Below are 72,089 nucleotides of genomic sequence, written 5' to 3'. Positions count from 1 at the left end.
TTGAGATCTCTGAGACATTCCCTGATGAGCATCTATTTGCCATTCAGGAAGCACCATGGTTTGCCGATATTGCAAACTATAAAGCTGCAAGGTTCATACCCAAGGAGTACAATAGAATACAAAAAAAGAAACTAATTACTGATGCAAAGTACTACTTGTGGGATGAGCCTTATCTCTTTAAGAGATGTGCAGACGGAATTATCCGTAGGTGTGTCCCCAGAGAGGAAGCACAGAGAATCTTATGGCATTGCCATGGATCTCAATATGGAGGCCATTTCGGAGGTGAGCGAATAGCCACCAAGGTCCTCCAATGTGGCTTCTATTGGCCCACACTCTATAAAGATTCCCGAGAGTTTGTACGTAATTGTGACAGTTGCCAAAGAGCTGGTAATCTGCCTCATGGTTACGCCATGCCTCAACAAGGAATCTTGGAAATAGAGTTGTTTGATGTATGGGGAATTGACTTCATGGGACCTTTCCCACCATCATACTCAAACACTTATATTCTGGTGGCAGTTGACTATGTATCAAAATGGGTTGAGGCTATTGCCACACCCACCAATGATACTAAAACAGTGCTGAAGTTCCTCCAGAAACATATCTTTAGCAGGTTTGGTGTCCCTAGAGTGTTAATCAGTGATGGGGGCACTCACTTCTGCAATAAACAGCTTTACTCTGCCATGGTTCGGTATGGAATTCGCCACAAGGTGGCCACTCCATATCATCCACAAACCAATGGGCAGGCTGAAGTCTCTAACAGAGAATTAAAGAGAATCCTGGAACGGACAGTAAATACCCGTAGAAAGGATTGGGCAAGGAGCTTGGATGATGCTCTTTGGGCTTACAGAACAGCATTCAAGACCCCTATAGGGACCTCTCCATACCAACTCGTATATGGTAAGGCATGCCACTTGCCCATGGAACTGGAACATAAGGCCTACTGGGCAACCAGATTCCTAAACTTAGATGCCAAATTAGCAGGAGAAAAATGATTGCTCCAGCTAAATGAGCTAGAGGAATTCAGATTCACAGCTTTCGAAAATGCCAAGCTTTATAAATAAAAATCAAAAAAATGGCATGACAGAAAGCTGTCATCTAGAATCTTTGAACCAGGACAGAAGGTCCTGTTGTTTAACTCTAGACTCAGGCTATTCCCCGGGAAACTGAAATCCCGGTGGAGGGGACCATACGTGATTACAAGTGTGTCACCATATGGTTATGTGGAGCTTCAAGATATTGATTCTGATAAGAAGTTCATTGTCAATGGACAGAGAATCAAGCATTATCTTGAAGGCAACACTGAGCAAGAATGCTCAAGGCTGAAGCTAGATTGAAAGCTCAGCAAAGTCCAGCTAAAGACAATAAAGAAGCGCTTGCTGGGAGGCAACCCAGCCATGGGGCAACAATCCTCTAAGCATTTTGCCCTATTTTTATTTTTATTTGTTCACTGACGCTAAGGTAAAGAATCATTTGCATAAGTTTACAGGGTTACAGAAGGAATCTACACACAAAACAGAGATAGGGAGCTTACTGGCAAGAAAATGCCAGTGAAGGCCATTTTGGGCGTTCAGCGCCCAAAATGGGCATCCAGTGGGCGCTGAACGCCAGTAAGGATAGCTATCTGGCGTTCAACACCAGAAAAGGGCAACAACTGGGCGTTGAACGCCCAGGATAGCAGCATTTGGGCATTGAACGCCCAAAACAGGCAGTGTTTGGGCGTTCAAACGCCAGGATGGTGGGGAGGAGCTCTCCTTCTACCCATCTCCTTCTTTTTCTTTTGCTTGAGGACAAGCAAAGCTCTAAGTTTGGTGTGCTTATCCGTGATCACTAAGATCATGGCCCTTAAAGGAAAACAACCCACTCCAAGAGGAGCAAGGGCGTGATTTAAAGGAACTGAAGCGCCAGAAATTCTCTCTTGAAGGACCAAGCACCTCACAGACTAGAGGAACATCCACTTCCCAAACCTCAAGGTTGTTGAGTTCTAATCTTAGCCTTAACTCTGTGATAACTGTTCTTATTTTAATTTTACCTTAGGAGTCATATAGTAGTAATTAGTCTATTTTGATTTTATCTCCAATTAAGCTATAGTTTATTTTTCTCATCATCAGCAAACATGAATAAAATAGTAGATCTTTTAAATAAGAAGCAATAAAATTTCGAGTTTTAATAAGAGAAATTCTAATTAGTTAAATATGGTGGCAATGCTTTCTGTCTTCTGAATGAATGCTTGAACAGTGCATATATCTTTTGAATTTGTTGTTTAAGACTGTTAAATATGTTGGCTCTTGAAAGAATGATGAACATGAGACATGTTATTGAGAATCTGAAAAATCATAAAAATGATTCTTGAAGCAAGAAAAAGCAGCAAAGAACAAAGCTTGCAAAAAAAAAAAAAAGAGAGAGAAAGAAAAAAGAGAAAGCAAGCAGAAAAAGCCAAAGCCCTTAAAACCAAAAGGCAAGGGTAATAAAAAGGATCCCAAGGCTTTGAGCATCAGTGGATAGGAGGGCCAAAAAGGAATAAAATCCTGGCCTAAGCGGCTAAATCAAGCTGTCCCTAACCATGTGCTTGTGGCGTGAAGGTGTCAAGTGAAAACTTGAGATTGAGCGGTTAAAGTCAAGGTCCAAAGCAAAAAGAAGAGTGTGCTTAAGAACTCTGGACACCTCTAATTGGGGACTTTAGCAAAGCTGAGTCACAATCTGAAAAGGTTCACCCAGTTATGTGTCTGTGGCATTTATGTATCCGGTAGTAATACTGGAAAACAAAGTGCTTAGGGCCACGGCCAAGACTCATAAAGAAGCTGTGTTCAAGAATCATCACACTGAACTAAGAGAATCAATAACACTATCTGAATTCTGAGTTCCTATAGATGCCAATCACTCTGAGCTTCAATGGATAAAATGAGATGCCAAAACTGTTCAGAAGCAAAAAGCTACTAGTCCCGCTCATCTAATTAGGATCTGAGCTTCAATCAAAAACTCTGAGATATTATTGCTTCTCAACCTATTAGTCTTCTATTTTATTTGTCTAGTTGCTTGAGGACAAGCAACAGTTTAAGTTTGGTGTTGTGATGAGCGGATATTTTATACGCTTTTTGGGGATAATTTCATATAGTTTTGAGTATGTTTTAGTTAGTATTTAGTTTATTTCAAGTAGTTTTTAGGAAAAATTCATGTTTCTGGACTTTACTATGAGTTGTGTGTTTTTCTGTAATTTCAGGTATTTTTCTGGCTGAAATTGAAGGAGCTGAGCAAAAATCTGATTCAGGCTGAAAAAGGACTGCTGATGCTGTTGGATTCTGACCTCCCTGCACTCAAAATGGATTTTTCTGGAGCTACAGAACTCGAAATGGCGTGCTTCCAATTGCGTTGGAAAGTAGACATCCAGGGCTTTCCAGCAATATATAATAGTCCATACTTTGCACAAGAATTGACGACGTAAACTGGCGTTCAACGCCAGCCTTCTGCCCAAATCTGGCGTCCAGCGCCAGAAAAGGATCAAAAACTGGAGTTGAACGCCCAAACTGGCACAAAAACTGGCATTCAACTCCACAAATGGCCTCTGCACGTGAATTGCTTAAAGTCTCAGCCCCAGCACACACCAAGTGGGCCCCAGCACACCAAGTGGGCCCCAGAAGTGGATCTCTGCATCATCCATCATAGTCCACTCATATTTTGTAACCCTAGGCTACTGGTTTAGTATTTAAACAACTTTTAGAGACTTATTTTTTATCTCATGACATTTCAGATCTAAACTTTGTATTCTCTGACGGCATGAGTCTCTAAACCCCATTGTTGGGGGTGAGGAGCTCTGCTGTGTCTCAATGAATTAATGCAAGTATTCCTGTTTTCCATTCAAACACGCTTGTTCTTATCTAAGATGTTCATTCGCGCTTAACTGTGATGAAGGTGATGATCCGTGACATTCATCACCTTCCTCAAACCATGAACGTGTGCCTGACAACCACCTCCGTTCTATATCCGATTGAATGAGTATCTCTTAGATTCTTTAATCAGAATCTCCGTGGTATAAGCTAGAACTGATGGCGGCATTCATGAGAATCCGGAAAGTCTAAGCCTTGTCTGTGGCATTCCGAGTAGGATTCAAGGATTGAATGACTGTGACGAGCTTCAAACTCCTGAAGGCTGGGCGTTAGTGACAGACGCAAAAGGATAGTAAATCCTATTCCAACCGGATCGAGAACCAACCGGTGATTAGCCGTGCTGTGACAGAGCGCGTGAGCGTAGTTTTCACCGGAAGGATGGAAGGTAGCCATTGACAACGGTGATCCACCAACACACAGCTTGCCATAGGAGGACGTGCGTGCGTGAATCAGAAGACAGAGGAAAGCAGAGATTCAGAGGACAAAGCATCTCCAAAACTCCAACATATTCTCCATTACTGCACAACAAGTAACTTTTAATTTATGCTCTACTGGTTATTCACAATTCAATTGATAAACATAATTGACTTCCTGACTAAGATTTACAAGATAACCATAGCTTGCTTCAAACCAACAATCTCTGTGGGATTCGACCCTTACTCACGTAAGGTATTACTTGGACGACCCAGTGCACTTGCTGGTTAGTGGTACGCGTTGTGAAAAGTGTGATTCACAATTCGTGCTACCAGTTCACCACTCTCGTTTTTTATTGTTGTCACTCCGGACTTCTTTGGCACTACTTGGACCGGGCTTACCCATTCCCTATTCGAGATAGGATAGATGATGTCCGCTTCAAGTAGCTTAGTGACTTCTTTCTTCACCACCTCAAGAATGGTTGGGTTAAGTCTCCTTTGAGGTTGTCGGACCGGTCTTGCTCCTTCTTCAAGAAAGATGCGGTGCTCGCATACTTGGGGGCTTATTCCCACTAGATCCGCCAAACTCCACCCAATTGCCCTTTTGTTTTTCCTCAATACATTCAGCAATTTTTCTTCTTGTTGAGGAGTTAACTCTTGTGCAATTATCACGGGTAGCTTTTGGGCTTCATCAAGGTATGAATACCTTAAGTGAGGTGGTAGTGGCTTCAATTCCATCTTCTTGTCATTCCTTGAAGTTTGAGTTTCCGGATGGTTTGTATGGTGTGTGGTAGTTAGTTCGCTCGACTCTTCATTTGCTTCTTTGACCATGCACTCCTCATCTAATCTTGCAAGATGCACTTCGGCTACTATGTTATCGATTGGGTCACACCGAAATAGAGAGTGGTTCTCCGGTGGATGCTTCATTGCTTCCTCTAGGCTAAAGCTTACAATTCTTCCATCTATTTCAAATGAGTAGTTCCCCGAGTAAGCGTCAAGCTTAAATCTAGAAGTTCTCAAGAAGGGCCTTCCAAGTAGGATAGAGGATGCTCTCTCGGTTTCGCTTGATGGCATTTCAAGGACATAGAAGTCAATCGGAAACACCAACCCTTTTATATTCACCAATACATCTTCCGCAACACCCGCTACGGTTATTATGCTTTTATCCGCTAGGACAAATCTCGCCGTCGACCTTTTTAGTGGGGGCAAGTTCAATACCCGATAAACGGAGAGCGGCATGATGCTAACACATGCTCCGAGGTCACACATACAATCTCTAAATTGAACTCCATTGACGGTGCAAGTGACCATACAAGGGCCCGGGTCATCACACTTCTCCGGTAATGTCCCCATCAAAGCGGAAATAGAACTCCCCAATGGGATGGTTTCCAATTCAAGAATTCTATCCTTGTTTATGCATAAATCCTTGAGGAATTTGGCATATCTAGGAACTTGATGGATGGCGTCAAAGAGGGGGATGGTTACCTCAACTTTCTTGAACATTTCTACCATTTTGGGGTCGAGTTCCATGCGCTTTTTAGCTTTCTTTGCAAGTGTTGGAAAGGGAAGTGGTTGAGCAATTTCTTCTTCCAAGGTTCTTTTGGCCTTGGTTGTCTCCCTTGTTGGTTGGGCTTCATCCTCAACTATGGCTTGTGGTGTCTCCTCTTCCACTACCTCTTCTATCTCTATTCTCTCTTCCTCTTGGGCGGTTGTGATAGGACATGGGTCCTTTGCTCCCTTTTCTTTTAGTTGTGTACCGGATCTAAGGGTGATGGCATTGATGCCCCCTTTTGGATTTGGTTGAGGTTGAGAGGAAATGACACTTTGGATTGGGGGTTGAGGAGTGGGGGTCGATGGTGTGTCCATACATGCAAGAAGAGCTTGTAATGTAGAGGTGAGGCCGGTGAGGCCGGAAGCAAGTGTGTTTTGTAATTCCTTTTGGCCTTGGATAATGGTCCGGAGTGTTTCGTCTTGGTTGGAGGGGGTGGTTGCATATGTGAGTTGAGGAGTTTGTGATTGGTTGGGTGGTGGTCTTTGATGTGGTGGTTGATATGTTTGGTAGTTTCTTTGTGGGTTTTGTTGATTGTATGGTTGATTTTGTGAGTTGTATGGTCGGTTTTGTGAGAAATTTTGCGAGTTGTTATTCCATCTTTGACCTCCTCCATTGTTGTTGTTATCCCTATTCCCTTGTTGGTGATTGTCTTTCCAATTTTGATTATTGTGTCCACTTCCTTGGTTGTAGCCTCCTCCTTGATAAGGGTGTCCTTGGTTAGGATTACCTCCTTGGTAGTACCCTTGATTAGGGCGGTCATAGAAATTATGGGTGGCCGCCAAAGTGTTGTCTTCTTGGAGGTTTGGGCACTCATCCGTGTAGTGAGAGTAGCAAGAGCAAATGCCACATACTCTTTGAGGGACCAATTGTTGGTTGTGTTGTTGAGGTGGTGGAGGGTGTTGTTGATATGATTGAGGTTGTTGTGGTTGTTGTTGCTTCAATTGGAGTTGCCTCAAGACGGATGTCATCTCATTCAAGGATTGAGTTAGAGCGGTGGCTTCACTACTAGTTGATACCTCGTTCACGGTCCTTGGACGGTTGACTCTTCGCCTCATATGTTGATTGGATTCGGCTAAGTCAATAATAAGTTGTCATGCCTCCTCCGCGGTTTTATATTTGGACAAAGAACCATTGCTAGAAGTGTCCAAGAGGGTTCTATCTTGCTCTCGCATCCCTTGACATATATATCCAAGCAATACTTGAGTGTCGAGCATGTGATTAAGGCATGCATCTAGTAGTTTGCGAAACCGTTCCCAATACTCATAGAGTGGTTCCGTCTCACCTTGCACAATACAAGACATTTCCTTCCTTAGCCTATCCATCTTTTCCGGGGGTAAGAATTTATCCAAGAACCCCCTTCTAAGTAGGTCCCAATCGGAGGTAACTTCACTAGAGAGAGTGTAGAACCATTCTTTGGCCTTGTCCTCAAGAGAGAAAGGGAAAGCAAACAACCATATAGCAACTTCATCGGACCCTTCCCGTCTAGTAGTCGAGCATATGCGATGGAAGTCCTTGAGATGTCGAATAGGGTCTTGTGCGGGAAGTCCGTGAAACTTGGGTAGGAGGTTGATCAAAGCGGTCTTCAATTCAAAGTTCGCATTCAAATTAGGGTGAGTTACATGAAGGGGTTGAAGGACATAATCCGGTGCACCCGCTTCCTTGATGGTAACTCTCCTTGGAGCGTCCATGGTATTAGTACCTAAAACAAAAGAAGAATTGTTAGTGAGTTTGGTAGGAGTATGATTAATGCCTCCTTTGAGTGACGGTTCAATGTTCACTTGTAGTAAGGTGGTTGAGGTGGTGAAAACCTCTTCACCTTTTCCAAATCTTAGCCGCCTCCGAGCTTGTCTAATATGAAACAAGGTTCGTTCTATTTCCGGATCAAAAGGGGCTAAGCTCGGATTCGGTTGTGAACGCGTCATGCAATGAAGGAGAAATGGAATTCATTGTAACGATGAGGAGTTAGTCAATTGAGCAATTTACAATGAAGTGCAACTATGTACATATATACATGCTTAATCCAAAACAATAACATGGCACACTAAGCAACTTCCCCGGCAACGGCGCCATTTTGACAAATGATTTTTTTGCCGGTATAGAAATTATCAAATGATCAATCGTAGTATAGTCTAAACCGACGCAAAATCCTTTATCAAACAAATCTACAATCTATATCCGAGAGTACTAGTCTCCCGAGTCGTTCTCCCTTGGAATTGCCAAAGTGTACATCTTATTGATTTAGTAAGCGTTGTTGGAATTCTTTGAAGGTTTTAGCAAGGTAATGAGAAACGAACAATCAATTATCAAAAGACTTGGCTTAGGGTTGGCATTGGAAATTCTATCCTTATAGTCCATTCAATGTTGATAACAATTAGGCCTTGCTTCATTTAGTTATCCCCTAGGTATAGAGGGAGGTCAAATGAAAGTAATCAACTTGAGTCACAAGTCCTAGCTTCACCTTATGGGAATCTAGCTTTAGTGCACTCCAAGCCAACTAGCAATCCCTAATTCCAAATCAACTATTGATACAACTATTCAATTTCTTCCCAAGACCAAACCCTATGCCAAGTGTGAGAATTCTACTCCATAGCTAGTGTTGTCATTTTATCAAACATGTGATGAGCAAGAAGGAAAGTCATAGTGAAATGAGAAGAAAAGTCAAATTGAAAGTATTGCAACACAAAGATCTAACAACAAGTCTCAAAAAGTAGCAATGAAAATCCAAAATAGAGATGAAATCCAAAATTACAAAGTTGAATTCTAGATCTATGAGAATTGATCAATTGTATCTACTACTTGAAATTGGAGAAGAAAATCTATGACATGAACAAAGTGAAGTGAGAATTGTAATGGATCTCACCAAAAAGTCATTGAAAATTCAGAAATTTGATGAGGATGAACCCTAGTGAAGCTTGGAATCTCCCTCTTTTTCTCCCAAAAAGTGTAACTAACTCTCTCTTCTCCCAAAAAAAAGGAAAAATATCTAGATCTAGAAGAAATGAACTAAAAGTGTCCCTAACCCTTGTTCCTTTGGTCTTCTTAAGCTTTTCCCGCCAAGGTGTTTCTCCAAGAGTGGGATCCTTAACTGCCTCCACGCCTAAGTCACGTGACTTCTAAAAAAATCATATTCGCAAATCGGCGCGCACGCGCACGCGCCGTTGAGACGTCTTGTAATGTGCGCGGAGGCATGATGTACGCGTGCGCGCCCATGAAGCTCCTGGCTTAGCCACTTCTCAAGCCGGCTCTTGGCTTTGGCTCCACGTTGCCCTATCCGCGCGGGCGCGCAAGGTGCGCGCACGCGCCTATGTGAAAATCTCCAAAGTATAATCCTCATGCTTCCTTCCTTTGTACCCGTCTTCCTTCTTCTTTTTCGGTCCATTCCTACTCTATATCCTGAAACCACTTAACACACAAGTCACGGCATCGAATGGCATCAAGAGAAGATTAGAAATGTATCTATTTTAGTGCGAAATAAGCATGTTTTCATTCATGAGGCGCAACTAGGAAAGGAATGCAAAATCTTGTATTTCCCTATAGAAAGTGTGTGGAATCATTGATAAAACCCCTGAAATCAGCACAAGATAAATCCTCAAATTGGGGTTTGTCAATATGCCAAAATATCTTGTCTTTTTCTTCCCCAAATCCTATTTTCTCTTTTCCCTCCTTATTTCTTACTTACTTCTCCTCTCTTTCTTTCCCTTCTCATTCTTCTTATTTTTTTTTATTTTATTTTAATTTATTTGCATACTTTCATTCATTGCATTATTTTCATTGGTGTTAGAAATTTATTTGAGTCATTATTTTTATATATTTTTGGATTATTAAAATGGTTTGACAATTATATATTACCTTTTAAAGGGTTGTTTGCATGTTCAATTTAATACTTTTAAATAGCTTATTTACCATGCACGCTATGTGTTTGTGAAAACGCCCGTATGGCATTGTGCACTATTTTTAAGATTTCTTTTAATCTACTATTATAAATGCTTGTTTTTCACAAAACCCCTTTCATGTTTTATTGATTAAATATAATTGTTCTTACAAACATGTTGATAGTTTGAAAGACTTGGTAATCTAATTTGGACATTGAATGCTTGATCTATGCTACTCATGCCTTTGCCAGCATGCCAATAAACACCTTGCATTCACTTGTCATCATATGCACTAGCTACTTTCCATTGATGACTTTTCACATGTACTCGCGAGCATGTGATAATGTCAGTATATCTTAATGTGCATTAATTACCACCTTTCCCGCTCTCTTCCTTGCTCTAACCCTTAACTTTAAAAAGTCACTTTCTTTTTTCCTTTTCAGGATGGCCACCAAGAAGGGTAAAGAGAAAGCTACTCCCAAACTACCGGCAAGGAAAGGAACAAAAAGAGCCCCAGCTGAGGAACCACAACCCCCGTCCACTTGCAAATCTCAGCATGCACCGAGGACAGTGCAATCTTTAAGTGTGGGAAGGTCGATACCGATCTCCATGGGTTAGTTACTCCTCTATCTCAACACCAATGATTTATTTTCCTTATTCATTGTTGCATTTGCAGGTTTGATTGCATATTTGTTTAATTTTTTTTTTTTTGCATATTTTACCACTTAGTTGAAGTAATATTTTCTTTTTCAAAGAAAATTTTTAGAGAATTTCACTAATTTGAATAAAATTTAATGTTACACTTGTTTGAAGAGATATTATACTGGAACATGGTTTAGAGCTTGAACACACAAAACCTGTGAGATTTTTGAGCCTATTTGAATTGGTTGCATTTTATCAACCAAAAATTTTGTTTTAGTGTGTATTTTTCTCTCTAAAATTGTGATCTTTGTCTTGCTTAATTCTATATTTCCATAATTTGATGTATGCATACACTTACATGATTGAGGCCTTTGTTTCACTGAGCTTACATACCCATATGGCCTTACCCTTTCATTATCTTTTGCAAACCAATTTGAGCTTATTTTACCCCTTTTATTCTTTATTTTAGCTCATCACTAACTCTAAGCGGAAAACAATAATGTCCTTAATTTGAATCCTTGGTTAGCTTAGACTAGTGAGAGTGCTTATGATTTAAGTGTGGGAAAAGTGAGTTTGAAAATATTTGGTTTATGAATTGGGTATTATATATCTTTATGTGAAAGAAATGTTTAGAACATGATTCATGCATTCAATATCTTAATCATATGCATTGAGAAAAATAAATATATATATATATATATATATATATATATAAGAGAGAAAAGAAAAGAAAGAAGAGCAATTAAGCAAAAAGGGGACAAAATGCCTCAAAGTAAGTGAGGAAAGCAATGCATATGTACTGTACTTGAAATTAGAATGCATGAATATGTGGAAAACATGGTTGATGGACAGTTAGATTTTGTACTGTGATTACATGGATTGTTTAAGTTAGGTGGAAAGTTTAAGTTAATTAAGGATTCAGATTTTAGTCTACTTGGCCAAATACAATCCTACCTTGACCCTAACCCCATTACAACCCTTAAAAGACCTCTTGATATGTGTATCTGTGCATTAAATTTGTGTTGATTGTTAGATGAAGAGCAAGCCTTAGAAAGCAAGGTTAGTAGAGAATTGAGAGATCGAACCTTAAACACCTGAGTGATTAGAATGTATACACTACCAGTGAGGGTTCGATGCTCAATTCCTTGTTCCCGGCTTTCATGAGCTATTTTCTTCTACAAGTCTATTTGTACTTCATTTTTATGATTTGAATTAGTGAAATCCAGTTCATATTTGTTCTTGAAAGATTTGTTTATTTTTAACCAAGTAGGTAGAAACATCTTAGCATGTAGTTACATTCATAGGTTGCATTTCATACATTCTACCATTCCTCTTCATTTCTTTATAACTTCTCTTGAGCTTAGCATGAGGACATGCTATTGTTTAAGTGTGGGGAGGTTGATAAACCACTATTTTATGGTTTATCTTGTGCTCAAATGAGTGGTTTCTATCTACTCTTTACCCACTTATTCATACTATTTGCATGGTTTTACATTTACCTTCCTAATTATGTGCTTTGATTGAAAACATGCTTCTTTGGACTTATAATTGCTAATATTAATCCTCTCTTATTACCATAAGATGCCTTGATATGTGTGTTAAGTGATTTCAGAGATTACAGGGCAGGAATGGCTCAGAGGATGAAAAGGAAGCATGCAAAAGTGGAAGGAATACAAGAAGTTGGAGAAATTGCTAAGCTGTCCAGCCTGACCTCTTCACACTCAAATGGCTATAACTTTAGCTACAGAGGTCCAAATGACGCGGTTCAAGTTGCGTTGAAAAGCTAACGTCCGGGACTTTGATTTGATATATAATATGTTATAGTTTCCTTGACGCTAGGCGATGCGACCGCGTGATCCATGCGGCCGCGTCGCAGTGACAAAAATCCAGCGTGGCAAAATTCGAAACCAGCGAATTCTGGAATGTTTCTGACCCAGTTTGCGGCCCAGAAAACACAAATTAGAGGCTATAAAGTGGGGGACTACATCCATTCATGGGGAGGCTTTTTATATTCACAATTTTAGGAGTAGATGTAGTTTTTAGAGAGAGATGTTCTCTCCTCTCTCTTAAGATTAGGATTTAGGATTTCTCTTAGTTTTAGAGTGACTCTCAATCCCAGGTTCAATGTTCTTTTATTTCTTTTCTCAATTTTGTTTATGACTCTCTATGTTTAGATTGATTTTCTATTTAATATATTTTTTGAGGTATTTCAGACTTATGATTGCTCCTTTTTATTATATAAATAATTTGGATTTTTCTCTTTTGGCTTTGGTTGAGACATTGGTAACTCTTGAGTTATCAAACTCATTGTTGATTGAAAATTAGAATTAATTTGTCCACTTAACTTACTTTCATAGTTAGAGGTTAATAAGGTGGGGGAAGAATCCAATTCTCATCACAATTGATAAGGATAACTAGGATAGGACCTCCAGTTCTCCATACCTTGCCAAGAGATTTTATTATTGTTAATTTATTTTACTTGTCATTTAAATATACCTGTGCCCATTGCCCAAACTCAACATTCCCCAAAAACACACTTTTTCATAATCAATAATAAGAACATACTTCCCTGCAATTCCTTGAGAAGACGACCCGAGGTTTGAATACTTGGTTAACAATTTCTAAAGGGGTTTGTTACTTGTGACAACCAAAACGTTTGTACGAAGGGATTTCTGTCGGTTTAGAGACTATATCTACAATGCGACTGTTTTTATGACATTCTTTACTGGCAAAAATCATAACGTCAGTCTCATTGGTTCATATTCCAAAGGTTCGGAATGAAATTACTAATGAGTTAGCCTAAATTGCGTCAAGATACAAAGTACTTCCTAAAACGCTAGAAAAACTGGCAAGAGTATGTCAGATTTTAGTGCCCATTGATGAAAGAAAGGCGTTAGCTCTAGATGAATGGGATGATGACGATTGGAGAAAACCAATTTCTGAATACTTGAAAGATCCTAGTATTCGAGTTGATAGGAAAGTAAAGTTGAAGGCAATGAATTTTGTGTTGATGGCTTATGAATTGTATAGGAAAGGCATCGATGGAAGTCTTTCTAGATGTTTGAGTCAATCAGATAAAGATATTGCTTTAGGAGAAGTTCATAGGGGCATATGTGGTGTCCATCAGGCTGGAATGAAGATGAAGTGGTTACTTTGATGAAATCGTATTTATTGGCCTTCTAAGATTAAAGATTGCATCGATTATGCAAGAGCATGTCAAGAATATCAACCATGTAAAGTGATACAACAAATCCCATCTTTCGAATTACATTCGATTATTAAGCCACGGCCTTTTCGGGGTTGGACTTTGGATCTGATTAAGGTAATACACCCCCCTTTGTCGAAAAATCATATGTTTATTTTGGTGGCAATTGATTATTTCACGAAGTGGGTAGAAGCTGTTCCTTTAATAGAGGCTGGGCAAAATGAAGTTATTGACTTCATCGAGGAATATATAATTCATCGATTTGGGATTCCCAAAACTTTAAGCACCGATTAGGGAAATATGTTTACTTGTCAATGTATTAAGAATTTTGCAGTTTCGAGAATCATTAATATGGTTACTTGTTGAGCGGATATTTTATATGCTTTTTGGCATGACTTTCATATAGTTTTTAGTGTGTTTTATTTAGTTTTTATTGAGTTTTTATAGGTTTCAGTATTAAATTCACATTTTTGGATTCTACTATGAGTTTTTTTATTTTTGGATAATTTCAAATATTTTCTGACTGAAATTGAGGAGCTGGAGCAGAAGTCTGATTCAGAGACAGAGAAAGCACTACAGATGCTGTCCAAATCTGACCTGCCTACATTCGGAAGAGCTTTTCTGGAGCTACAGAAGTCCAAATGGAGCGCTCTCAATGGCTACGGAAAGCTGACTTTCAGAGCTTTCTAGTAGTATATAATAGTTTATACTTTGCTTTGTACTAGAAGGCCCAAAACTGGCATCCAACGCCAGCTGCCTACCCCCTTTCAGGTGTCCAGCGCCCAAAGAGCAGAGACCGATGTACAAACGCCCAAAGAGAACCCCCTAGGTGGTGTTCCATACCTCAGAGACCTCATAGCACGTGAATCTCATCAAAGCTCAGCCCAAACACTCACATAGTGGGCCCCAGAAGTGGATTCAAGCACTAAATAGACTGTTTTACCCTTACTAGTCAATTGTTTAGTATTTAAGGGATTTTATTTATGTAATTCAGAAAATATTTGATTCAGGAGAGCATTATACAAGTTTACTTTGTGTTTTATCTTCAGTATGAGTTTCTAAACCTCCTAGGTTGAGGGGAGGAGCCCTGCTGAATCCTATGAATTAATAAAAGTATTACTGTTTCTTCTTCGATACGTGTTTGATCTATCTCTAAGATGTATAATCGGATCTTCATCGTGGTGAATAGGATGATCTAACCAATTAGCTTTGTTCATCACATTAAGATGAACGTGCTGACAAACACCTGCGTCTACTTGGGTTCCGGTGTATACTTGGCAGGAAAGCACAAGCCAACAGCTATGTTTTTACATCTCTCAGACGGCTAATCCACGACTTCGTTGGGGAGTTCTCGAGACACCAGTTCAGCCAATTTCTAGGAAGATTAGGGTTTCCATGGTATAGGCTAGAATTCTAAGAAGCAGCATTCTCTGATCCGAAAGATTCGACCTTGTCTGTGGCGTTTTGAGTAGGATCGCCAAGAGAATAGACTGCTAGAGCTTCACCCTTCGTCAGATTGAATGATCACGGGCAATGGCGTTTGATCTGTAGTAGAGGAGATCAATGACCATGGGCAATAGCTTTGATCACATACAGCTTGTCATAGAAGAAGATCATTCACAAGTAGAGAAGACAGTAATACCAGAGTTAATTCAAAAAGACAAAGCAACTCCAATCCTTAACTCTATTCCTCTTACTGATTTAATCCAATTAGTTATCCCTTTCTACCTCTTTTTCTTTATTCAGAATTAAATAGTTTCTCTTTATAAATGAAAACCAACAACCTTCTGAATCTGCCTGACTAAGACCTACAAGATAATCATAGTTTGCTTCAAACCACAATCCTCATGGGATCGATCTTAACTCGCTCAGGTATTACTTGTACGACCCAGTGCACTTGCTGGTACTACTGTACGAGAGTGTGGGGTTTGTACGAATATGGTTTGTTAGAAGGATAACATTTCTCGAAATTATAATCATCCCATAATTGGGAAGGACCTTTTTAAGTGATGACTTGTATTCTAGGAATGCATATCGAATTAAGGATATCGATTCAGGAAACGTGATTATGTCAATAAATGAAAAACACTTGGAATATTATCGATGCATGGAAGATCAAGATTAGATATATAAAAGAGGAAATTACAAATATTAAGATTTCTAAATTGATGGAAGGAAAGGTGCTAGAAGTTCCTAAAACTCATAATAGAGTTGCACCCTTTCACTATCCAGGGCAGAGTATGTTTCAACTTGTTCATGTTCTTCGTTCTGTGCCTTGTCGAATTTTTTGTTGATCTCCTCTTGTTTGGTTTTTGCTATGCAAAGCTCTTTGAAGATTTCTTGTTTCTTATGCCAATTCAACTTTTCTTTCTCGAATTCTAGCCAACTCTTTTTCAATTCGGGCTAGTTCTGTTTCAAGTTCCTCTTCTCGTTTGTCAAAATAAACTCGAGTGTTGATGGTTTGAGGAATTCTCAAATCATACTCTTTGCATGATTGCTTCATTGACTGAAGAGTAGTGTCAAGTTCTTCTTATTCGATTCTGATTTTGGATACTTTCTCTTTGGTCTCTTCATGATGGTGGTTAATTGTTGAAGAGTGTGTTGGTTAAGTTCTGTAGGAAGAATCAATGTGGATTAGTCTTCAGTTGCTGGATTCGAGATGGGAACCTCATCCTCTTGAGCAATCTTTGTCAAGACAGCCACTAGTTTAGCCAATTCAGCATCAGGGAGTGTAGAAGTGACTTTTGAAATTTGTACTGATGGTTTAGGATCATGTGAAGAAGAAAGTTCAATGGTTTTTGTTGGGCTTGGTATTTTTTATGGAGATTTGATTTCCTCGATTACTCGAATGGGTGAACCAAGGTTTTGTGCAATGGGGGATCTGAGAAGTGTATTGGTGTTGACTGGTGAAGGAGGATTCGAAATGGTTATTCCCTGGGGTAATGGAAGTGGTTATTGAGTCAAATCGACTAAAAATGGTGTTTCAGCAGTTGATGGGAGGATGATTTGAATATGTTGTGCTGAAATCACAGTCTGAGCAGAGGAATGGGACTATTGTGGCTCTGATCTAGGCTGGTCCTCTTTATTCTTTTATTCGGGGATGAATGAGGAGGAGGAAACAGATTGAGTAACCTGCTTAGCCTGTAATATAAAAAAAATTAGACTAAGTATTTCAGGTTTACTTGAGGAATTTGAAACCAATAAAAGTATACATGAATGGATTTCCTTTGAATGAGATGGGGAAATGAAGCAGCCTCTGATGAATCCTCCGAATCTGACTCATTAGAGGAAGCAAAGATGTTTGTTTGGGTTGGTTGTTCACTATCATTAGAGAAATTCTCACTTGATGATTGAATCTGACAAAGATTGAAAGGTTAAGAACAAGGTATGCTTGAATAAACATGGCAAAAAGAAATTCAGAAAAGATTAGATTGAAGGTTTACCTTTTTAAAGGCTTTTGTGAAAACCTTTTGAATTTTCTTTTTTGGTTGCCTTAGCTGTGCTGCGGCTTCAATTTTCTTTTTCGAGGTCCTATTTGGTGAGCCTTCAGCAACAGGGATAACTTTTATTGATGATTTTTTTGATCTGGTCGAAGGTGTGACTGTATTGGGAGTAGTACTTGGTCTACCATTCGACAAAGAATTTAGTAATGAATGAACTACACTCATAAAGAAGATGAGTATAGTTATCGCTGTGTTACTGATTGATTGTAAGGCAATGGTCAATGTTTCTCTTTGAGGTAAATTCGATATGACAGAGAGCATTGTCATTTCGAGGAATGGGTACATGAATGGCTTAAGAAAAGCCCATTTGCCTAGCAACATAATGAGGGTCATAAAGAGTTGCCTTGAATTTTTCTTTCTTATATTGAGGTAACCCGATTGGAATTACCTAAATAGTAAGGAGATTTGCCCAGGTTTTTTTGGCTATCTCATTCTCTTCGTCGTCAAAAGGGAAGAGAAGGCTTTCGAGCCATGCAGGGCGACAGTTTCGACGCAAGAAAGGAGTAAAATTCAAATATTTGTTGTTGAAGTTTTTGCAGGAATGAAAAAGGGAGAAGACAGTCCAGAACAAGTCTTCAGTCGATTTGGCATTTTCGAAGTAGGGTTGAAAGGGGCCAATCGACATCCCTCAATATATTATTTTTCTGGAGCGCTACCTCCATCCTGCTACATGTACTTTTCGAACACAGCGTTTAACCAAAGTTGGAGGAGCCAAAGGGGGTCTCCCACATTGATCGACGAGTTGGCCCGATGACAATCAACTAGATGTCCAAGTTCATCAAATAAATACCCTAAAATCAATTTGGCCAAATTGAATTTGTGGCCTTCATACAAAAGAGCATCCAAGAGAAGAAACAACTTTTGCATTTGGACACTCCTTGAACAGAAAATGATGGCATTCAACTGGTAGTATAAGAATGCCACGCTTTTTCATCAGTCACGGGATCGTTTTCATGTCCCATATGTTGACTGATGAAGTCACAGTAAGAGTTCCTTTGAGCTATTTTAAAGGCCCGATTCGGCTGCATATTATAAGTTACTTCAGGAAAATTTGTTGAAAGACCAGTAATGGTAGCCATATCAAGTAACGAGGGCCTTACCATTCCACAGGAGAGGTGAAAGTTATTTGTTGTTTTGTTCCAAAAGCACACAACTGCCATAATCATCCAATGGTGAGTGGTAAGAGAGAAATGAGAAAGTCTAAGGAGGTCATGAATACCAAGAGCTCTCCATGCGTCACCCTTTACCGATTCAAGACGTCTATGCCAAGTTCGAAAGCCAGCTCCTCGAAGAGTAACTTTGGGGTTATTCCTGAAGGTTTCCTTATGGTCGATAAAAGGAGCAATAAGGAGGTCTTGTTTGCTAGCACGTTCTAGGGATTGAATGGGGTCGATAAAGCAGCATGTTTTGTCATCAATGGTGAATGGAATGAGAATCCTCTTGTAAGGTTGGTGGTTCTTGAGCCTGAGCTACAGGACCTTTGCCCTTATCTTAGGCTGTGGGAGTGTTGTGAATCGAAGAGGAAGCCATTGATGTGTAAAGGTAAGAAGTTGATGATGGTGAAGTTAATTGCAGAAGGCAGAATCGTACAGAGAATTCTGAGAAGAGGGGAAGACGAAGTTTGAGAATAGAAGGTTAAAGGTGAATGGTGATAAAATATTCAAGTCAATAAATAAAAAGGTGTTTTGCCGTTTCGTATGAGGAAGTTCAAAATTTGAAATTGGATAACTTCCTAATTTGATTTATTACTAAATAGCCCATATATAGTAAATCGAATCAGCTTAATTCGATTTAGTACTGATACAGATTATTGACATTTACTACTTTTAGGTTATTATCTTTAAAACATAAATGTTAATAAGGACATACCCCCATTTGGATTCAAATAAAATATCAAAAATATCAAAACAAATAAGAATAGATATCAAATTTTTGTGTTTTAATTCAAACTCCATAAAATCTACTTTTTTATAAACTTATGAATCTAAAACGGAACAATAAACAATTTCTAAAAATTCATTAAAAATCATCCTTTGACAGATTAGCATCTAAAGCAACATTACCGGAACTTTTGAGGTTGAAAAAATTATCATAAAGTATAGCCCTCCAAGGTGGCATAAGGTTTAAAACTTGAATTTTTTCAAAATTAGAAGTAACAGATAGTTATACATTATAATACGACTAACTATATTATATATATGTAATTTGAGAAATAATATATTTAAAATTTTAATTACATATCATTTTAATAATTAAAATTTTAAATATATTATTTCTTAAATTACATATTGTATAAATATATATAGTTAGTTGTATTATAGTGTATAATTATCTGTTACTTCTGACTCTAAAAAATTTCAAGTTGTAAGCCTTATGCCACATTAGAGGGCTCTACTTTATGTTAACTTTTTTAACATCAAAAGTCTCGGTAATGATTCTTTAGATGCTCATGAGTCAAAGGATGATTTTTAATGAATTTTTAGAAATTGTTTATTATTCTATTCTAAATTCACCAGTTTATAAAAATGTAGATTTTCTAGAATTTGAACTAAAACACAAAAATTAGATATCTATTTTTATTCGTTTTGATTTTTGATATTTTATTTAAATCCAAATGTGAGGTATTTTCTTATTGACATTTATGTTTTAAAGTTAATAACTTAAATATCAATAATCTGTACCAGTACTAAATCAAATTAGGCTGATTCAATTTATTATATATCGACTGTTCAATAGTAAATCGAAATTAGGTCAATTCGATATACTAGTATCCACTATGTTCCATGTAAATTGAATTAGGTCAATTCGATTTACTACTGAAAATGCTAATTTAAATTAGGTCAATTCGATTTATATAGATATGTGCATGGGATTTTGACGTAATAATTTTTATTTTCGAAAATTCATGTAATTTTTGAGATGTCGTTGATTTAATTATGTAATCTACCTAAAATATAACATATATATTTATTTTTAAATAAATTTTAGATATAAAAATTTTTAATAATATCTTAATACTTTATATATTAAAATACAAACAGATATTGTTAAGTGTTTTTAATATTTTTTAACTATATAAAATAATTTTAAACAAATAATAATATATACTATTTTAAAATTTATTTTAAAAATATATATTAAAAGTAAGATTTGACATGGTAACTTGTAATAATATTTAAGTTGTTTAAAGGGGTCTGGTAAAATATTGTTTTTATTAAGGCATAGTTATACACACAAAATATGTGTTTTAGACAAATATCAAAAGAGAATTACTATCATGTCTGAAATGTGGGTCCATCTAGTGTACAGATGCACTTTGGTACAGATTTACAGATTTTTGTTTTTATTTGGTTTAAAAGTGTATCACTAAAAGTGTTGCTTAAGGAGAAAGTGTTACCCTTAATCGTTAACTTGGCTCTGATACCAATTTTTGCAATCTTCTACTAGTCTTTGTAATTTCATTTTTATAGTTTTCAATCTTATTTTAGTTTATAATATTCTTTTTTGCATGGATTGTTGTATATAAAATCTTTTATCTGTTTGTCTTTTTCTTTAATATAATTTCTTAAATCCTCAAAAACTTCTTTTATTTCTACACTTTCTGTTGTTTCTAAATACCTTCTTAATTTTTCAACTTCATTTTCCATTTTTTCTTTCAATAGCTTTAATTCTTTTAAGTCATAATATGGTTTTCCAGGCATTTATAAATTTTTTAAGGTTAATTCTAACTTGTTTATATTTATTCTTATTTCTATCCTTTTTATTATAAGATTATCAATTTCGATCTGAAGGTTATTTAATTCCCTTTTATACTCTTTTATTTTACTTTTTAATTTTTCTGCCCTTTTTCTTTTTATTTTATTTTCTGGTTTTTCAATCTTTTTATACTTCATTATTTATTTTAAAATTTCTGCAAACTCTATCATTGATTCATCACTATTTTCTAGAGATTCTATTAATTTTTCTAGCTCTTCAACTTCTCTTTTTAACTTGTCATAGATTATTTTTAGAGCTTTAAATGCTCTTTGATTTATTTCAGAAAACTGTAAATAATTCAAACGATTTTCTCTTTCAAAGAGCTCTTGTTTCTTGTCTTGATAAGTTACATATATTTCTTCTTTATTTATTGTCATAATTTAGTGTTTAGGGTTTCATTTAATTTTTCGATTTTTTTTGTTAATTCTTTTATTTCAGAATTTTCTTCTTTAATCTTCAACTTAGATAGACTTAAAGGGCTATTAATTTTAGATTCTCTAATTTGAAAATTCGATGAAACTAATTTTTCTGACGGTTCTTTTATTAATAGAACTGGGTTTTCAATAGCTTTATATTTTGGTATTTCTGTTTTTACAATTTTCTGAAATAATTCATCGACATAAATTCTTTCTCTGTTTTTAAATATTATACTATGATGGCTATTTGTTAAAGCATAATTTATTGCATATGTAATTGAAAATGGTTCATCATCTTGTTCCATTAGATTCTTTCTGTGAAATTTATAAGCCAGACTTATAGATCTTCCAAGATTTTCAGTTGATAAAGGTATAGCATATCCCAGATGGGCATTAAATTTAACATTTACGTTTGCCAAGTTTCCATGAACAATTCCAATTATTTGATCTATTGGGTCATCAGTAATTCTTTTGTCACAGATTGCTAAGCTTATTGGTGAATTAATTCCTTTCATATATGTAGATTTGATTAAGACTTGTATAGTACTAATATGAATCCATCCAATTTTAGATCTTTTTTGTTGATCCTTAATTTTCTCAATCTGTTTACTTAATTCTTCATCATTTATCAAAGCTATTTCAAGTTCTCCATTGGCGGATTTTATCTTTATAGGGGCTTCAAGTTGAATTTTTCCATAGTATATTATATTTTTTCTATTAAAAACTTCTTTTAAAAGGTTTTGTTTATTAAAATTTTCGTTTGATTTGAGATTTAATTCTGTTTTTAAAACAGCCTGTTTTTCATTATCTAATAAAGCAGTTAATCTATAATAATCAGATTCTTCTATTAATTCTAAACTTTCTAAATAATTCATAATTGAAAGACTAGAATGAATACATACCTTTCTGGAGAAAAACTTCCTTTATTTAATATATTTTACATAAGGTGTTTTTATCTCCAGAGGGGAGATTGTAAATACTAACTCCAGAGGGGAGTTTAGAACTATTTTTTCCTAATGGGAATTCTTCTTCAGATCATAGAATCGCCTCGGCAGCTTCCTCCTTGCTCTCCTAGCATTTGAGTACTCTTTGCCTCCTGCTTTCTATTTTCTGATGATTTCTACAATTGCCTAAGCAACCTATTTATAATGGTTGGGTCTGATGGACAATTCCCATCCTTACCCTTCTTATGACGTCATTGCTTACGTCATTGTTTATTATCTTGCACCAGCTACATTGTTGGTGCTCTATGACCTAAGCGCTTACGTCACTATGCAATAATGTTGAGAGATGCTTCAGATGTGCTGTCTTCCTCTTTCATTATGTGTCCTTCAGATGCGTTGTCTTTTTCCTTTATCATGTGGGTTGATTCCGTTTTATTATTGCTTTCTTCAGATAACTCTGAGATGCATAGCTGGCACTTGTGGTCTTCTCTCTCTTTTATCAGATAGCAGAGATTCCTCTTTATCCCTTCAGGGAGCTTTTCTAAGAGTCCAGACAAGTTGTAGAATGCTGATTCAAATTCCACTAAGAGTCTCATCTCTCTTTCTTCAATTTCATTCCTTTTACTTGACACAAGCAAAGTATTTCTGCTTTTATAATTAATTCTTGTGTGAGATTCCCTTGTTATCTTTTGAGTTCTTTCGAAGACCCTTGCTAGTGTGCTGGCTAGCCTTCCTTCATGACTGTAGATTGTTAAATCTTGAACTTGATCAATTGGTTGAAAATTTCCTGGGAAGACGGACATGAATATTACTTGGTGTGCTGGAACCAAGCATTCTTCTTCTTCATTAAAAATAGGTTGACTGTTCGTAAATTTTAGGGATATATCCCTTGGATTTACGTTGTCAATCATATTTTTAAATCTCTTCACTGCATCAACGAATCCTGCAGGAAACTCACTAATAATTTTTAGATCATTAAAAATTAAAATTGTATCAATTAATCCATACTGGAAAAACTGATAGGTGTCCGATGGGGATGCATCTGGAAATATAACCAGCTTTGTTAGCTGTTCTTTGGCAATAGGATAATATCCTAAAATTGCTCTTTTTTCTTCAGTCCAGTTCAGGACTATATTAAGGGTTTCTCTGAGATTTGATCTACAGACCCTTTTCTTTTCTTTGATTTCAGCCCTTGTAGGAATGCTTCTTATTATCCCTGTTCTCTGGGTTTGAATTGGAGCTTTATCTGCTCTTTTTAGGGTTTGCTCTGGATGAAGAGCTTCATATTCCCTGAAAGATTCCTTTGCTTCTTCCAGTGTTAAAAACCCTCCTTTATGAATTATCCTTGATTGATGTGTAAATGGTGCTGCTTTTTCCCAGGCATCATATACTCCTTTCATGGGGCCATTATAAATTACATAATATTTTTTATCTTGGGTAGATTTTTTGATAATTTCAGCAATTGTTTTATTTTCTGGAATTTTTTCTTCACCTGATTTGTCCACCACGCTTAGCTGGCTGAGCTCTGATGGTTTTGGTTGTTGTGTTGATTTCATTGCTTCGACGGCCTTCTTGAGGGATTGGATCTGTGTCCTTATTTGCTGACAATGCTTGCATTTTTCGAGTTCTTGTTCGTATTTCTGAATTTCTTGATCTAATGCGTTGTAGACGAACTCCATTCTCTTGTTAATGTATCTGCAATAACATTTTTGTCACCCTTAATATATTCAATTTTTATTGGATATTGTAACAAAAATAATTGCCATCTTACCAATCGTCCATGATTATAATCAACTTTTAAATTATATCGTATGAAACCTGTTAGGTAGCTTGAATCTGTCCTTAATGTAAATTCTCTGGGTAGTAAATCAATTTTCCATTTCTTAAGAGATTTAATTGCTGCTAGAGTTTCCTTTTCATGAGTGGTATATCTCTGTTCTGTTGGAGTAAAAGTCCCTGAAATATACCTGCAAAGTAATTCCTTTGGGGAATTTTTAGAATCTAGTGATTCTTTTCCTTGCTCCAAACTTTTTATAGCTTTCTTAGCTTTTAGACATCCTGACCAGGTTATGTCTGAAGCATCTGTTTCTACTATTAAGTAGTCATTTTCTTCTGGAATATAAAGTTCTGGAAGTTTTTCACATAATTTTTTAATCTTTTGAATTTGCATACTATCTTTTTCATCCCATTTCCATTCTTTTTTAGTACTTATTTTTGGAAATAAGCTTTTAGTGTATTCTGTTATATTCTTTAAGAATCCTTGATCAGAAATATAATTTATACACCCTAAAAATCTTTGTAATTGTTTTCTATCTTCTATTTTATTAGGAAATAAATTTACCTTTTCTAGGACATTTGGCTGAAGTTTTAGTTTTCCTTGAGTGGATAGAATTAATCCAAGAAACTCTATTTCTTGTTTTGCTATTCTTGCTTTCTTTTTGCTAAGAACTAATCCTTTTTCTTTACATCTTTCTAAAACTATTAATAATTTTTGAAGATGATCTTCTCTATCCTGTTTTGTAAAAATTAGTATATCATCAATGTACACTAAAACAAATTCATTTAACTCTTTTAGATTTTCTTCCATAAATCTTTGATAAATACCTGGAGCTTGTTTTAATCCGAATGGCAATACATTCCATTCATAGAGCAACACACTTGTTGATTCTTTTGTTGGACAAGTAAAAGCAGTTAATTTCTTTGTTTCTTCGTCTAAACGAAGTTGCCAATATCCTGATTTTGCATCAAGAGATGAAAACCAAGTTGCTCCTTTGATTTTTTCTAAAATTGAATCTTTTCTTGGAAGTTTATGAGCATCACCAATAGTTGCTTCATTCATCTTCTTATAGTTAATAACCATTCTTCGTTTTCCCCTTTTAATTTCATTATTGTTTTCGACATAAAAGGCTGGAGCCGCATGAGGACTTTTACTTAATCTTATAATTCCTTTTTCCAAAAGATCTCTACATTCTAATGAAAACTCTTCTCTATCTCTTGCGGAATAAGGGATTTTATTTGGAACATTTATCTCTTTTGTCGGATCTTTTAATTTAATGCTTACTAATTCGTTATTTGTATTTTTAATATCTAAAGGATTTTCAGCACAAATTTCATTCAAAAGTTCTTCTATCTTTATTTCAAGATTATTTTTTGGGATATTTATTTGAAAGTATAAATTTAAATAACATGTCTCCAATATAGAAAATATTTTAAATTTTAAGATCTTATCTATAGTAGTAGTCGGTATTTTTATACGTTTTGATTTTTGATTTATTGAAGAATCGTGTGGAGCTTTTAAAACTATATATGTTAGTTCTTGAATGAATGGATGATATAGCTTTAAAAAGTTATTTCCTATGATAAAATCCATTCCAGAATCTAACATGTATATAGATGGAACAATGAACCTATAATTTTGAATAAAAATTTCAACCATCTCTGCTTTTTGGTCAATTTTATGTATTGATTTGTCAGCTATTCTAACTCTTAATGGTTTCTTTAATTTTTTCCAATCAAGTTTTATATTTGAACTAGCAAAGCATTGTGTTGCTCCAGAATCTATGAAAGCATTTATAAATTTTTCTGTTATTTTTATAGTAATAAATGTAGCATTATTACTCAGTCTCTGAGTCTGTTTCCGAGACATATTCAAAAATATAGTCTAAGTTATCATCAGATTCTTCTAAAGGTTCCATGAAACAAGACTTAGCGATTTCTATTTGTTTAGTAAGATCCTTTTTATCCTTCTTTTTCGGACATTCATTTGCATAGTGTCCTTCTTCTTGGCAATACCAACACTTACAATTTTCTTTTTTATTTGGGCAATAATCACTTTTTTGTCTCTTTCTAAAATACCTCTTTTTTCTCCAGTTTGGATAGTATTTTCTTTTTCTAAATTGATATTTTCTTTTTCTTTGAAAATTTTTATTAAGACCATATTTTTGAGGTATCTCTTCATTATCCTGACAGCAAATTCTAATTATATTTGCAAATCTTTTTTGAGTTGCTTCTTGCATACAACGTTCTTTTATTTCCTCTCTTATTGCAGAGGTTGCTCCACCAAAATTATTTTCAATTGTTCCTCTATTTATTTCTCTTATAAATCTTCTCATAATAAATTCGTTAGCAGGATATGGAAGTTTTGTTATATACATATTAAGATAATGATTTTTATCTTCTTCTTTTAATTTGTAATAATGTATTCTATATTCACATATATAAGACTCCACATTACATAGATCATATATGTGAATGTTAGCTAAATGGTTTTTTGCTTCTTGATATTCTTTATTATAGACTTCTTGTTTATGATCTATAATATTTTTTCCAAAAAATTCTTTATATAGAATCATCATTATATATAATATCTTATCATAAGCTGTTATTTTTGTTGCTAATTCTTCTATTATTTGGTTTTCTATTGATGTCATATAATCTCTTATAGCTCCTTTAGTATGAAACCCTATGTAATTCCAAATGTCTCTTCCAGATAATTCATTAAGTTTTGGATTAGTAAAGGCTTCTAATAAGAAGGAATTCAACCAGTTTTCGAAAATTTCTTTTTCATTCGTTTTACAGTCTAAATCGAGCATTCTTTCTCCTTCCATTTCCTGGATTTTAGGAACGTATTTTGATGGTATTTTTGTATATTTTGAATCTTTATTTATAAACCCCTTTTTAAAAGCATAATTATCAAAACATGTTTCCCATTTAAATTGAGATTGATTATCCCTAGATGTTTCAGCTTCATTTTTTACTTGTATTGGAATTGCTGGTTCTTCGTCACTTGAATAATCTAGGATGTGTTCTTCATTTTCTATATTTTCAGAATTTTCTATTTCTTCTTCTATCTGAAATCCCTGTTCCATAATATTATTTTCTTGAGCCATTTTTAATTGTTTAAAAAGCATTGTAACTTCTTCTAATTTTTCTTCAATATTCATAATTTTAGTGGTGGTTTTACTTTTAAATCTGTTATGTTGATTATATTTTGAAATTTTTCTTCTTTTGGATTTTCTTTTTCCTTATTTCTTTGAAATTTTATGGATACTAGTATTTCTTCAAGCATATCTACTATAGAATTTAATTGTGGGTTAAAAGTATGATAAAGATGTGGGGAATCATTTCCATGATAACATTTCTTAGAAATTCCGTGTGAAAAATAAGTTTTTTCAGGTTTTTGAAGTCCTTCAATAAAACTTATAGTAAAATAAAGATTTTGAGAAAAATCATTTTGTATTGATTTTAGGAATTCAGTGTCATTACAGTTAACATTAGTTAAAATCATTAATTTTTGATCTATTAATTTTAATAACTTAATTATTTCTTCTCTTAAATCTTCTAATTTACTTTTTTCCATTAGGTGACGTTTTTCTTTGTGAAGAGCTACGGTTTTAAGTGAAAAGTGTAGCTTTAAAAAGTGTGGTTTAAGTAAGCAAATCTTTAAATCTGTACAGATTTAGATCTGTACCATATAATTTTCTCTGAAATGTATACACTTATAATAAGGAATTCGGAGATAAGCATTCAATATTCCTTATAGTTAAAGGTGTGGGTCTTTTGTTACTTTTCATTTTTCGATACCAACACTGTATCCTTTATTATTATTATTATTTTTTTTTTTTTTTTTCCGAAGTGTTCTTTTCTCTTTTACTCTGTCACATACAGTGAATGTGATATCTTCTTTTTCTTTTTCTGTTGTCTCCCCTTCTTTTAGGCAACACCTAACATCACATATCAACTTCTGAGTAGGATAATATTTATACACAAATTACATATACAAATACATACAAACTAGAATTTAGTAGCTGTCGGTGGAGAATGGAAGCATCCTATGACATATATATCCGTTGAGATTTTCTTTCTTTTTTCCCATTTTTTTCCCCTCTCAACTTATTTCTCACTGCTTTTACTTTCACCTCCAATTAAGGTTGCTATGGTGGCAAGCTCAAGTGTGAAGTGTTTCATTTTGGCACCAGTAGTAGCCTTGGGTGAAAAAGAAGAAAAAGGAAGAAAAAGAAAAAGAAGCCTTTTTTATTCTTAATGATACTACATTCTTGACAGGTACCAAAAGCAACACACTACACTCTTTGAACACCTCTTAGTGCACTTGTCTTTTCTCTCCTTTTCACCATCCATTAAAATTGTTGTCATCCCTGTTTTTCATGCTTGTTTTAATTCAACCTACAACTGCAGTTTATGTCTGTAACACCAGATTTTTCAGATGAGAGTTTGAGGAATGAGATATATAGGCTACTATAGCCAAAGTGAATACTGTTCTTCATGACATATAAATGTGAAGCTTAATTTTCTCTCCATCTCAAACTGTTGTTCTTGTAACAGCTTTAGATGGCTTTTGGTGCTTGATTTTCACCTTTTGATACTAACAAATGGGCATCATCACATATTGCTAGAAAGCTCATGCAAAACGAAGTATAAGCTTTCGGAATTTTGAAGTGAAAGATTTGATGTCTCAATAGAACAGCAAAGTACTAATGCATGTGGCCGTAACCTGTTGAAGTAAAACATGTATGCCTTAATTTCAGTAATGCACATCTTATTCTCTAAACAGTTAAAGGATGAACCTGTCTAATGCCTCAAATAATTAATTGCATTGTCGCTTAGTAACTGTTGATAGTGGAGTAGCTCCTACTTGTTTAGATTCTAAATGGATATGAAATTCATATATCATTGGTTTAGCCCTTTTGGCACTTTCTCTTGGTAACTCAACTGAAGTTTCCTTGTTCTTGAATAGTATCTGAAATCATGAACAATAAACCATGGCTTTGGAGGAAAAAATCTATGGAGAAGACAATCTTTGCAATGGACAAAGGTGTAAGCCCTCCTGGAACCAATGAAGAAGGGGTACTCAAAATTCTAGTCTTACTTTTATATGTCACTATTTGCTTCCCTCTTCCATCATCTATTCTCTTGATTTTGCAAATGCAACTCAGAAACCTGCTAAGCCACTATCTGCTGCTCTTGATTTAATTCTGTGATAGATTTGTGCCATCTGGTTCATATACTAACACTACTACATTTTTGCCAGGTAAATAAACAGCCAACAGATATAAAACCTGGATTGGAAAGATCACCGGAAAGTCCAGACAAGAAGTTGGCAACAGTTCTCCTTGATTACCACGCCGGAAACGATCCTTCCATGGAACGCAACCATAGGCCCCAACAAGAAATTAGAGGTATCTTACATTATATGCATGGCAGATTTCTTGGTAGATACCACACTTTCTGTCAAGGTTATCAAAGTTTTGAGTTAACTTGCAAACTCTTGAACTTGTAAGAGTTTACAACTTTTGGTCCCAAAAATTTGTTTACCAGTAAACTCTTACAAATTTACGAGTTAGGTAAACTCTCAAGTTTGATAACCTTGCTTTCTGTGCATGCTTTCCTCGTCTTCTCTGGCTTCCAATTTGGTTTTGGCTGATTGTGATGAATTTCTGATAAAAACTAGGCATGGAAGGGGCAGAACAAGTCGAATCTGCCAATGATTCAGATAAAGGATCACCTGCTGAAACCGTAACTTCAACCAATGCAACATGCCATGAACCTTTTCAGCAACCAAGTTATATTCAAGAACAAGAGCAGATTCAGAAAGAACTGGAAGAGAAGTTGAGAGAATCAAGTAAAAGGATAGCCGAGTTAACTGCTGAGAATGCTCATCTAGCTAATGCCTTACTAGTCAAAGAAAAATCTATTGAGGACTTGCTTCAATGCAAACAACAAGCAGAAGCAGAGTTTACTACCTTGATGGCAAGGTTAGATGCCACTGAGAAGGAAAATGTTTTCCTCCGATATGAGTTTCACGTGCTGGAAAAGGAACTTGAGATCAGGAAGGAGGAGATCAACTATAGTCGTCAGTATGCAGATGACTCGCATAAACAATATCTTATAAGTGCTGAGAATGTCTCAAAGTTGGAAGCCGAGTGCCAGAGACTCCACACGCTGCTGCATAAAAGCTCACCTGGTCCTGCTAATTTAGTGAATACGAAAAATGAAGCCAGAAAGACGAGGAGGGAGACAGATATGAGAAGAAAAAAGCCTAATCCTACCAGAGATTTGGTTTGCAAGAACAATGATATTAGAAACTCTACCAAAGTATCCGAGAAGAGCATCGGCTTGGTGTTCAAACGGTTACAAGATCTGGATGAGGAAAACAAGGCTCTGAAAAGAATTTTAACCCAGAGAAATACTGAACTAGATTCATCAAGAATCATGTATGCTGAAACAGCTTCCAGATTATCACAGGCTGAGATTTTGCTCAGGAAGTTTTCTGAGAATCAGAAGTCCATGGAGCTAGCAAAGTATTATCCCACATCAAGTGAACTTTCTTTAATATCAAAATTTGATGTTGCTAGTGATGATGGAGCGATCTCTACTGGATCCTGGGCAAATGCTCTTATTTCAGAACTTGAGCATTTGAGAACTGCAGAGGGTGAATGGCATAAGAACATGAGTTTCTTCATGGATGACTTTGTTGAGATGGAGAAACAAGCCATAGTTTCGGTTGATACTCCTAAAAGAGGATACTGCTCTGATACAAGTGGGAGGGAACTGGTGCCAGTTGAACAAGATATTAGCTTCACTGAAGGGGAACAGCAGAATCAATTCAAACATCCATCTGAGAGATCATTTGATTGGCTACAAGTTGTTTTGAATGCAATCTTGGAAGAGAGCCGCTTATCAAAACGAAGCCTTGATGAACTGTTTGATGACATAAAAATTGCTTTTGGTTGCATGAATCACCCAACAACCTGTAAACCTGATAACAGTTTCAGTGGTTCTGGGGAAGCAAAAAGTTCCAAACAATGTGACTCTCATTTGAGAAAGTCAATACATAAAATTATCAAGCTCATTGAAGGAATCGCTCCCGAATCATTCATCTGTAACAACTCTTCAGATTGCTTGGAGGATAACTCGCATTCTAACATATCTCATTCACCAACATCTAAAGAATACTTTGTTCATGTTTTCCAATGGAAGGTTTCAGACTTGAATCCTCTTCTGCATCAACTTGTTCATACCTGCAAAGATTTGCTAACAGGGACAGCAAATTCGGAAAATTTTTTTGAGGAGGTAGCATTTGCTTTGGAGTGGAGCATCAATAACTGTGCCACCTCCACAAATGCTTCAATTGCAAGAGATAAGATCAGGAGGCATTTTGGCTCTCTTCTGTCCAAAATTGATACCGGGAATCAAAGAGATTGTGATGATAAACAGTCTTTTCGCTCCACCTCGGGTGCTTATTCAGATGACCAAGGTGTATGCCTCAACACACAGAAAAATCAGTATGACCCCATTGAAGAAAATAGGAAGTTGAAAGAGGATCTGAGATGCACAATATCTGCAAAGAAGGACGTGGAAGCCAAGCTGACCGAGGCGAATCAGAACTTGACAAAACAGTGTCAAGAAGCACAGAATAGTATCAAAGGTTTAGAATCAGAAATGGCAACATTGAGAGAATCCAAAGGAATAATTGAAGATCAGATTGAAAAACAGAAGATGATAAATGAAGATCTTGACACCCAGCTTACCATAGCACAAGCCAAGTTAAATGATTTCTGTCAAAAGTTCTCATCCTTAGAAGTCGAATTGGAGGATAAAAAGAACTCCTGTGAAGAATTAGAAGCAACTTGTCTTGAGCTTCAGCTCCAGCTGGAAAGGTTTAAGACTTAAGATCTTTTCTTAATTTTCATTTTGGTGTTTTTGTTCTGTTTTGGTTCCAGTTGTTGCAGTTTTCCTTTGGTTCTGATTTTGAGAACATCACAAATTTTAACAGCATTGCGAAGAAAGATGCTCCAATATATGGTAGATGTGATGCGGAAAAGATATATCAAACTGTAAGTAATTGCATATAATTCAACTCTTATAACTATCATAAAGTTACAACTAATCAGTAACGATCAAACACAAAATTCAGGGCTGGGAGATCACAACAGCTTCATCAAAGTTGGCGGAGTGCCAAGAAACCATCCTCAACCTTGGGAAACAACTCAAGGCACTTGCTTCGTCTAATGAAACAGCACCTTTTGACAGGGTAGTCTCTGCGACTAGTACTACTATGGCCAATCCTACTCAAAAGAAGAACCTGGTCAAACGATCTTCTCTACGCAACCAAATGCAAGCTGAGGATGATGCTATGGCAGAGATCCATGATCCTGTTCAAGTTGGAGAGAGTGAATGCAGTAAAGATACAGATAAGCCACCCCTTCTTCAATCCGAAGAGGATAGTGCTATGCATGGTCCAGAAGTCATAGCTAATGCTTCACAACCAAGTGTTACATCAGAGCAAAATGATAGAAGCATTGCTGCTATGGGGTCTCTGGCAATTGTACCGAGTAAAAAACAAGGAAGCCTTGGTTTTCTGAAGAAGCTACTACTAAGACAAAAGAAAGGGAAAGTTAAAGGCACTAAGATATTGGTAAAATGATGATTGGAAATGAAACTTGAACTAAGAATGGTCCTTCCAATAAAGTAAAGTTTGGCACCTTCTGCTATCTACCCTGTTCTGTTTGAATTTGTGACTGAGATTTTTGTGCAATGCATATTTAAATATCTTCTATGGATTGAAAATGTTTTCTTTGATGATTGGTGTTGACAGTTGCAGTGCGACATGCTGTTGTAAATAGTAGTGGAGAAAACAAACATGTGCATCATTGGTATTTGATATTATGCCCTGCTGGTGTTATATATAACTTATAGGAAACATTTCAAGTACACCAGTCCCCGGTGCACCAGTTGTTTTAACGTTGATTTTAATTAATATATATTATATATATTTTTTATAATTCAGATCAACGGTTAAAATAATTAGAGCACCAGTTGTTTTAACCGTTGATTTTAATTAATATATATTATATATATTTTTTATAATTCAAATCAATGGTTAAAATAATTAGAGCACCGGTACTCCTGGTGCACTTGAAATGTTTCCTAACTTATAAATGAAATGGATTCTGCTTGCATCTGTGTTTTCAATCACAATCATTTTGTCCACAATAACACTCCGAGTTTTATATAGTTTATCACAAAATAAGCATCAGGTTTGCCATGCCATGGATCCCACATTAATATCTGAACACATCTTTTGACCGTAGATTTTTGTAGTAAACAACGCTAATTCAAACTTGTTTTGGCGTTAAATACTTTTACACCCTACAGTTGCAAGAGAGACGAGTGTATTTGGGGCATTCATTGGAAACCCACTATTTTGTGGTGTCCTTCTCGGCCCTTCTTCGTTCTGTGTGGACACCGAACCACCATTCTGATTTCTGATAGCATTACCCTCAAAACGAGAGATGCTCTGAATTTAAAGGCCGTACTTTTTAAGGAAGAGCACATATTCTAAATTTTACAATGAAATAGCAAAAAAAATGTACCAATGTGGCTAATAGTCATAACCACACTCAACGGGGTCTTAATAGTTAATAATCCCAACTATATTTCATATGAAAAATGCTTCATATTGAAAATTCTCCCCAGCTTGCATTAATTATTATTCAGTCATCACTACAGCTACCAGCAAAACAGTAATTAGAAAACTAAACTAAATCAAATTTAAAAACTAAAACACTTAAATGAATGGAGAGTTTTGCATAATTCATATCTAGTAATCAATGAAGTTCTTCGATTAAAATTAAATATCTGTAAAACAAAAAAGCATCACATAACAATCAAAACGCAATAAAATCTCCAAGACTTAATATAACTACTGCTCAATAAGAGTTTTCCACAGCATAAAACATGAACCGAAACCCCATACCCCAAAAAACCCATTTTTTTCTCTCTAACGGTAAGATTTCTGGAACCTCGCGCGAGCGCCACGACCACCGAACTTCTTAGGCTCACAGCGCCTTGGATCAGCAACAAGTAAGGTCCTATCGTACCTGACGAGAATGTCCTTGATCTCCTTCTTGCTCTGTTCATCAACGTACTTCTGGTAGAACGCAACCAGCGCCTTCGCTATGCTCTGCCTTATGGCGTAGATCTGAGAAGTGTGTCCACCGCCCTTGACGCGGATGCGCATGTCGACGCCGGCGAAGCGGCTCCGCCCTAACAGAAGAATCGGCTCGAAGGCCTTGAACCGTAGGATCTCAGGCTCAACAAGCTCGATTGGGCAGCCATTGATCTTGATGAGCCCGCGGCCGCGCTTGCAGTAGGTAACCGCAACCGCCGTTTTCTTGCGACCGAAGCATTGGACCTGCTCGAGGGGCTGCGCCGCCATTGCTTCCTCTCTCTCTCTCTCTCTCTCTCTCTCTATTCTCTCACACTGCTGAAGGCGTTGCTTGTGTTATCTGTCTGTGGAAAACCCTAAGTTTTTTGCAGTGAGCGAGAGAGATAGAGGTGGAAAATTTTGGGAGAGCGTTATATATGGCGTTTAGGGTTTTTGTACGGTTGTTAAAATAACCTTGGGTTGTTGCCGGAATTACCAGAGTTCCACTTATAGCCCAAAATGAGGCCCATATGAAAATGAAAGCCCACTGATCTATTGTTGGAGCTTTGAGATTCAGCCTGATCTCATGTTAAGCTTTTTTATTTTTTAAGAAGAAAAAATAAAATACAACTCCTGTTTACGTGTTTAGGGTGCCTTAGGCGCCGGTTCGAGTTGTTTTCATGGGTCTGGTCCGGTTTTCGGCTCCAGGCCTTGACAAAAATCTGTTGTCCAATAAATTAAGAGATATTTATTCATCTACCCAAAAAAAAAATAGATATTCAGCTCAAGAAAAATGGTATCACTGGACTGTTTCTTTTTTCTTTTGTTATTGTAATTTTAGCCAAATTTTGGTTTTTTATTGGTACTAGTGTATGTTCTCGTGTCTTACACGGGATAATACATAAAATTATATAAATTTTTTTATTAAAATTTAAATAAAAAATATTTATAGTAATTATTATTATAAATATTTTACAACATAAAAATATTAAAATAATTAATATTTGTTTTAATCAATTTGGATTGGTTGAATAGTCATCTCATTTGTCCATTTAAACAAGTATTTAGAGTTCGAATCTCATCTTGTGTGCATAACAATCCATTAGATAGCAACAGACCCTTAATAAAAAGAGTATCAATATGTGGTGGATTAGTCATCGACTTGCCGAGTTAGGAAATCCATAGAAAAAAATTGTATTTGTCTTTAAAATAGATTAATTTTTCATTAATAGCAATATTTATGGACTTTTGTCTTTTGTTGAAATTTACTTGGGACAATTTTATTTGTTGGTTGGTATCATATTCATTCTTGAAGTCAAAACAATATGATCAACATTATTACTTGTTAAAACTTCACATTTTATGAAATGATTTCTAAATTTTCAAATTCATAAACTTATGTCATTACAAAAGTTATTAGATTGATTAATATTTCTTGGTAACATAGTGTACCGAAACACCATCGTTGAGTATTAGTTAGTGTGAAGAGAAACCAATAATAATTTTGTTATTCAATATATAATTTATTCTATTAAAAATAAATTAATATTTTCTAAACTTGTAAATACATTTTTTTCTAATTTCTTATACTATTTTATTTGACAATATTTATCATTAAAAAATAACAAATGACCATACCATTTTACAATATATATAATGTACAAAGTAATTTTTTATCTTGAAATTAATTCTGGTTAGTGAGATAAAATTTAAAATATTTTTTTATTTTCTTACTCAAATTTAAATTTAAATTTAGAATTGATTAACAACTTTTTTTTTAATTTCAATAAAAAAATAAATTAGTTAGATACAAAATATTCAGCATTTAATAATTTCAATCATTTAAATTTTAATGACTGAAAATTGGATTAAAAATTAATTATAAACTGAATAATCGATAATATATATTATATTAGTACGTAAATAATAATATCCAATGTATTAATTGTTTATTTTTTTGACAGAATTAATGTATAATCTATTGAGGATTGATTTATTATCCAGAATTATTTTCATAAACTTTGTAATACGTGAAAATAGTGATCTTATTTTTTATTATTATTTAAAAATTCTTCGTAATTTTTTAATTATATAATTAACTTAATTAATAACCTTTATTATTATTTTTATACTAAAAAATATCAATTTATACTATTTACATATTTTTTTACTACTAATAAATAAATAAGTATTTGCACTATTATACTTATTGTCCTAGATACTGATTTAAGTTACTTATTTTGTATGTTAAATAATATTTTGTATATTAAATTTATTAAATATTAAGATGAAAAAATTGTTCAATAAATTATATAAATAGTCATTACATAAAAAAAATTATATATCATATATAATAATTCTTGATATATATAATGTCATATATATATATATATATATATATATATATATATATATATATATATATATTATCTATTTTAATTATGTGAATGATTATTGTTATTTTCACTTTTTTGTTACATTAGAAAATAATATTTATAACTAAAAAGAGATAATTAATTTTTTTAATTTGAATAAAAAATGTCTTGTAAATATATCCAACTTTTAGATATACTAAGTGTTATAATATTAAATAGTATAGTATTTACTATAACAATGACTCAAAATATTAATCAAGATATATTTGTGTTAGAATAAACTAATAATTTTATATTCGCGTATATTTAATAGGTTCTATGGGGCGGGTACTTATGTCGATGTCCTCATTAGGGGTGACAAACGGAAAAGCCCGCCCTGTCTTGCCAAAAACTTGTCATCTGGTGGGCTGGCCTGCCTCGCCCTGCCTAGTAAGGCAGTCCTGAATTTCTCCCCCGCCTCGCCTAATGGTACGCTGGCGGGTTGACAGATTCTCATTTTTTTTTATAAAAAATTAAATATTAAACAATATATATAATTTTACAATAATTCAATAACTTTATAATTTCTAAAAACATAAAAAAAAATTATAATTTTTAAATTCACACACGTTCAAGTCTTTATAATTTTAAATATGTAATAAACATAATTATAAACCAAATTTATTGAAACAAAATAATAAAACCAACATTGTCCAAAGCAAAATAAATATTATCCAAAATATATAATTAAACATCTTTAAGTTTATAATCAATCAAACATAAAACATAATCCAAAATATAATTTAAAATATTTTCAATTATCATCTTCATCCTCTTGTAGATGAATAACATCATAGAAATTTGTAAAAAAATGATCCTAACAAAATAAAAGCTTGGCCCAGCGGGAAAGCATGCCTCATCCCGCCCCGCCCTGCCCCGCCGAAGCCCGCCAAAGCCCATGGATTCGGCGGTGCGGGGTAGGCGGGCTTTTTAAGTTTGGCAGTCTCAAATTTCCAGCCTAACTCGCCTTTTGGCGGGTTATGCAGGCCATCACAACGAGTTTTGGCCCGTTTACCACCCCTAATTCCAATCTAACCCCAAAACGCGAGTAATCCCTACAAATATCTGTTTCGACTATTTTTGTGATAATCTCTATTGCAAGCATTCATTAGTTCGTGACGTGGAGCTATTCTAGTCACTCAATAAATTTTCAGATAATCAAAGTTTAAGTTATATCATTTTTATAAAGTCACATGTATCCTTGTTATAACTATTAATAGAAGATAAATGGATAAACACTAAGCTATTGTTTGGATATAAGATGGAAAATAAGAGGAAAGACAATGAAAAGAAAGAAAATGGAAAAAAAAGTATATATTTTTATATGTTGTTTAGATGAAGAAAAAATAAATGAAAAGAAAATAGAGAAAAATTTTTTTTGCTTGGATGGAAGGAAAAGTAAGAAGAGAAAAAATTATAATAGAGTAAAATTATATTAATGTTTTTATATATTATATATAAATTATAATTCAAAGGTTAACTCTGTATTTTTACCTATATTTGCACTTCTGCATCATTTTTTTTTCGCAACTTTAAAGAGAAAAATTTACATGAGCTCCACATACACTTTTATGTTTTTCATTCAATTTCTTTGTTGATCCAAACAATGACAAATTGATTTTTTTCGTCCATTTTTTTCTCCAACATTTTATTTTCTTACAAATTTTTCTAATCCAAACAATGCATAAATAAGTCACATTTTTCATATATATAACAATAACTAATATCACATATTAGGTTAATTTACGTTGATAAACCAAAGCCACCCCAAAATTATCTGAATCTCCCAAACCCAAAAATATTACCTGGTTGTCTCCATTTACATTTCTATATAAATCGAATTTAATGAATTCGAATTAGGGTAATAAGTAGTAAATCAAATCTATAGGATTCGAATCACTTGACATTGTGATTCGAAAGTAAATTGAATTCAAAGAATTTGAATTATATCATCCCCTACTAAATCGAATCTATAAATTTTGATTTATATGGTCCATGCTAAATCGAAGTAATAAGGTTCAATTTATACTTACTTAGTAGCAATTCAGCTCATTATAAATTAAATCTCCTTCATTTGATTTAGTAGCATAGATAGCATCTAAGTAATTTGAATCTTATAGATTCGATTTACTACGAAAACACATAATTCGCACTCCATAAATTTGATTTACATAGATATGTATATTGAAACATGCACGTAGCCATTTTTATTTCGGAGGATATACGTAAAATTGGTTTGCAAATGATTTATAAAGGTGATTTACCCCACATATTATCACTTGTGAAATCATAATATTTTAAGAAGTGATGTATCGACAACATAAATGTTGATAAATCTAAAAATTTTAGAAAAAAAATAAAAACATAAAAAAATTACATGTTGATCCATAAGATTTTTTTTTTAATTTGTCCATAGTCTATGATTAATAACTTTAAAATTATATATATTTTATTTATTTTATAGAGACATATAATTTTGTTATTGGCGATGTTAGTGGTTATAAAGAGATTTTTACCTTTAAATAAATTATAAAGAAATTAAAAACAAAATTAGTTGTTATTTTTTGATAATTTATATTTGTTTATTTATCCTAATGATTGTATATAATAGATAATATATTTAAGCATATTTTGAAAGAAATTATTGAATTTTATATAATTAAAAGTTAACTATGAAATTGAAACAAAGATGAAGTGAAATACAATAAACATATGAGGAATAAAAGTAAAATAAATAATTAAAAATAAGATAATAAAATAATTAAAAAAAGTAAAAAAAGATAGAAAAATAATGCATGTAGTTGATAAAAATGCACTGTCAAAAAAATTAGTATAATCAATAAATATAAAAGATAAAAGACAAAAATTAAGATATATTTTTGTTAAAAAAATCAAGAAAAATATTGTGAAGAAGAACCTATTAATTAATCAAGTTTTATGAAAATATTATAAAAAATTTAAAATATTAGTAAATAAAATAGTAGCTCCTTTAAGAACTATTAATCAAAATACATAAAAGCACATTCTGATTTCTAGATATAGAAAATAATAAAAGAATAATTCAAATTAAATTTATTTATTTATTTTATTTTTTATTTATTATTTATTAAATAATTTAATGTTTATTCAAATAATATAATTGATTAGTTATAATTAATGTTGTTCATCCTAATGATATAATTGAAATATATTGAAACTCTAACGGTAAAATTAAAACTAAATGTTAAGGATAAAATAAAAATAAAGTTGCATTTGCTATCTTGTAAATTTTTTTTAATAAAAATCTTATTTATACATTTTTAAAATACATCACTTTAATATAATGATATTTTTATTAAAAATAAAAATTATGATAAATATCTCATATATTTGTTAATAAATTATATACAAATATTTTTTGAATCATATCACTTTTATTATGTGAAAATAACTTAAATATCTTTAAATGTGATTATGATAATTCATTAAATATTATAATTTTTTTTACTAATTTATATTTAATAATTTACCTCTAACTTTTAATTATAATAAAAATATAAGATATAATGCCAAAAAAAAAGTTAAAGGGACATAAATTTTTTACTAATAATTTTTTTTTAGACACGTATCTATTTTTTTAAGTTATACATTTTAATTTATATAAATTAATGATAATTAAATGTAAAAAAAATAATAATTAATAAAGAAAAAAATTTAAGATAAACATGTCCTGAACAAATTAAAATAAAATAAAAAATTTTAATTATGATCATTAATTATAATTACATATATTTACTTCAAGATTTATACTTCAAAAACTCAATATATTAATATTTTGTATTTTTATGTCTCAATTTTAGACTATCACAAACATTAGTTACGCTCCAATAATGACAATACTTTAAAAAAATAAATATAATTAAATGATCTTAAAATTATATAATAATTTTTAAAATAACAAAAAAATATATAATTACCTAAAATATAATATTTGTATAGTAACTGAAATTTAATTGCCAATATGAAAGTAATATATAATATTATTTTGTAATCAAATAAGTGTTTAATCAAAGAATTGAATATTTATATAATAATATGACAAAATAAATTAAAATTTGAGTTTAATCAGAGCAAGCGCTCAATTTTAAATTTTCATAAATTAATTTATTTTTGTTAAAGTGAATTGCGCAATAAAAAATTCATAAAAAAATTCATATATTAAAGTAGAAAACAATTTATTTATAAATACAAAATTAAAAAAATATTCTTAAAAGTTGAATATGCAGTTAAAAAAATAAATTATAACTTGCAAAAATTATCTCTAGAATTTATTACAATAAATAATAAAACTGTAAAAGTCATGTATCTATATAAATTATATTAAATTATAAGATATCTAGATATTTAATCAATCCAATTAATTAGCTTGTAACTGATTTGATTTAATAATTTAAAAAAATTGAATAACCATTTTTAGAAATATACCAATCTAAATACTATAGATCGAAAATAAGAAAAATATAACTGAATTATATAATATTATTGATCATTATGTGTTATATAATCTAATTTTACAATTATTTAAACATTATTTTTATGAAAAAAATCGCATTATTTATTTTGAAAAAAATATTTACTCACTATTATAATTTAAATAGAATATAAAATAGATATTAAATCAATTTTTTTAATAATTACTCAGCCACAAATATCCATCAAGGACATGAGATTTAGAGCATACAAAGTAAATATAATACCTACAACTTTTACACTACTACGATAAGATGATTATCATAAGTCTTTTTAGCATAATAAACAGAACAACATATAATAATCAAGAAACAATCAAATCTAAAAAAATTATAGAACACCTATCATACACTACGATTATTAGTATTGAGGAAGCTTTAGCCATTTATTCTTTTATTAGCTGTCTTTTTATCTACTCTGCACTTTATCTACGAATACGTTAAGAACTAAACCTATGCTTCAACCTTTCAAAATTCCATATATTCTTGCCAAACAATATTATTATGTCTTTTTTTTTTTATAGAAACCATTAAATGGAAGAACCGTTGGTAAAAAGATGAGGTTCTCTTATAATATGTATGACTTTTTATGATAATAAAATAAAAATAAAAATCATAAAATAATATTGTGTATATTTAAGTTAATTTTAATCTTTTTTAATAACCAGATTTATCTTAACGTAATTGATAAATAATGACAGTTAATAAGAATTGAATATGTTTTGAGTATGCTATACATTTTATTATTTTGTACGAAACAATATTAGTTTTAATTTATATATTTATTATTGGGTATTAAAAATAAAAAGCATTTATATTGTTAGCATTTTTCAAACTTTTTTCAACTCTCACCGTGATTAGGCCTAAAAGATCACCTACCTCGTTGGAAATAAATGTAATCCAATCAATTTTTATCTGATAGTGCTATACATTCGCATAATCATAGGAGAATTAATTTTAGCGAGATAACAATATGGTATTTAGTTACTACATGATTATTTTTATATATAGAATTATCAATCAATTATGTATGACTTCTGATGAAAATAATACAACATGAATAGATATTGTTTTTTTTTTTTTTGAATCAAATAGATATTGTTTGTTAGGTAAAAGATAACAGAGTAACAAAGAAAATTAATTATATTGGGTGTATTCATTTTAAAAAATATTTTTCTATGTAATACTATAAAAAATATTATGGTCACCATGAATTATTAGAGGTTCAACTTCTATCGACAACGGTAGAATGCCTAAATTGAGACATTTTTAGACTATAATATTTATCAAACAAATAATTAATGAAACACCCATCCATACCTTCTCATTTTGAGTATATTTATACATAAAAAAAGTTGAAATAGCAAAAGTGATTAAAATAATTATTTTTTATAATTTTGTGTGGCTATCTATATATAGAAGACCAAAAGACCATGATTATCTAACAAAATTAATTTTATTTATTGCATTCAATTTGAATAATTAAAAAATTATCTTAGTTTAGTTTAGTCCTTAATTCACATGATTTAAATTTAGCTCAATAAATATGATTTGATTTTGATTTAATTATTAGTGAAAAATATCTCGAGAACCTATTTTATTCATAGATTTATTATTTTAATAATTAATTAATTAATATAATCTAATTAATTAATACAGATACTTTGTATAATTAGTTTGATTTAATAAATTAAAAAATACTAATAAGACATTAAAAGAAATAAATTAAAAAAATACTACCAAATCAAATTGATATAAATTATAATAAATTATGTGATATTTAAATACCTAATTAAATTAATTAGTTGATATAGTTAATTTATCATAATAAATTATATTTAATCAGTTAAAAGAAACAAATTGCTAAACACTCTCGTAAGCATATCACGTCAACTCCATCATTAAGTGCAGAAACCTAATTTTATATAATAGAATAGATAATAAATAGAATATATGAGAATATGATATGTGACATATTTTAATTATGAAATTGGTATTATATAATAGATTTTTTTTTAATTCTTATTGCTTGTTCGTTACTAATTTTTACATAATTACTTAATAATTTTCGCCTATGAAACTCAATTACCTAATATTATGATTTAATTAATAAAAATGATGACATTAATATTTTTTCATAAGTCTTGTTATTATTTATAATTAGAAAATAGCCATAAATAAATTTATTTTCTTAATGAATGTTAATTTTGTTGTCAAATTCTATATTACCTTTAAAGTTTTAGCGTAATTGAGTCTAATTTCTACATTTTGAAATGAATTTACACGAAAAAATTAATATGTAAATCACATTATTATTATAAAATTACCTTTTTAATATAATTAGTGGTGCTTATTTGAACCATTAAATTTAGCTTCTAATGATATTAAAGTTAACATATTTTATTATCTTATTCCTTCAAAGAATTTACACGACTGACATAAAAATATAACAATTGAAAAAAAAATTCATTACAATGTGTATATTCATTTTAACAAATATTCTTCTATCTAATACTATAAAAAAAATACATTGGCCACTTTGAATTGCTACAGGTCAACTTCTATCCACAGTAGTAGAATGCCTAAATTGAGATATATTCATCAAACAAATAATCAATAAAACACTTATTTGTACTTTTTCATTTTGGGTACATTTATATATAAAAGAAATTATACATAAAGAAAAAAGAAGGAGAAGAAAAAAAGAGTTGAAATAGCAAGAGCGATAAAAATCATGATTCTTATAATTTTGTGTAGCCATCTATATATAGTAGACCAGACAACTATGATTATCTAACAAAATTAATTTGTATTTATTACACTCAACTTAAATAAGTAAGAAATTATCTTCTTTTAATTTAGTTCTTAATTCACATGATTTGAATTTAGCTCAATATATATGATTTAGTTTGATTTGATTTAATTACTTTATTCATAGATTTATTATTTTAATAATTAATAAATTAATCAAATTAATTAATTAGTACACATAATAAATTTGGTTTAATAAATTAAAAGAAATAAATAAAAAAATACTAACAAAATATTAAAATAAATAAATTAAAAAATACTACTAAATCAAATTGATATAAATTATAATAAATTATATGATATTTAAATATTTAATCAAATCAATTAGTTGATATAGTTAGTTTATCGTATAACTTGTATTTAATAAGTTAAAATAAATAAATCGAAAAACACTCTAAAAAATATGCCACGTCAGCTTCATCATTAAGTGCAAACATCCGATTTTTATATAATAGAATAGATATAAAATTTTATTTATTCAAAATTGAAGGTCCAATCTTGTTCATACATTGATTTATCATTACAAGGCAAACATTATTCTAAGTTAAATAGTCAATGGCAAAGCTGTTTGTCTCAAGTACAGTCACACCTTTTAAACTTTTGAAGGAGGGTTAATAAAGCAAATGAAATATGTGAATGAAAATAAAAATAAAAATTAAGAAAAGAAATAAAAAGTGTAATGAAAACAAAAATTGGGCAAAATTGTAAGGGATCCTAAGAGAGTTGTGGCCGAAACCCTCGAGGAAGATGTAAGGCGCATGTTGTTTAGTTTGGCCCCACAAGTTGCTATCTTCCATGGGCTCAGGCGACAAAATTAACATGACTTCTTCCTTTCATTTTGTCCAAGCTTCAGCCATGGTTGCTCCCGCTACAACATCCTCAAAGTTGGGATCACAAAACATATTCCTTAAGGGCAACCACGCAATAATTTCAAACTCAAGAACCCCCAAATCAACATATCATGCCAAAACTCATTTATTATCTCCAACTTTCGTTGTTGATGGAGGAAAAAGATGTTCCTTTGCAATTGGACAAACATGGTTCTACAACTCATAGATGGGAGGACACCTGCGAAAATAAAATTACTTTTACATCCCAAGATATCAACAAAATTACGAAAATGACTGCGGTTACACTCCACTAACCACAATAATAACCAAGGCAAATGACATTTATTCATTTGTTGGTCAATCTTTAGCCACCATAGTCATATTAAAATGTAGCCAACCACTAGAAAAAACACCTTTATATATAAGTAGAATAAATAATTATTTGTACATCCATAAAAGATGATAATGTTAATATATGTATTTATAATAGATTAAAATTGATCTTGTACAAATGAAGATGTCTTTTGTGTGACAAAAATATCTTGTTTTAGTTATGCATTTATTTTGTTATTATCCAAATCTACATGACACCTCAACCCTCTAAAGTTCTATTCCTCTTCAATTTCATTTCTAATTTCAACCACCCATCCCTATTTTATAGCAGCAGCTTCGTCCTTATTTGCCACCACTACCGCTCTTCGCCACTACTCTGGTTCTGAATAACACAAACACGAACACATATCCTACACTACAAGAAAATCACCCATTCAGATACACTTGAAAAGTGTAGCCAAAAATAAAAAAAAATGATGCCTTAGGCTAAGGCTATGCTTTTTAGGCTTCAGAGACGCTTTTCTGGGAAATGTCTATACCAGTGTTGCTTATTCTCAAAGGCTACGCTTTTTCTTTATCAAAGGCTACGCTTCTGGCCTTTGGGAATAGGATGCGCTTTTTAAGTGATGCTGTCCAGGACCAAAGACTATGCTTTTCAGCTTCTATGTTTACCAAAATAGGCTACACTTTTTCTTGCTACTGCATCACCTTTAAAGCGTAGCCACATTGTATACCATAACTACTTTATATAAGTGTAGCCTTAGGTTCCTCATTATTTTTTTTCCTCCATATATATATATATAATAATTTTTTTGTACAACATAATATTTAGTAATAAGATTACATATATAATTCTACATTTTCAATTAAATGAGTTAAATATTATAAAATAAAATTAAACACATAATTATACTAAATAATTTTTTTAAATAATAAAAATTATCCTTATACAATTCAAGGACATAATCTTAAGAAGCAATTAACAATCAAAATACAACTTAAGATAATTTAAATCACATAAAACTTGTATCACATATCAATTAAAATGCAAAGTCTGCACTCTGTATCCGAAAAGAGCTTAACAAATAGAAAATCGTTAATATTCTAATTTGGCATAATGACTAAAAAATGTTCTCAAGCACCTTCAGATTCTTCTCGAACACATCTTTTTCATGTTGATCTTCATCACCGTTAAGCAAACTCTTGGCCTTAACAATGTGATCATTCTCTTGTTCATTCCCGACGGAGCTGCTGCAAAAATACCTGCAATTCTAAGAAGTTTAAGCAAAAAAAGTCTTCTAAAGGTGCACAAAAAAGTGTAAATAGAAATTAACTAAACCAAAATAGTAAGATCACAAACTTAGTTGAAATACTAAAATATATATGATCATCATACTAATTGCTGAATAAATAGACAAAGAGAAAGAAATTAATTGATGAATATACCATTCCCCACCTTCACTCCAAATAGCCTGAACTTTACTGCCAATCGGATATTTATCACCCAAACCAATCCTAGCATTATTTACCAAACAATTCACTGCGGACAAGAAATACAAAAATGAGATGATACAGTAAATTACCTTGCCACTGCCAGCAGGACCTATAACATGTTGTGCATAATCCATAACGCTTTTGTATAATTCGAATCTTGAGCAATCTCCCCTGACCTCTCTGAAGCTCAGGAAGCTAAAAGACAATTAATAGCACGAAAGGAATCAAGAACTGCAACAGCAATCCAAGCAGTGCACCAAACAACAATGGAAATCAACAATTTCAAGAAATCAGAGTATGGAATTCATATTCTGCAGTTATCAAATACCAATCACTAACATAAGGAAATATGGAGTGAAAGATATACGTATTATACAATGGAATTTAGCAAGTTAAAGACAACATGATGCAATGAAAATGAGAATAGCACAAGATCATAATGAAACTAGAGAATGGGTTTTATTTGTTGATCATTGTGGAAAAAATAATAGTTTGAGGCATTGAACGGGCGATCTTTTCCTTTACCCAATGATGTCACAGTCCCTTTAGATAGCACTCACTCCAGATTTGTCACTGCTCCCCTTCCCCTTAATGAAATACCCAAAAGAAGCTCTTGATGAGGGTAAAAAAGATGCATGTTTTGCCCCAACTAGACATAATCAACTTGCTTTACTTGTAATCAAGAATTTCTTATACATAGTGCACAAATTCAGAACTGTAGAAGTGCACAAATTCAAAAGAAAATGAGCCAAATTGAAAATAAGGTAATTTCATGATAGCAGTAATTTCCTAATTTAAATAGTTGAATTATATAATAGTGAATAGTAGAATGTGAATTATATAATACTGGAATTACATGAATAGTTGTATTTCATGATAGCAGTAATTTCCTCAGGCTTGAACTGCACTACACAAAAAACCAACCAAGAACAGAACAACTATAACTATTTCAGATCTGCAAGGATCACTTGACTTGTTCTATGAACCAAACACTTGAAATCCCCAGCCACATGTTACTTGCACAAGTGATGTGAATACGCAATTTCATATATAACAATAACAAGTGTATGATTGATCTTATGTTCTTACATACTAATAAAAAGGAATGCAATGTATCTCATATCAGATAATCACACAGTCTAAACTCCAAGTCATTCCTAATGACTCTCTCTAAACCTTAATTTACAGCATAAATTGCACTTAACAAGTAAAACATTAAGAATCTGAAAAATTAATCAATTAGCTCCCGTTGATAAAACTAAACAGTTATGGTTAAAGCATGAATGTATCGAATTAACACCAAAACCATACGATATGTCACATGCAAGTCAAATTTGATAAATCGGAGAAAAATTAACGAAAAAAAAAGAACGAGATGAATCTGAAAAATAAAGCACTAAGAAAAAATTAATCCGCAGAACTACCGGCAAGTGCACATGGTCGTATCAAGTAACCAAAACTCACAATCATTGAGGCATTCATATCCTCTACCACTACTCTCACATTTTGCCTTAAAAAATCACTGATTTGGGCAATTGAGAGATATCTTTGGGAGAGCTCCTCTATTACATGTGCTAGAAGAGTTTTTCGATGAGTTTGTGGAGGTGCATAGGTTGGACAATTTAGGGATAATAGCTCTTGATGGATGGGGATGGAGTATTAAAATCCCTTCTCCAGCCACAATTTGGGTAGTTGTCATAACAATATGAGTTATTTTGTGGCTTTGGGAGGTATTCCATTTCATTTGAATGCTCAGATCCCATTATTCTTTGCTGATCTTTCCAGCCACCATTAGGATAATAACATGAATCATTTTGTGGTGGCGAAAAATATCCCATATAATATGATTGATCAAAATTTGAGGTAAACTCCATTCTTACTTGAAAATACTTTATATCAAACACAATCACCAAGAGAAATTGAAGTTTCTTATGTCACAAATAAGGAATCCTTAGTGAAGCAATAACACAAACACATGATTGGCAAGAGAAAATAAAGAAACAAAAGCAAGTAAAAAAAATAAAAAAATGTCTAATCTAGAAAATCAACCAACCGGTAGTTTGTTAATCACAATTAATGCCCGGCAACGGCGCCAAAAATTTGATACAGAAAAATTAATCCGCATAACTACCGGTAAGTACACCGGGTCGTATCAAGTAATAAAACTCACAAGAGTGAGGTCGATCCCACGAGTATTAAAGGATTAAGCAAGCAAAATTGATTGATTAATCTAGTTAGATGGTTCAATTTGGAGTGATGAGCAACAAGAAATGTAAATGACTTGAAATTAAATGAAAGCAATAAAGACTAAGAAAGTAAATGACATGAATGTAAAGTTCAAGAAAGTAAAGTGCTAGAAATGTAAAGTGCAGGAAATGTAAAGTACGGGAAAGTAAAGTGCAAGAAAGAAAATAACTAGAATTAAGAATAAAAAAAACATTGAGATAAAGAGATATAACATTTTCAGGATCAACAATTCTCATCTCTACTTCAATCATGCAATCATTGATCTCTTGGCAAATTTTAAGTAATCGAACCCCAATCTCTTGGTGATTTGATTTCTCTTAACTTGATCAATTATCAATTTCTTGATCTAATTACTCATGAGAAGAGATGAAGTTCAATTTCTGATTTAAACACCACACAACCCTCAAGATTTCAATTCAAAGTGGTTACATGTCACATACTGGACTAAGAATTATCAATCAAGAGAGGTGTGAGAGAAGAACCTCAAACTGAATTCCATGACTCCTTTCTCAAGTTCATCATGGAATTCAAATAGATCTAATCCCTCTCTCGATAATAATTAGATCTTTGAAGAACAAAGACTCTCTCTAAAGAAGCAATGAAAGAAGAATTAAAGATGAAGAATGAAAATAAATCAACCCATTAAATTGCAATAGAGGTCTCTTTCCCAATAGAAAGATTTAATGACTCATAACTAAATATTTACAATGTAAGAAAAAATAGAAGAAAAGAAGAGTGTATGTTATGAGAGGAGTCTGAAGACCCCCTCCCCGTTTGTCTAATTAATGATGAAATTAAAGCCTATATATAGGCTATCTTAAATTACAAACTCAAATGGAATTGAAAGCAAATTAAAATAAAATGAAAATGAACTATTCTAGATGATTCTTGTGGCCTTAATTGAGTGATATTTGTGGGATTGCTTGCATAATTTTGTAGTGGACCTTGAATTAATTTAATTGAACCAAAATGAAGCTCCAGGGGTCTTTTCGAATGTGTGGCCGCTGATTTTGGGCGCTGGGTTAGTTTGGGCGTTGGTTTTAGGCGCTGGATTACTCAGCGCCATTCTCAGTGCCAGGATGGATGCTTGAGTGTTTTTGGGGCTTTAAAGATGCCTGTTGTTTGTACTCTAATTTCACGCCCATTATAGACTATTATACATCGTTGGAAAGCTCTGAATGTCCGCTTTCTATCGCAATTGAAAGTGCATTATTTGGACCTCTGTAGCTCAATTTATGCTCCTTTGAAGAGGACAAGGTCATGCTGGCAGATCGAAGGCCTTGAGTTATTGAGCGCCCAACTCAGCGCCAAACTCAGCGCCAGGGAAACTCCAACATCCATTTTAACACCAGTTTTTGAAGCTCAAATTAAATGTCCACCCCATACTATTATATATTATTAGAAAGCTCTAGATGTCTATTTTCTAACCCAACTAGAAGCGCATTGATAAACCCCAATTTTGTGGTTTATCTTGTGCTTAATTTAGGAGATTTTATCAACTTATCTCACATTTATTCAATGAAATAGCATGGTCTTGTAATTCTCCCTAAATTTGCGCTTAAGTGTGAAAATATGCTTTTTAGGCCTTAAAATAGCTAATTTTAATTCACTTTAATTCCATTCGATGCCTTGATGTGTTTGTTGAGTGATTTCAGATTCATAAGGCAAGTATTGGATGGAAGAAGTGAAGAGAAAAGCATTCAAAGTGGAGAATTCATGAAGAAATGAGCATTTGGAGAATTAAGGGCCACGCGCACGTGTCATCCACGCGTACGCGTGAGAAGGGATTTGCAAGCCACGCGCACGCGTCACCCACGCGTACACGTGAGAAGGAGTTTGGGCCAGCGACGTGCACGCGTGACACTCGGCACGTGACTCACTTAAAGTGAATTCGCTGGGGTAATTTCTGAGCTTCCCAAGCCCAAATCCAACTCATTGCTGAGGTTATTTCATGCAGAATTCAAGCTTGGATAAAGGGGGAAACAATTAGTTTTAGGTTAGCATCATGTAGGTTAGTTTTCTAGAGAGAGAAGCTCCCTCTTCTCTCTAGAATTAGGGTTCTTAGGTTTCATTGCATCTTAAATCTAGGTTTAATTTCTTGTTTTCATCCTGTTTCTTTTACATTTTTATGCTCTAGTAGTTCAATTCTCTAGTTTCTTCTTGTTAATTTCTCTTTATGCCTCCTTTTATGTTTATGAACCATTGTTGGATTTCGATTTCTTTTAATGCAATTTGATGTTTGATGTTCTTTTATTGTTGATTTGAATTGTTATTGTTATTCTCTTGCAATTGGTAGTTGTAGAATTTATCTTTCCTTGCAATTTATTATACTTTCCCTTTATGCCTTCCAAGTGTTTGACAAAATGCTTGGTTGGATGCTAGAGTAGCTTTTTGAGCATTCTCGGCTTGAAAAGAGGAATTAGGCAATCTTGAGTCATGAATACCCAACTCATGTTGGTGATCTAGAGTCGTTAGCTAATATTGTTTCCATTAACGCTAATCTTTTGCTAATTCAATTAGTAAGTTGATTAGGACTTTTGGATTGAGATTAGCTAGTCTTATTTGACTTTCTCTTATGTGAAGATAATATTGTACCTTCTTCCATTGTTAGAGATGACGAAATAGAATAAATTCTTGTTAATCATTGTATGATTAGTGACTAGGATAGAAAGTCTATATTCTCAATCCTTGCCATGAATGTCTCTCTTTATTAATTGCTTTCCTTAGTTACTTGCTTTACTTTTCTTGTCATTTATTTTCTTGTCCCTTTTATAAATCAAACCCCCCTTGTTCCTTCATAGCCAATAATTGATCACTTCATTGCAATTCCTTGTCAATCCTTGCCAAGTGTTTGACAAAATGCTTGGTTGGATGCTAGAGTAGCTTTTTGAGCATTCTCGGCTTGGAAAGAGGAATTAGGCAATCTTGAGTCATGAATACCCAACTCATGTTGGTGATCTAGAGTCGTTAGCTAATATTGTTTTCATTAACGCTAATCTTTTGCTAATTCAATTAGTAAGTTGATTAGGACTTTTGGATTGAGATTAGCTAGTCTTATTTGACTTTCTCTCATGTGAAGATAATATTGTACCTTCTTCCATTGTTAGAGATGACGAAATAGGATAATTTCTTGTTAATCATTGTATGATTAGTGACTAGGATAGAAAGCCTATATTCTCAATCCTTGCCATGAATGTCTCTCTTTATTAATTGCTTTCCTTAGTTACTTGCTTTACTTTTCTTGTCATTTATTTTCTTGTTCCTTTTATAAATCAAACCTCCCTTGTTCCTTCATAGCCAATAATTGATCACTTCATTGCAATTCCTTGTGAGACGACCCGAGGTTTGAATACTTCGGTTAATTTTTATTGGGGTTTGTACTTGTGACAACCAATATTTTAAATTTGATTTGAGTATTATTAGTTGGTTGGGAACTATACTATCAACGGGAATTATTTTGTGCGAAATTCCTAACCATACGAAAATGCTATAATCACGCATCATTTGGACCTCTATAGCTCAAGTTATGCTCCTTTGAAGAGGACAAGGTTATGTTGGCAAGATCGAAGCGTTGAGTTACTGAGCACCCAACTCAGTGCCAGGGCAACTCCAAGCTTCATTGCAAGGGCGTTGAGTTACTTAACTTCATTCTCAATGCCATACTTAGCGCTATTTTCAATTCCATACTCAGCTCTAGGGGTGCTTTGCATGGGCATTGGGTTACTCAACTTCGATTCCAGCGTTGCCTTTGCTTCATGCTGGGTGCTGGGTTTCTGAGCGCTACTTCCAGTGCTAGTTCCAATGCCGTCCTTTCTTCATTGCTTATTCCATTCATGCTTGCCTTTATCGATTCATTACTCAATGTATCAGATGCATGCTTTCTTTTGCTTGTCATATGAATACCTCATGCATTTATTTACATGCTTCATGAGGTTCCAAAGTGTGTCCAAACTTCTCATTTCTTTTCTTGAGCTTGTTTTGTGCTTTTTGCTTCTTTTTATACCATTTTCTAATAAAATAGTAGATGAAGAATGTAACACCCTCACTATTAGAATGTCATGCTTCTGGCTGCGCCACTCTGATAGCAAGAATATTATGACGACTTTCATATATTTAATAATAAGATATGAGCCTTTAACACAAAACCGTATCGTTGCTTTCTTTAAAAAACCGAAAATACTTTTTTATTTCAATTGCAAACTCGATCTCTTGAACCGGAGGGAATTCAAGAATGTTGTCCGAAAACACTACAGGAAATTCACATACAACTGGAATTTGTTCTAAGCTTTGTTCCTCACCTGACACATTTGCCGCCAATAGTACAACTCCTTCGCATTCACACCCACTGCAGTTCACAACTACATAGTTCAGATAATAATCCTTCACCACAACCGGCCCTTCTGACCCCTTCCGACATGGAATGCAGCGTTCTTTCATAACAGAGAAAGAACTTCTTCGTTGTAAGCATAGTTCCAAACCAACTAATTATTCTCAATCAAATTATAATATTGGTTGTCACATGTACAAACCCTAATGAAAATAAACCGAAGAATTCAAACCTCGGGTCGTCTCATAACGAATTACAACGAAGTGATCAATTATTGGCTATGAAGAAATAGGGGGTTTGATTTGGTAATTGGCAAGAAAAGTAAACAACAAGAAGGTAAATAACAATTAACAAATAAAGGAAAAGCAAAGAACTCTTGGCTAAGACTTGAAAATTGAGATCTTCATCCTTGTTTACAAACCATGTATTGACAATTATGAGGGACCAACCCATTAAGTCTACTTCTATACTTGAAGTACGTACAATGTCTACCCTAACACTTGAAGTACATCAAATAGGCTTGATCAACATGAATCTATAAGTCCCAACCTACCTACTAATTGGCTTAGTAATAAGCTAGCGTTAATGGGTATCAATTTGACTACAAAGGATTCTCAAATCACAAATTCAATGAGACCCAATGACTCAAGGTCACTCAATTCCCTTAGCCTAGGCCAAGAGTAAAGAAAACTACTCTAAAACTAGTGAAGACATTTTAACAAACACCTAGAGTGTAATAAAAGTAAACATCACAAAATGCAAGAATTAATGAAAGCTATAACTACCCAATGTAAGTAAATAATAATAACAACTCAATTAAACAATAAGAACAAGAAAACATAAATTGCATTAATGGAAATTAAAACAAACAAGAGTGTATCAGTAATAAAAATGACATGAAAGGGAAATTAACAACAAGAACTAGACGAGCAAAAGTGTAAAAACAAGGAATTAAAAGGGAAAACTAAATCAAAAAAAGAATTGAAAGCTAAATTTAAGAGAGATTGACCTAAATTTACCCTAATTTCTATCCTAAATCTAGAGAGAGGAGAGAGTCTCTCTCTCTAGAATCCTACCCTAAAACATGATGAAAACTATACTATGACTCCTCCCTCCAGTCCTTTGCAATCCTTGGGTTCAAAAGCATCAGAAATGAGTTGGATTTGGGCCTCCTTGAGATCAGAAATCACCCCCAGCATATTGCCTTTAGTGAGGTCACGTGCCGCTTGTCACGCGTATGCATGGGTCACGTTACGTGTCGCATTGCCAAATTCCTCTTCACACGTACGCGTGGGTGACGCGTGTGCATCGCTGGCGCATCTCCTTCTCATGCGTACACGTGCGTGACACGTGCACGTGGCCTTGAATTTAGCAAATCCTCATTTCTTCATTAATTCTCCATTTTTGCATGCTTTTTCTTCATTCCTTCAACCCAATCTTTGCCTTCTAATCCTAAAATCACTTAACACATATATCAAGGTATCGAATGGAATTAAAGTGAATTAATTTTATTAATTTTTGGGCTTAAAAAGCATATTTTTACTTTTAAGCATAAATTAGGAGAAATTCACTAAACCATGCCATTTCATTGAATAAATGTGAGATAAGTTGATAAAATCTCTTGAATTTAACACAAGATAAACCACAAAATTGGGATTTATCAAACCTCCCCACGCTTAAACTAAGCATGTTCTCATGCTAAACCAAGAAAGACTAGAAATGGGGTATGAACATTTATTCAATGCAAATAAACTATATGCACCTATCTACATGCATGCAACTAAATGCAAAATAATTCTACCTACTTGGTTAAAAGTAAATCAATGTCCAAGAATATATATGAACATGTAGGGGCTAATATAGTATGATGATTCATGAATCCCACCAATTCAAATCTAAAAATAAAGTACAAGTAGACCTGCAAGAAGAAAGCTCATGAAAGCCGAGAACAAGGAATTAAGCATCGAACCCTCATCGGAAGTGTATCCACTCTAGTCGCTCAAGTGTATAGGGTTGATTCGCTCAATTCTCTTCTAATCATGCTTTTCAAGATTTTTTTTTCATCTAACAATCAATAATTATTCAATGCATGCATAAATTTATCATAAGGACTTATTCATAGGTTGTAATGGGGCTAGGGTAAAGGTTGGGATATATATATATATATATGTGTGTGTGTGTGTGTGTGTGTGTGTGTGTGTGTGTGTGTGTGTCTAAGTGAGCTTGAAATTTGCATCTTTGATTGACCTAAGCTCTCACCAAATACATATAACAACCTATACAATTCTAACACAATACCTAGCTACCCATGATTCCCACTTTTTCACATACTCATACATTCCCTTCAATTCACATTTCATATGCATTATTATTATTATTTTACTTTGGGGCATTTTTGTCCCCTTTTTATTGCTTTTATTTTTCCATTTTTTTCTACATTCTTTTTATTTTTCTTTTATTTTTCAAGCTAAAATATATGTAAGAGCATCAATGCATATGGTTTAAACATTCAATGCATGAGTATGTACCTAATTCTCAATATTTTCAATAAAAATACAAAGCACACTTTTACCTCAATCAATGGTCCCAAGTTTCCCATACCCAAATGATACACGCCCTCACTAGCCTAAGCTAATCAAATATCCAAATTAAGGGACATTTATTATTTTTCACTTAGGGGTAGTGATGTGCTAAAATTAAGAACAAAAGGGATTGAATAAGCTCAAAATTGGCTAACAATGATTGATGAAAGGTAGGCTATTTGGGTAAGTGAGCTAAATGAAATGAAGGCCTCAATCGTATAAATGCATTCATACATAAAATAATGGACATATAGAATCAAACAAATCAGGAATTGCAATCATAGAAAGAGAATAATACACACAAGGATGAAAATAAGTGGTTATATAATGTAACTACACAATTGGGCTCAAAACTCACATGCTTGTGTATTCTTAGCTCAAAAACCTTTTCCAAAATTAATTATTTCAAGCAAGTTTAACATAAAAAGTTTTTCAAATTGGTAGGGTGCCCTAAAACAGTTTTCTTGGGAGAGAAATCATCACTCTAATCAAGTAGTCCTAACATAAAAAGAAGTGGTAAAATATGTATAAATTATAACTATCATGCAATGCAACGACTAACTAACAAAGATAATTAAGAATTGGTGTTGAAAAAGGAGGTGATTACCCACGGAGGTCGGTCGGACGACCTCCCCACACTTAGAAATTTGCACCGTCCTCGGTGCATGCAAAGAAGAGCAAGGTGGATGGGTTGCTACAACTGATGAGCCCCTTCAAAGGATTGTGTGGAGGGACTTATTTGTCGCCCCATTTAGAAGCCTTGGGCCAGCCTAAAAGGAAAGAAAAAGAAAGAAAATTAAGCCTACAACAAAGATATAAAAGGAAATAGAATATAGGCAGGGGCTAATGCCAAATAAGAGTAGGGTTCTCAACTACATGGTAGCTACAACATGTAAGTGAGAGAGCAATATAAGCAAAGGGCATATCAACTAACACTTGATGCAAGAGTAAAGTCAAAGCATAAGTAAATGGTATGAAGAGAACACTCAGAAGCATTAAGTTCAAATAGGAAAGAGTGGAATGAAAGACAATATGAGTTCATATCAATGCACAAAGGATACAAGAGTCATCAAAGATCAAGCATTGACCTAAAAACTTCATCACCCAATAATATCAAATAAGTCAAGAAGTACCAAAACTAACCAAGAAAGTCTCAACAATTGAGTAGGAAAATTCAACACCAATGTTAAAATAACAAACTTAGAAAAGAAAATAAGAACAAGCTATAAAAACAAAATTAAAATTCAATGAATGAAAGTATGCAAATGCAATGGATAAGAGAAAATGAAAAATAAGAAAAAGGAGAAGTGGAATTTTCGAAGAGAGGGAGAAGACAAGAGTAAGAAAGGAAGAAGAGAGAAGAAGAAAGGTAGAAAGAAAGAAGAAGGAGAGAAGAAAGAAGAAGAAAGGAACAAAAATAGGGGAGAAACAGGGCGCGAAGGTGACGCGCGCGCATGGGTGACACGTGCGCGCGAGAAGCAGGAAGGGGAAGTGACGTGTAGGTGTCATCCATGTGTACGCGTGAGATGCTGAAAAGAGAAGGTAACGCGTACACGTCAATCACGCGTACGCGTGGGTGTCAATTGTGCTCTTCGCCCAAAGGACGCACCACTCTAGCGCAATTCTTTGGTTTTTATACCAGAAGTCCAAACATAGCATACGACGCGTGCGCGTCGGCCACGCTTACGCGTGGCGTGCTGATATGTGAAATTTAAGATTTCACACGTATGAACTAACTGGCAAGTATACCGGGTCGCATCAAGTAATAAAACTCATTGAGAGTGAGGTCGATCCCACGAGGATTAATGGATTAAACAACTTTAGTGAAGTGATCAGTCTAGTTAAGCGAAATATTGAGAGATTTTTTATGAAAATAATTTGACAGAAAGTAAATTGCAAGAAATCAAAAGTGCTGAATGTAAAATGACTGAAACTTAAATGACAAGGAATTAAAAGAGCTGAATCTTAAATTGCAAGAAATGTAAATGACAGAATCTTAGAGTGCAAGAAAGTAAAGTTGCAGAATCTAAATTGCATTTAACCGGCAAGTATACCGGGTCGCATCAAGTAATAAAACTCACAACAGTGAGGTCGATCCCACGAGGATTGATGAATCAAGCAACTTTAGTGAGGTGATTAGTCTAGTTAAGAGAATATTGGTGAAATTGACTAACAGAATGTAAATTGCAAGAATTGTAGATTGACAGAAACTTAAATGGCGAGAAACTTAAATTGTATGAAAAGTAAATTGCTAGAAATGTAAATGGGAATTGGGTGCAGGAAAATTAAAGGAAGTAGTAAATTAAAGCAATTAAAGTGAACTCAAGGACAAGTAACAGAAAGAAAGACTCATCAGGGGTTGGAGATATCATAATCCACAATGAGTCAAATGGGTCTCAACTTCCTTCTCAATCATATGAATAGATCTATGGCAGACTGAAATTGATTGGATCCCAATTCCTTGGCAATCTAATCTCTCTAATCACAATCAATCTTGCCAATTCCTTGATCCAATTGTCATGAGAAGAGGTTAAGTGCATGTCTCTCATCCATAAGCCACACAAATTCTCAAGATCTCAATTCCTCCCGAATAGTGTTGATCAAGAGAGTTGTGAGAGATAGAGCTTCAGTTCTAATTTCCATGATTCCCCTTCCGAGGCTCACATGGAAATTCAATGGATCCAAACCGCCTTCCGGAGTGAATGGATTAAATCAAAATTGAAGTTATCTCTTAGCTACCCAAGCAGATTGAGAGGAAGAAGAATTTCATTCAATTCATATAGATTAAATAGAGCTCCTCCCCTAATGAGTTGGGGTTCAGTGAATCATAGCTCTAAGAACACTTGCAGGGAATTAAAATTGCACGAAAGTAAATTGAAAGCATGAACAGAAATATAAATTTGCATTAGAGAACAAGTGCTAAAATTGGAAATTTCATAAAAGTAAAAGTGAATTCAGTACAAAACTCAGAAAGAAAGTGCAAAAAGTAAAATAAGTACGAAAGAGAATTTCTACACTAAGCTCTTTGGAGTCTCTAATCCTCCAAGAGAGCTCTGGAGTCTCTAATCCTCCAGCCTCTACTCCTACTGCAGCCTCCTTCTTTTCTTTAAACCTTCTTCTATTTATACTCTTCTTCTCATCCCCAAAATGGGTCTTCAGTGTATTTGGATGTGGCTTCAAGTGGGCTTTTTTTAGTTGGACCAATCAGCTCCCAGGAGAACGTAGCGCTTTCAGGAAAGGGGAGCGCTCGTATACCCACGTGTATGCATCACACGTGTACGCCTGCTTCGGCAATCTGGCATTTCGATGCGTATGTGTACACCCACACTTACGCGTCCCTTGGTAGCGCTCTCTTTGAGAGCGTAGCGCTCGTGCCAAGAACGCTACCCCATGCGTACGCGTCACCCACGCGTACGCGTGGAGATCAAAACACCACTTTCACGTTGTAGCTTCATCGATGCATGCACGTACTTGTTCCCAAAAGCCACATCCACGCGTACGCATCACGGACGTGTACGTGTCGATAGCTAAACTTTGAATCCAACTTTGAGGTTGTTGCAGGCGCTCTTTGAAAGAGAGCGTAGTGCTCTTGGCTGAAGAGCGTTGGTCTCTACCACGCATACGTATCATCCCACGCATACGCGTGGCCTTCCAGAATTGCCACTTCCACGCGTACGCGTCATGTATGCGTACGCGTTGCTGGTCAGGTTTTCTTGGGTGAGGAACGTAGCGTTCTTCAAGCAAGCATAGCACTAAGGTGCTCTTTTCCACTTCTCTGCTTCTTTCTTGCCTATCATCAACCAAACAGATACATCAAATCCTTGGCATAATCATCAAATCTTGCATTATTCATATCATCAAACAATTCTTGCATAAATCTTATGAAAATGCACCAATTTAACAATGTTTGATTGAATCAAGACAAGCATGAATTTCTCATTCAAACACTTACTTATTGCCTAATAAATGCATGAAAACCAAGTAAAATAGATGAAAAAGGCTTGTGAAACTAGCCTAAGATGACTTGTCATCACGCACACGTTTTTTTATATAGAAGCATAAAACAGAAACAGGGTACTCTCCTAACCTATAAACATTCTAAAGCACCCAAAATGCAAATTTAACAAAAATCTTTTTAGTTTTTGAAAAATTTTCAAAGACAAAACAACCAAAACTTTCACTTCAAGAAAAATGCAATTCAAAACACTATCCTAATCAAAACATGAATTTAACAAGAAATCTATCAATCAAAACAATATGTACAAGGGTATAGAAGATAAGAAAAACTACCTACAATGGCAACTCAATTCATCTATTGATTATATATACAAGAGAATGGAAAGAGTTTACCATGGTGGGGTATCTCCCACCTAGCACTTTTAGTTCAAGTCCTTAAGTTGGATAATTGGGAGGCTCCTTGTCAATGTGGTTTATGCTTGTACTCATCCTTGAACTCCCAAAGATGCTTGCTTCTCAAACGGTTGTCAGAATTTCTAACCGACTTCACCAAGTTTGGGTGAAGTTTTTCACAACATATGAGCTCCCAAAATTGATCTTCATATATTCCCAGATCCCAAATCTTATTTCTACACCCATCTTTAAGTTGATCAAGGCAATTCCATTTGGGTGGCAAGTGATCCGAATTCTCAAGTAAACACCAAAGCATCTTTCTAGACCCATTCAATTAAGAACTATACCAACCATTGCACTTAGACTTTGAGTTTCCAACCATAAGGAACCTTGATAGGCATTTTCACCCACTAACCAATTCTCTCTTACTCTTAACTCCACAAAGAGCTCTAAGTTGCCCATCTGTTTCAAGAAAACCATATTCAAGTGGGAAAGTAAAGCTTAGGGATAACAATTTTACCCACTTGAATGTTGTGTTGGATGGTGACTTAGGAAGGGATGGTCCTAATGATCTTGCAAGTCCCACTTCCTTGTGCTCTTCTTTAACTACCTCCACCTCTTGGCAAGCATCTTCAATGTTAATTCCTTGTTCACCAACTTCTTCAATACATCCCTCATTGATCAAATCATGTGTCGGAGGTTGTGCACGGTCCTCCTTGTCATCAATTCCATAACACAATGAGGGAGTTCATCAATTCCAAAAGACACATTGGTTGGTGTGGAATCATCTTCAATGATGGAGATTGCTTGCTCAACTTCTTCCACCTCTTGTTCAACTTCACCTAGGTCTTCAACCACTTCTCCTTCTTCAACAATCTTTTCCTCCTCTACTTGTTGCAAGACACACCACATCTCCTTGTCCTCATGTTGAAATTCTAAAATCTCCTTCATGCTCCACTCTTCAGTTGATTTCTCACATTTATTTGTGGAGATGCTTCGTCTATGGTATAAATCCCATGAGTCCAAGTTGGCTTTAATTTTGGCAAGGTTAGCCTCGATAGCATCGTTCGTCCTTTGGGCTTCCTCTTGCTTCTTTTGACGGATGATTGCTTGAAGCCAATCCATTGCTTCCTTGAAGCGATCCTTTGGCTCTTGTTCCACTTGGCTAACATAAGTAGGATCATGTTGCTCTTGGATTGATGGATATGGATATTCTTCCTTGGAGGGTTGTGGTGGAAAGGAGAATTCATCTTGTGGTTGAAAGTTCTCATACATGGGAGGTGGTGGTTCATCTTGGTAATAGTATGGAGGTGGTGGTTCTTGAGGGTATTGGGATTGGAATTGAGGTGGTTCTACATATGGTTCATATGGATCATAAGGTGGTTGGAATGGTGGATATGGGTTAGGGTCATCTGGAGATGTTTGGTGGTATGAGGCTTGTGAGTATAATGGTTGAGGGCTATATTGTGGAGGGAGTTCATAGACATAGGGTGGTGGATGTTGATAATCACAAGGGGGTCCACCATAGCCATTTGATTAGTATGCATCTTGGAATGGCTCTTGCTCATAGCACATTTGGGAAGGTTGTTGCCAAGAGGGTTGATCAAATCCTTGAGACTCCTCCCATCTTTGATTGTGCCATCCTTGATGCATGTTGTCATTGTAATTTTCATCTCCTACAACATAGTTGTAACCATACTCATAGCCAAAATGGTGAGAATTCATAGTGGCAAATAAAAACAAAAGCTAACAAAAATAAGCAACAAAGTCCTAAACCTAACAAAAATTGACAAACAAGCAAAAGGCAAACATCTTCACAATAATCACATATGTACAATAGCCAATAATATAACACTATTGTAATTCCTCGGCAACGGCAATAAAAACTTGAAAGTGAGAATTATCGTTGGTCTAGAATTTCATCAATAGAAAAAGAACTTCTTCGTTGTAAGCATAGTTCCAAACCAACTAATAATTCTCAATCAAATTTTAATATTGGTTGTCACATGTACAAACCCCAGTGAAAATAAATCGAAGTATTCAAACCTCGGGTCGTCTCACAAGGAATTGCAATGAAGTGATCAATTATTGGCTATAAAGAAACAAGGGGGTTTGATTTGGTAATTGGCAAGAAAAGTAAATAACAAGAAGGTAAATAACAATTAACTAATAAAGGAAAAGTAAAGAACTCTTGGCTAAGACTTGGAAATTGAGATCTCCATCCTTGTCTACAAACCATGTATTGACAATTATGAGGGACCAACCCATTAAATCTACTTCTATGCTTGAAGTACGTACAATGTCAACCCCAATGCTTAAAGTACGTCAAATAGGCTTGATCAACGTCAACCCATAAGTCCTAACCTACCTACTAATTGGCTTAGTAGTAGGCTAGCGTTAATGGATATCAATTTGACCACAAAGGGTTCTCAAATCACCAATTCAATGAGACCCAATGACTCAAGGTCACTTATTTCCCTTAGCCTAGGCCAAGAATAAAGAAAACTACTCTAAAACTAGTGAAGACATTTTAACAAAAACCTAGAGTGCAATTAAAGTAAACATGACAAAATGCAAGGATTAATGAAAGCTATAACTACCCAATATAAGAAAACAATAATAACAACTCAATTAAATAATAAGAACAAGAAAACATAAATTACATTAATGGAAATTAAAACTAACAAGAGTATATCAGTCATAAAAATGACCTGAAAGGGAAATTAACAACAAGAACTAGAAGAGAAAGAGTGTAAAAACAAGGAATTAAAAAGGAAAACTAAATCAAAACAAGGATTGAAAGCTAAATTTAAGAGAGATTAACCTAACTTAACCCTAATTTCTATCTTAAATCTAGAGAGAGGAGAGAGTCTCTCTCTCTAGAATCCTACCCTAAAACATGATGAAAACTATACTATGACTCCTCCCCCCATTCCTTTGCAATCCTTGGGTTCAAAAGCATCAGAAATGAGTTGGATTTGGGCCTCCTTGAGCTCAAAAATTGCCCCCCAGCGTATTGCCTTTAGTGAGGTCATGTGCCGCTTGTCACGCGTACGCATGGGTCACGCGTACGCGTCGCATTACAAAATTCCTCTTCACGCGTATGCGTGGGTGATGCCTAGGCATCTTAGGCTAGTTTCACAAGCCTTTTTCATTTGTTTTTATTAGGTTTCATGCACTTTCTTGAGCAATAAGTAAGTATTTGGATGAAAATTTTATGCATCTCTTGATTCAATCAAACATGGTTAATTATGTGCATTTTCATGAGATTTATGCAAGATTTACTTTATGATATGAATGATGCAGAAACCTTGTGATTATAGCAAGACTTTGATACATTTTTTTGGTTGATGATAGGTGAAAAAAGCAAAGGAAGAGCAAGGAAGAGAAGAAGGAAGCAACGTTGGTGGCCAAAGTTGGCTCACTAACATTGCTCGCAACGTTCTGAAAATATGGTGCCAATGTTGGAGGAAACGTTGGTGAACCAACGTTACCCCCAACGTCCTCGATAAGTATGAAAAGTTGGAGCTGAAAGAATTGCCTTGTGTGCATACGCACAGCGTTGTGTGCGTACGCACAAGAAGAAAAATTGCAAGTGTGCATACGCACAAAGCAATGTGTGTACACACAAGGGTGCAACGTTGGAGGGAACATTTGTGAACCAACTTTACCCCCAATGCCTATGATAAGAATTTCAAATCTGAAGTTGGAAAATTTGCAATGACGCGTATACGTCGATGACGCGTACGCGTGATAGCGAATTTTAGCCAGTCTCGCAAACGCGTGAGCGACACACACGCGTAAAATGCTATTTTGACGCGTACGCGTGGGCGACGCGCACGCGTGGATGAACAAACGTTGGTGCACTAATGTTGAGTTAAACCTTAGTGGCAATGCTCAATCCTTTTCAAAGTAACATTTGACTCAATGTTTTCCTATAATCGTTGATCACCAACGTTGATACCAGCTCCACTATAATTGGGCACCCATGCAAGCATGAACATTAGTTTGCCAACGTCCCTCCTCAACGTCACTAAGAGCCACTTTAACTTGCTTCAATAGAGGCCAAAGTCCACATCTAAAGACTTGAAGACTGAATGAAGAAAGTGTATAAATAGCATAGAGTTTAAGTTAGAAAGAAGGCTAGGAAGCAGGGGATCCTAATTGGGCAACCCTGAATACATTTTCTTTGTACTTTTCTTTTAGCAGATGTACTTTCTTTTCTTTTTCCTTTTCTGTTGAGATTGAGCTATGAACAACTAAACCCCTTTTCATTGGGTTAGGGAGCTCTATTGTAATTCAATGGATCAATCATAGTTTTCATTCTTCTTCTTCTTATTTCCTTTCTCTTTGATTTACTTGAAAGCTTTCGATCTTTAACCAATTGGGTAACTGTCTTAGAAGAGAAGTTTGGTGTGCGAAATCGTGATCTTTACTTCCTTGGTAACTGGTGCACAAAATTGTGATGTCCAGGCTCAAACTATTCCTGGCACGTGAGCAACTTGGTACGCGTAATCGTGATTACACATTAATAATTTGTCACAACTTCGATACAACTGATCAGCAAGTGCACTGGGTCGTCCAAGTAATACCTTACGTGAGTAAGGGTCGAATCCCACGGAGATTGTTGGTATGAAGCAAACTATGGTCACCTTGCAAATCTCAGTCAGGCAGATATAAATTGATAATGATGTTTTCGAATAATAAATAATAGAATAGGGATAGAGGTACTTATGTAAATCATTGGTAGGAATTTCAGATAAGCGAATGGAGATACTTTCGTTCCTCTGAACCTCTGCTTTCCTGCTATCTTCATCCACTCAGTCTTACTCCTTTCCATGGCTGGCTTTATGCAAGGGCATCACCGTTGTCAGTGGCTACATCCCCTCCTCTCAGTGAAAAATATGCTCACATGCTCTGTCACAGCACGGCTAATCATCTGTCGGTTCTCGATCATGCTGGAATAGGATTCACCCTCCTTTTGCGTCTGTCACTAACGCCCAACAATCGCGAGTTTGAAGCTCGTCACAGTCATTCAATCATTGAATCCTACTCGGAATACCACAGACAAGGTTTAGACTTTCCAGATTCTCTTGAATGCCGCCATCATTCTAGCTTACGCCACGAATATTCCGGTTAAGAGATCTAAGAGATATTCATTCTAGCTTATTTCATGTAGAACGGAAGTGTTTGTCAGGCACGTGTTCATAGGGGAGAATGGTGATGAGCGTCACACATAATCATCACCTTCATCACGTTCTTGGGTGCGAATGGATATCTTAGAAGCAAAATAAGATGAATTGAATAGAAAACAGAAGTACTTTGCATTAATCTTTGAGGAACAGCAGAGCTCCACACCTTAATCTATGGAGTGTAGAAACTTTACCGTTGAAAATACATAAGTGAAAGGTCCAGGCATGGCCGAGATGGCCAGCCCCTAAAGTCTAAGAACAATGCGTTCAAAGATGATCCCAAGATCCTAAGATGATCAAAAGATGCCTAATACAATAGTAAAAAGTCCTATTTATAATAAACTAGCTATTAGGGTTTACATGAGTAAGTAATTGATGTATAAATCCACTTTCTGGGCCCACTTGATGTGTGTTTGGGCTGAGCCTGAGTGTTGCACATGTAGAGGTCCTTCTTGGAGTTGAACGCCAGCTTTTGTTCCAGTTTGGGCGTTCAACTCTGGTTTTGGCTCCTTTTCTGGCGCTGGACGCCAGATTTGGGTAGAAAGCTGGTGTTGAACGCCAGTTTACGTCATCTATTCTTGGCCAAAGTATGGACTATTATATATTGCTGGAAAGCCCTGGATGTATACTTTCCAACGCAATTGGAGGCGCACCATTTCGAGTTCTGTAACTCCAGAAAATCCACTTTGAGTGCAGGGAGGTCAGAATCCAACAGCATCAGCAGTCCTTCTTTAACCTCTGAATCAGATTTTTGCTCAAGTCCCTCAATTTCAGCCAGAAAATACCTGAAATCACAGAAAAACACACAAACTCATAGTAAAGTCCAGAAATGTGAATTTAACATAAAAACTAATGAAAACATCCCTAAAAGTAACTAGATTCTACTAAAAACATACTAAAAACAATGTCAAAAAGCGTATAAATTATCCGCTCATCAGTAACGGTGCTAAAAACTTCATACGCACGTTCATATTCTTAATTTTGTTTTACAACTTCGTACAACTAACCAGCAAGTGCACTGGGTCGTCCAAGTATTAAACCTTACGTGAGTAAGGGTCGATCTCACAGAGATTGTCGGTATGAAGCAAGCTATGGTCACCTTGTAAATCTCAGTCAGGCAGATTCAACTGATTTTATGAATTGATAAGTAAAAGATAAATAAAATATAACATAGGATAGTGGTACTTATGTAATTCATTGGTGAGAATTTTAGATAAGCGTATAGAGATGCTTTCGTTCCTCTGAACCTCTGCTTTCCTGCTGTCTTCATCCAATCAATCCTACTCCTTTCCATGGCAAGCTGTATATTGGGCATCACCGTTGTCAGTGGCTACATCCCATCCTCTCTGTGAAAATGGTCCGATGCGCTGTCACTGCATATCTAATCATCTGGAGGTTCTCGATCATACTGGAATAGGATTCACCATCCTTTTGCGTCTGTTACTACGCCCAGCACTCGCGAGTTTGAAGCTCGTCACAGCCATCCCTTCTCAGATCCTACTCGGAATACCACAGACAAGGTTTAAACTTTTTGGATCTCAAGAATGGCCATCCATGGGTTCTAACTTATACAACGAAGATTCTGATTAAGAAATCCAAGAGATACTCATTCAATCAAAGGTAGAACGAAAGTGGTTGTCAGGCACACGTTCATAGGAAATGATGATGAGTGTCACGATCATCACATTCATGTTGAAGTGCGAATGAATATCTTAGAAGCGGAATAAGTTGAATTGAATAGAAAAACAGTAGTACTTTGTATTAATTCATGAGGAACAGCAGAGCTCCACACCTTAATCTATGGAGTGTAGAAACTCTACCGTTTGAAAATACGTAAGTGATAATGGTCCAGGCATGGCCAAATGGCCAGCCCCCATGAAAGTCTAAGATAGCATAAAACTAATCAAAGATCCCTTACAAAGATAGCATAAAGTCTTATTTATACTAAACTAGTTACTAGGGTTTACAGAAATGAGTAAATGATGCAGAAATCCACTTTCGGGGCCCACTTGGTGTGTGCTTGGGCTGAACTTGAAGTTTACACGTGGAGAGGTCATTCTTGGAGTTGAATGCCAGTTTGTAACGTGTCTCTGGCGTTGAACTCCACTTTGCAACTTGTTTCTGGCGCTGAACGCCAGACTACAACATGGAACTGGCGTTCAACGCCAGTTTGCGTCATCTAAACTCGGGCAAAGTATGGACTATTATATATTGCTGGAAAGCCCTGGATGTCTACTTTCCAACTCAATTAGAAGCGCGTCATTTGGAATTCTGTAGATCCAGAAAATCTACTCTATGTGCAGGGAGGTCAGAATCCAACAGCATCTGCAGTCCTTCTTCAACCTCTGAATCTGATTTTTGCTCAGGTCCCTCAATTTCAGCTAGAAAATATCTGAAATCACAAAAAAACACACAAACTCATAGTAAAGTCCAGAAATATGATTTTTAATTAAAAACTAATAAAAATATAGTAAAAACTAACTAAATCATACTGAAAACTATGTAAAAACAATGCCAAAAAGCGTATAAATTATCCGCTCATCACAACACCAAACTTAAATTGTTGCTTGTCCCCAAGCAACTGAAAATCAAATAGGATAAAAAGAAGAGAATATACTATAAATTCCAAATTATCAATGAAACATAGCTCCAATCAGATGAGCGGGACTTGTAGCTTTTTGCCTCTTGAATAGTTTTGGCATCTCACTTTATCCATTGAAGTTCAGAATGATTGGCATCTATAGGAACTCAGAGTTTAGATAGTGGTATTGATTCTCCTAGTTCAGTATGTTGATTCTTGAACACAGCTACTTTATGAGTCTTGGCCATGGCCCTAAGCACTTTGTTTTCCAGCATTACCACCGGATACATAAATGCCACAGACACATAACTGGGTGAACCTTTTTAGATTGTGACTCAACTTTGCTAAAGTCCCCAATTAGAGGTGTCCAGGGTTCTTAAGCACACTCTTTTTTTGCTTTGGACCTTGACTTTAATCGCTCAGTCTCAAGTTTTCACTTGACACCTTCACGCCACAAGCACATGGTTAGGGACAGCTTGGTTTAGCCGCTTAGGCCAGGATTTTATTCCTTTAGGCCCTCCTATCCACTGATGCTCAAAGCCTTGGATCTTTTTTATTTACCCTTGCCTTTTGGTTTTAAGGGCTACTGGCTTTTTTGCTCTTACCTTTTGGTTTTAAGAGCTTTTGGATTTTTCTGCTTGCTTGTTCTTTTTCTCTTTTTTTTTCGCCATTTTTTTTTCTTTCTGCAAGCTTTCGTATTCACTGCTTTTTCTTGCTTCAAGAATCATTTTTATGATTTTTCAGATTATCAAATAAAATTTCTCCTTTTCATCATTCTTTCAAGAGCCAACATATTTAACATTCTTAAACATCAAATTCAAAAGACATATGCACTGCTCAAGTATTCATTCAGAAAATAAAAAGTATTATCACCACATCAAAATAATTAAACTAGTTTCAAGGATGAATTCGAAACCATGTACTTCTTGTTCTTTTGTTTTTAAAACATTTTTCATTTAAGAGAGGTGATGGATTCATATTCACTACTTTAAGGCATAGACACTTAGATACTAATGATCATGTAATAAGACACAAACATAAATAAACATTTAACATAAAAAAATGAAAAACAGAAAATTTAAGAACAAAGAATGAGTCCACCTTAGTGATGGTGGTGTTTTCTCCTTGAGGAACTAATGATGTCCTTGAGCTCTTCTATGTCTCTTCCTTGTCTTTGTTGCTACTCCCTCATTGCTTTTTGATCTTCTCTAATTTCATGGAGGATGATGGAGTGCTCTTGATGTTCCACCCTTAGTTGTCCCATGTTGGAACTTAGTTCTCCTAGGGAGGTGTTGATTTGCTCCCAAAAATTCTGTGGAGGAAAGTGCATCCCTTGAGGCATTAGTGGTTATGAAAAAAAAAGTAATGCTTTTTCCACACCAAACTTAAAGTGTTTGCTCGTCCTCGAGCAAAAGAAGAAAGAAAGGATGAGAAGAAGGAGAGATGGAGGTGTGTTGATGGTTTGAATTTGAGTGGGTGGGTGTAGGTGGGTTGTATAATGGTTTTAGGGGAGTAATGGATGTGAGTGGTGAAGAGGTGATGGGGAAGAGAGATTGAGGTGATTGGTGAAGGGTTCTTGGGAAAGGGTGATATAGGATTATGAGGAGGGAAGGTGAGTGGAGGTAGGTGGGGATCCTGTGGGGTCCACAGATCCTGAGGTGTCAAGGATTTACATCCCTGCACCTTTTAGGCATGTAAAACGCCTTTGCATGCAATTCTGGCGTTTAAACGCTGAATTGATGCTTGTTCTGGGCGTTCAACGCCCAGATGCAGCATGTTTCTGGCATTGAATGCCAGTTCTATGCTTGTTTCTGGCGTTCAGCGCCAACTCTTCTCAGGGTGCATTCCTGGCGTTTGAACGCCAGGATGTTGCTTGTTTCTGGTGTTCAACGCCAGATCCATGCTCTGTTCTGGCGTTGAACGCCAGCCAGATGCTCCTTACTGGCGTTTAAACGCCAGTAAGTCCTTCCTCCAGGGTGTGATTTTTCTTCTGCTATTTTTGATTCTGTTTTTAATTTTTGTATTTATTTTGTGACTCCACATGATCATGAACCTAATAAAACATGAAAGAACAATAAAAATAAAGATAAAATTAGATAAATAAAAATTGGGTTGCCTCCCAACAAGCGCTTCTTTAATGTCAATAGCTTGACAGTGGGCTCTCATGGAGCCACACAGGTGATCAGGTCAATTTTATAGACTCCCAACACCAAACTTAGAGTTTGGATATGGGAGTTCAACACCAAACTTAGAGTTTGGCTGAGGCCTCCCAACACCAAACTTAGAGTTTGACTGTGGGGGTTTTAGTTGACTCTGTACTGAGAGAAGCTTTCTATGCTTCCTCTCCATTGTTATAGAAGGAGATTCTTGAGTTTTAAACACAAGGTTGTCCTCATTCAGTTGAAGGATCAATTCTCCTCTGTCTACATCAATCACAGCTCTTGCTGTGGCTAGGAAGGGTCTTCCAAGGATGATGGATTCATCCTTATCCTTCCTAGTGTCTAGGATTATGAAATCAGCAGGGATGTAAAGGCCTGCAACCTTTACTAGCACGTCCTCTACTTGTCCATAAGCTTGTTTTATTGAGTTGTCTGCCATCTCTAATGAGATTCTGGCAGCTTGCACCTCAAAGATTCTCAGTTTCTCCATTACAAAGAGTGGCATGAGGTTTATCCCTGACCCAAGGTCACACAAAGCTTTCTCAAAGGTCATGGTGCCTTTGGTACAAGGTATTAAGAACTTTCCAAGATCCTGTTTCTTCTGAGGCAATGTCAGTTGATCCAGATCACTCAGTTCATTGATGAGCAAGGGAGGTTTATCTTCCCAAGTCTCATTACCAAATAATTTGGCATTCAGCCTCATGATTGCACCAAGGTACTTCGCAACTTACTCTTCAGTAACATCCTCATTCTCTTCAGAAGAAGAATACTCATCAGAGCTCATGAAGGGCATAAGGAGGTTCAATAGAATCTCTATGGTCTCTAGATGAGCCTCAGAGTCTTTTGGTTTCTCAAAGGGAAACTCCTTGTTGATCACTGGACGTCCCAGGAGGTCTTCCTTACTGGGATTCACGTCCTCTTCCTCCCTTGTAGGTTCGGCCATATTGGTTATATCAATGGCCTTGCACTCTCTCTTTGGATTCTCTTCTGTATTGCTTGGGAGAGTACTAGGAGGTGTTTCAGTGATTTTCTTACTCAGCTGGCCCATTTGTGCCTCCAAATTTCTTATGGAGGACCTTGTTTCACTCATGAAACTTAGAGTGGCCTTGGACAGATCAGAGACTAAGTTTGCTAAATTATAGGTATTTTATTCAGAATTCTCTGTCTGTTGCTGAGAAGATGATGGAAAAGGCTTGCTATTGCTGAGTCTGTTTCTTCCACCATTATTAAAGCCTTGTTGAGGCTTTTGTTGATCCTTTCATGAGAAATTTGGATGATTTCTCCATGATGAATTATAGGTGTTTCCATAAGGTTCACCCATGTAATTTACCTCTACTATTGTAGGGTTTTCAGGATCATAAGCTTCTTCTTCAGAAGATGCCTCTTTAGTACTGTTGGATGCATTTTGCCATCCATTCAGACTTTGGGAAATCATGTTGACTTGCTGAGTCAACACTTTGTTCTGAGCCAATATGGCATTCAGAGCATCAATTTCAAGAACTTCCTTCTTCTGAGGCATCCCATTACTTACAGGATTCCTCTCAGAAGTGTACATGAACTGGTTATTAGCAACCATGTCAATGAGTTCTTGAGCTTCTGCAGGCGTTTTCTTTAGGTAAATGGATCCACCTGCAGAATGGTCCAGTGACATCTTGGAGAACTCAGACAGACCATAATAGAATATATCCAGAATGGTCCATTCTGAAAGCATGTCAGGAAGACACCTTTTGGTCATCTGCTTGTATCTTTCCCAAGCTTCATAGAGAGATTCACCATCTTTTTGCTTGAAGGTCTGAACATCCACTCTAAGCTTGCTCAGCTTTTGAGGGGGAAAGAACTTAGCCAAGAAGGCTGTGACCAGCTTATCCCAAGAGTTCAGGCTATCTTTAGGTTGTGAGTCCAACCATGTTATAGCTCTGTCTCTTACAGCAAAAGGGAAAAGCATGAGCCTGTAGACTTCAGGATCTACTCCATTACTCTTAACTGTCTCACAGATCTACAGGAACTCAGTTAAAAACTGGTAGGGATCTTCTGATGGAAGTCAATGGAATTTGCAGTTCTGTTGCATTAGAGCAACTAATTGAGGTTTCAGCTCAAAATTGTTTGCTCCAATGGTGGGGATTGAGATGC

General features: G+C 34.7%; 2 protein-coding genes across 4 annotated transcripts; one reads left to right on the top strand and one right to left on the bottom strand.

The window, feature by feature from the left end:
• The first annotated feature begins 27,796 nt into the window (after positions 1–27,796).
• LOC112783670 (filament-like plant protein 7) lies at positions 27,797–32,870 on the top strand. 3 transcript variants are annotated; one of them, XM_025826709.3, is made up of 7 exons: positions 27,799–28,247; positions 28,527–28,712; positions 28,939–29,048; positions 29,233–29,380; positions 29,653–31,861; positions 31,978–32,038; positions 32,119–32,870. In XM_025826709.3, the coding sequence occupies exons 3-7, from the start codon at positions 28,950–28,952 to the stop codon at positions 32,626–32,628; spliced, it is 3,027 nt and encodes a 1,008-aa protein (XP_025682494.1). In that variant the 5' UTR covers positions 27,799–28,247; positions 28,527–28,712; positions 28,939–28,949; the 3' UTR covers positions 32,629–32,870. The 3 variants fall into 3 exon arrangements, with proteins under 3 accessions (XP_025682496.1, XP_025682494.1, XP_025682495.1); XM_025826710.3 differs by having other exon boundaries at positions 27,881–28,247; positions 28,598–28,712; XM_025826711.3 differs by lacking the exon at positions 28,527–28,712 and having other exon boundaries at positions 27,797–28,247.
• A 933-nt stretch (positions 32,871–33,803) lies between these two features.
• Positions 33,804–34,691, bottom strand: LOC112783671 (small ribosomal subunit protein uS9). The gene has a single exon (XM_025826712.3). It carries the CDS (start codon positions 34,420–34,422, stop codon positions 33,985–33,987), a length of 438 nt encoding a protein of 145 aa, XP_025682497.1. The 5' UTR covers positions 34,423–34,691; the 3' UTR covers positions 33,804–33,984.
• Positions 34,692–72,089: the final 37,398 nt, after the last annotated feature.

The sequence above is a fragment of the Arachis hypogaea genome, chromosome 20 (assembly GCF_003086295.3).
Source record: "Arachis hypogaea cultivar Tifrunner chromosome 20, arahy.Tifrunner.gnm2.J5K5, whole genome shotgun sequence".
Taxonomy (NCBI): Eukaryota; Viridiplantae; Streptophyta; class Magnoliopsida; order Fabales; family Fabaceae; genus Arachis; species Arachis hypogaea.
Note: the sequence above shows the minus strand (reverse complement) of the source record. Positions and strands in the feature narration are given on the sequence as shown.

Coding starts and splice junctions, on each gene's coding strand:
- LOC112783670 (XM_025826711.3), top strand. CDS start 28,950: ATGAACAATAAACCATGGCTTTGGAGGAAAAAATCTATGGAGAAGACA. Junction 29,381..29,652: donor GCCCCAACAAGAAATTAGAG/GTATCTTACATT, acceptor GATAAAAACTAG/GCATGGAAGGGGCAGAACAA. Junction 32,039..32,118: donor CGGAAAAGATATATCAAACT/GTAAGTAATTGC, acceptor CACAAAATTCAG/GGCTGGGAGATCACAACAGC.
- LOC112783671 (XM_025826712.3), bottom strand. CDS start 34,422: ATGGCGGCGCAGCCCCTCGAGCAGGTCCAATGCTTCGGTCGCAAGAAA.